This window comes from Cyclospora cayetanensis, unplaced genomic scaffold, assembly GCF_002999335.1.
Source record: "Cyclospora cayetanensis isolate NF1_C8 unplaced genomic scaffold, CcayRef3 CcayRef3_contig_22, whole genome shotgun sequence".
Classification (NCBI taxonomy): domain Eukaryota; phylum Apicomplexa; class Conoidasida; order Eucoccidiorida; family Eimeriidae; genus Cyclospora; species Cyclospora cayetanensis.
The window spans coordinates 153,700-219,473 of record NW_020312170.1 but is presented as its reverse complement, the minus strand read 5'-3'; the positions used below and the strand labels follow the sequence as shown (position 1 = coordinate 219,473).

Below are 65,774 nucleotides of genomic sequence, written 5' to 3'. Positions count from 1 at the left end.
TAAGTAAGCACTAACTCAGGTTTCGGCAAACATGTGGCCCAGCACACACTGCCCTAAAGCAAACTGTTGGGCAAATAGAAAGCCGGTTAAAGAGAGGAACACAATGTCTAAAACGACTGGAGGCTTCCTTGAAGGAAGTTGGACTTATCGAGTCTGCAATCGAAGACGTTCGGACAGATATCGAACGCGAAGGAGCGAAGTCACTAAAGGATCCAGAAAACTGCCAAGTGAAACCCGGGTTCGTTGCTCTGCTTGAAATTAACGCATTCTCCAGCTATTTCCCTAATAAATTTGATATTAAGATACGAAGATGATCCTCAACCGGACGGACTGAGAGGAGCATATTTCGCGAATGATCGTTTTCAATGGCCACCAAAAAAATACCGGACAGACAGAAAAGTTGATTTCCTCTTCTTTGGAGACGGGCCGATTGACGAGGTGCCTTCCCATGCATACTCTATCCGTGAGTGGCTATCATTTAATAAAGCTTCCTGGCTCCCCGTAGAATCGCGATGCCATATGGTATGATGTTCTGTGAAATATCAGGCTGGGACGGATTCCTTTCGGCTCCCCACAGTGGGCCCTACGTTTTAACAACTGGTAAGCCTTCGATTGCAGTCGATTTTCGTGCATACGTATAGAGTATTTCGCTTTGATTATGTGTATGTCACAGAAACTGACTGTGGCGTCCGTGTATTTCTGAACGAACGCCCAGTCATCGTGGACAGAATGCCCCCTCCTACAAAGGACGATGCTTTTGGGCATAAAGCAGTTCCTCTTATGGCCGCTGAAGAACAGTCCGGTGTTCATGCAAAGGACTCTGAGAAAGTGGAGCTGATAGCTGGCGAAAAGTACAGAATTCGCATTGAGCTGGTGCACTCTAACCATCTGAAGTACCATAACCCGGAAACCGCAGTGTTAAGGCAAGTTCAGTATTCTACGATACCTTTAGTTCCTTCATGAGCCACATTCGTGATCAAATAGGCTTCTATGGCGAAGTGGGGCAGCGGAGCCGGAGGTTATCCCGGAAGAATTCTTCTTCACAACAAGCGCGTCACCAACTGCAAAATTTTTGGGGTATTTCTCTCACCGCTTATGCACATGTATGAGATCTCCCTCTACATAATTGGAATCAGCGTCAATCCGAAGATGTTTGATAGTGACTTTCTACAGAATGGCGTCCAGCCATTCCTGGACAATAAGAGCTACTTCATAACGGACATTCCTCTCCGTTATCATGGCCGTCGAATGTTGCGATCGCTTGCTCAACCCAACATAGACAGCTTTACGATTGATCTAAATGTTCCCGCCATACTTTATATCGCGTCTCCAGCAGACGAGTCGCTGCCTTTGGAACCGACTAACGACGCACCTTGGACTGCTCACGAAACTCACGAAACAATGACGCTGCTGTCAGGCGTAGATGCTTCGGGCAGAGCTCTGGAAGCGAAACCCCTTAGCATCCGGTTCATTTCCTTGAGGACCGCAGGGGGCGTCAAGTGCAAGGTGCGGCACACTGCGATCCCGTTCATCATTTTTGTGGAGCCGCACAAGGAAGAGGCATTTTCGTGCGGTGAGAGGATCGAGTGATTTTGGTGACACTTTCTCGTCGGGGTCATACAGATGAATCAGATGCTGAGGAGGATGTCGTTTCATTGGTTGGAGGGCCTGCATTTGCGGAATGTGATGCGACTTCCGAACAGCCTGATGGCTTTGACTGTTTTTCCGGGCTTAACGGGAAGCACATGGACCGACCTTTTGGGACCTGGAAAACGAAAGGAGGAGGTATGATTCCCGTGCTTAAAGTGTATATTATTTTTGAGTTTACCTTTTCTTTGCACCACAGGTGTTGGGGAATCTATTACTGTGCGCTTTCGCCACCTCGTCCAGTTGTAAGTGCATTAACGGCAACGTTAGAGAAATGCGACAACAAAAGTTGAGTATCTCTTCGCAGAACCCATTTTCGATTCAAGCCCCTAGATGACCAGCTGTTATGGCCCTCTGAAGTAACGCTTTCCTATAGCGGTAAGCTGCATACCGCACACTGTTACGAATTCAATCGCCATAATCAAGGCACTTATTTCTCGAAAGAGGAGGGAGATGAAGGGTCGGAAACGTTTCTCATGCGTCACTCCAACTCCCTCGAGCACAACACGTATAAACTGCGGGCTCCAGTGATCACGCAATATGTGAGTAGTACAGGGGGGCCAGGGTTTGTGTACCAAAAGTGGAGGGTGACTCACTAGGTCGCAGACAACACATTCTAATGTATTGATGCTCTTTTCTCTTCTGGCTATGCATGTTCTCGGCCTGATATGACCTGGTTATGCTACAGGTCAAAGCGGAAATATCGCAGATGTACGTCAACGGGATGGAAAGTGGTGGCTCCTTCGAGTTTCTCGGCAGCATTTGTACAACACAAGTGCGGGCAAAGGGCATTTCTTCGCTGAGAAAAATACTCATAGAGGCAAGTCAGAGCAAGCATTCAACATATCAGCCTTTTGCACGCGTAAATATCCTCGAACGAATGATCCACTGCAGAAATGCGACCAGTCTCTTGAAGCCATTCCGGAGGTTGTGCCACTGGAGGAGGGCCTACAATTCATTGCCATTTGCCCACATCACTGCGTTGCTTCCCCTGAAGGCCGTGTCTTCGGCTCATCCTCATTTGCTCCAGAGTCCACTGTTTGTGCTTCTGGAGTTTTCGCTGGGATCTGCAAAGCGGAAGTCCAGGCAGAATGCAGTTTGCTGGTTACTGTCGGAGGTGCCAAGAACACATTTTCGAAAGATACGAAGCACTACATCGAAGCTGCAGAGCACGGCCCAAGCGACGCCTCATACACCTTAGCCAAAGCTCCATGCGAAGGAAAAGAAGAGGAGCAGCCGTCATATTTCTTCACATTTGGAGCGCAGTCTGCCCCAGAGGTCCGCCCCTCTCCACACCTTAGAAGGTCCTTTTCTCTACATTCACACACTGAATTCCCCAGGGATGGCTCATTGATGATGGCTCAGCCCGCCGAGTGCGAAATGGAGCAGAATATGGTATGTACAATGTGTGGTGTGGCGCTCTCATACGCGTGTTTCACGAAGACTGGCCTAAACCAAACAGGTTGGCTTCGGCCTGCCCGCACAATTAGGGCACCGAATGATCAAGACTCCGTAGCGGGGTCTGGAGTCGTGTTTCCCTCGCCTTCAAATTACGCCTGTCAGCTTGGAGAGGTAAGGTGTTGGTTTCGGCGAAAAAGAAGTTCTCGCCGTCACATGCAGAACGGGCTCTACAGGATTGCACACCGAACTTCTGGTCCTTAGCTGTCGCTGCCAATGGCATATATCACATAGAGGCGCTTTTAGCGGTACCCTTTGATTCGGCTTACGACAGTGCGCCACTTTACCTGGAGGTCAACGGCGTGCCCATTGCAAACGGCACCGTTATTTCCAAAGGGAAAATTTTTGGGGTAGGCTTTCCATTTCTCGCGCATGCCTGCCCTGCACTGCATTACTTAATCGTTTCTCTCCTCAGGGCTCGGCTACCGTGGAGGTGACACAGAGGCTTATTGACTTTGCCTCCGTCTGTAAGAACGCAACGTGCGGGGCAGAGCCCACACTTCTCCTCAGTGCGTCTGTGTCATACGTGGGTCCTCTTCCCGGGAACAGCGAAACGGAGGAAGATTAGTTGCGATTTTTTTCCACTTTACGCGTGCTTGCTAAAAAACAGAAGAACATTAATCTCACGGTTTAAGTACATCTTCCCAAACAGCACGTAGTTTTTAGGCTAAAGCGAATTGCTGCCCTTCGCTTTCCGCGGCTAACCACCGTTAGGACGCTATGCTGCATGTGGCTAGAATGCTGCGGTCGTTCTTCTGAACAACCGACTTTTCACTCACACAAGCACCCTTGCGTCGCCAGTTCACGGGATGCGAGCAAACGGTGCTCATCAATAGTCTCGTAAGCCGCAACGAAGTATTCAAATAACGTGTACTCGGCACAAGGAACGGTAAGGTATACCGCAATATACCACATGCAACACAAGGCTCTACATGCCATGCATATGCCTGTTTGTACACGCAAATCGCGGCAGCTTTCCATTAAGGGAGATGGAAGGAAGGGGGACAGTCCATCAGCAAATACAACATAGACAAGTGGAGACAAATCTACTGATTGATACGGCATAATTCTATTCATTCCTTCCATCTCTCCCCGTTTTCTCTGCAGCCTTTTCGAAGAAGCGCCTTTGCGTCAGGGAGCATGGCGGGCAGTGGTTCGCTGCAAACCACCTAGGAAAGCAGTTTCCATCAGCAAGGGCAAACTGAATAGCAAGATACCCATAGAAAATAGCTTTAAGATGTAGAAGAGTTCTATAATACATATTTCAAGAAGCCAGAGGACAAGATATGCCACGCATGCGGCCTGCTGTTGTTTGCTGTTCAACGCAAAAGTGGGCGAAGGGCAGCCCGACGTGCTCCAAATAAATGAGTTCTCCCGCAAAGCAGTGACTAAGAGCTGCCTCATGAAGGCCATAGCACTTCGCTATAATGTAGCACAAAACAATTAGAAAGCACGAAGAATAAAAGAAGGTCCAAGGGCACTAAGCTCTGTCTGGCTGAACCCTGGCCTGAAGACACAGGGAGCGGAAAAAGCTGTCTTTCTTGTTGTACAGCACACGGGGAGAGTCAAACTCCTCCACACGGCCTTCAGAAAGAACCAGCACCTGCGCACAGTCGGTCGGACAGGGAAAGGGGGCAGACAACATAGCGCACAGCAAATGAACCACACACATACACCACACAAATACGCGCTTCACTGGTAGCCTAGAGCCTGCATAGGCGGATAGAGAATGATACATCCCCGAAATCCGTTTGCCCCACGATAGTACAAAAAAAAAAACAGAAACACACTATCCATCACTAGCAGATCAACAAAATTAACCGCAAACCTTACATACCCGACATGCAAGGAAAGAAGCCGCGAGTTCTGCGCGCTTCCACCCTGTTAAAACTGAGATGTGGAGTGAGCGACTGCATCTATCAAAGGAAAAATCCACTAATGTTCAAGGGCGTTCGAGGAGCCTTCCTCCCTGACAGCTTTCCCCCCCTCTAAGCCCTTTATTTGTTGCTTGCTCTTTTCTCCCCTGCCCTCCTGCTCTCTCGAAGTCTCCCGCGTCTCCTTGTACCCTGGCCTGCCCCCCATCAAACCCTATGATTCTGTCACCCCACCGCGTATCTCTCTCTCTAAAATGCTTACCCTGTCGTAATTAACAATGGTATCAATACGATGCGCAATTGTGATGACTGTGCACTCTCTGAAGTCCTTTCTGATCGTTTCCTGAAGGTGCAACAAATACCGATATATAGATATATATATATATATATTCTGTACTCTCGTTTGGGGAAAAGTAGAGAGTGCCAGAAACACACACGGAGGGCTAGAAAAGACAAGGAAGCCACAAGCACGTGGCAGCACCGGTTCGAATCATGCAAGGGTAGCTAGCAGACGGCCAGTCAGCAGGGTGCAATCGGTGGGAGAGCTGTGCCAGCCATAGCGCCAAAGAGGAAAGGACGAGGAGGAGTGAAGCAAACGCACCTGAATAAGTCTATCAGTCCGTGGATCTACCACGGCAGTAGCCTCGTCCAGAAGAAGAATGCGTGAACGTCGCAGGAGGGCTCTGAGAGCGAACAGAGGGGTCCCCCAACGACCAACGAGCAAAGGCGGAATGAACCGAAGCAGACGCAGCAATTCGCAAGTAGACACTCGAAGGCAGAGGGACTGAATCTGCAGCCCGCAGGAAGGGTGAAGCTGTTCTGTAAGGGTGGGTATGATACGCAAGGGAAGATGCCTCGCTGCTGCAGCCTACCTGGCCAGGCAGATAAGCTGTCTCTGCCCTAAAGAGAAGTTTCTGCCGCCCTCTTCCACCATGAGATCCAGAGGATTGAGTTCCTCTGGTTGAGAAAGGGCGACATCGATTGCAGCAGCAGCTGCGGTTTCTTCAGGCTCTTCTGCTGCAGGCAGCATTGCAGCCTCAAGCCCCTGTTCACCCTGCGAACCATTCCACGCAATTCCCTCGGTGCTCCCTCTGCTCACGCTGCTGACGCTACTGCTCCTCCTTCGCCAATGCCGCTCAGCCATGGCTCGGACGGCACTTGCAAGGTGTGCCCCTTCCAGCGCCTGCCAGATTTCCTCATCGGAGTGCTCTCCCTGGGCGTCTACATTGAACCGCAGAGACCCCTCGAAGAGAACGGGGTCCTGAGCAGCACAACATGCATACGTAGAGACACAGAGAGATGGGAAGGGGACAGTCGGCGTGAATAATCGATGCATGCAGGAAGCCTCGGGAAAGAGGCAAAAAGAAGATCGAGAAACCGCCGAAAAAGCCTGCAAATTGCAGGCAGGCAGTGTTTAAAAAGCCGTCCTGCAGCAGAATACTCCAGAGGACCTTCCTAGGTCGACGCCCCCTCTCCGTCTATGTAGTTTTCGCAGTTCATGATCGTTTCCCCATCAGCGCCTCTTTGCCGTCACGCAACACGGTGCCCCCTTCCTAGCATCGCCTACCTGCGGAATGATTGCGAATCGAGATCTGAGAAAGCGAAGCCCGACAGTCTGAATATCGACGCCATCTATTAGGATGCTCCCTCCACACGGCTCAACGAGCCGCAACAGCGACACGAGCAAGCTGCTCTTGCCGGCACCAGTCCTCCCCACCAAACCAACTCTGAAGCCGCAAGCCAGCAACACACACCACCACTGCCCTCGATAAAGGTAAACACGATGCTCGGCAGCCTATATACAAAGACTCCACAACATGCATCCAACAGAAACTGAAGACACCCCGCCGGGCAGGAGGCAGAGAAGAAGAAGCAACACGGCAGCAAGACAATTCGGCAGCAAGCCAACACGGCAGCAAGACAATGCGGCAGCAAGCCAACACGGCAGCAAGTAGATTCAGCAGCAGGATAATTTTTTTCCTCTCTCTTCTCTCCAAACGCACCTTTCTCCCGAGCGAATACAAAACGAGATGCCTTTAAGAACTAGGGGCAAGTCCGGTCGGTATCGAACACAGAGATCCCGAACTTCGACTGCTCCTTCCAGAGGCCATCCTTCTGGCAGCTTCTCCCTCCAGCTAACCAGAGATCTCTCGGCACCAGCAGCAGCCGCAGTAGCCGCAGTAGCTGCGAATACTGGCTGCCCTGCAGCCGTACTGGGAGGCACACCGACTGTGGGCTCGAGGCGCTCAGCATCGATCCCCTCGGAGTAATCTCTTACTCTTTCCACGGAAACAATCGCTGTTTCTCTGTCGCTCGCCATGCGAACTAGCCAGTTGAGCTGCTGCGTAACCGACAGCGCGTAGGAAACAGCGAGACCTCCAAGCCCACCCGTAATGATGCCCCTCCCCAAGACGGCAAAAAGGGCAGAGCTGCAGACCACTGCGGCTCCAACCAGCTCGAGCCGCACAGCCAGCCATCGATTTGCGGCTATGGACATGTAATAAATCTTGCTATTCGCGTCGAGCCGCGCTGCAGAGACGGCGAAGAATCGGGCTTCTTCCCTGTAGGCTCGGATAGTCTCGGTGCCTTCGAGCGTTTCCTGGAAGTGGGAAATCACCGGCGATCGCGATACCGTCTCTATGCGCTGCAGCTGGCGGCTTGTCGGAACATAAAAGTTCTGGACCGACGCGTAGTAGAAAAGCAGCGGGATCACGACAAGCAAGAAGGACGGAAATACGACAGAAATGACGGAGAGGGTGAGCAGGCACGTGATTAGCGTGGTTACGTAGGACAGCAAGGCGGAAGGCAGCGCCTCATCGATCCCATATATAGACTTTGTAAGCCGATTCAGTAGGCGGCCGGTTGGCGTCATGTCGAAAAACTTCATTGGAGCACTGACATACATACACACAAACGCATGCACACATAGCACATAGCAACCCGGCGGCATCAACCCCCATGAGGCTACCACACAAAAACGTTTACGTATGCCTATATACGTATATGTAGACATATACATATATAAATGGATAGGCTGATCCTGCGTTAACTACGCAACCTCAGAGCAAACGTGAGGGTGAACGGCGTGTGCCCTCCGCAGTGCACAGGAGGCAAGCGACTTGAGAAGGCCGCTGGAGAGGTACCAGCTTTCTTCAACAGACCAAGTCTGCTCTCGTGAAGCACACACCCGTTGGGGGCATAAATGACACACAAGAAGGACAAACGGCACATATACATACACATATGCCTTTTTCGGGAGTGGCGAGGTGACAGTGATGCGCTGGAGCATCGTTTCTCGCGGCACTGAAGAGGAGAGTTCCCTTACGGGAGGAGGCAAAAGGCAAGGAGAGGTAGAGGCGCTGTTCTACCGGGAGAGAGAGAAGAGAGCACACAGAGACACACACACACACACACTATACGCGAGACAGATCATTGTATGGCCTTCAGCGGTGAACGGTGAGCAGCAGCGCCTCCCTCCCAGGAGCTACGACTGCTGCCTCCTGTCACGTGGACGCACTCAAGGATGCTTCTTAAGAGCTGTTCGTGGAAATGCCGCGCCGCAGTAACTGTTCCCTCAGAGACGTTGAGGTAGGAGAGGACAGACACTACAACGTGGGCTGCTCCAAGGGCGGCAAAGACGCAGAGCGATATGCCTGTCGTTGTCTGAACTCGCTTGTCTGCCCAGTTGGAAAGCCACACGTTGGACAAGACCATCAGCAAGGCGCCTCCCACCATCATGAAAACGCAAAGGCCTACACGGCAGAGGCCTCCTGCGGCTTGCAGATACTCCAAATACACAGACATGGGGACTGCCCCCCACTGCACCGTCTCCTCGTCCGTCAAAGCTCCTGCCGCCTTCCTGAAATGCCACACGCGAGGCGACAGCAGCGCACGTGCAAGGCACTGGCAAAAAAACGAAGGCTGGCGCTAACACATGCACACACGGGTGCAGGTAAAGGTGTAAATGCAGGTAAGGGTGGAGGTAGAGATGTAAATACAGGTGCAGGCAAAGGTGTAGGTAAAGATGTGAATACACGTAAAGGTGTAGGTAAAAGTGTAAATACAGGTAAAGGTTCAGGTAGAGATGTAAATACAGGTACAGGCAAAGGTGTAGGTAAAGATGTGAATACACGTAAAGGTGCAGGTAAAGGTGTAAATACAGGTACAGGCACAGGTGCAGGCAAAGGTGTAGGTAAAGATGTGAATACACGTAAAGGCGTAGGTAAAGGTGTAAATACAGGTACAGGCAAAGGTGTAGGGACAGGTACAGGTAAAGCGCTATTTCGAGAGGTATCAACACTCAGAGAACGGAAATGCATGCGAAAAGGGCAACAACAGGCACTCCCCACGCTCCAAAGCAAGAAAGACGGGAAGAAGCTGGCTTTGTGGCAGAAAATGCAAACCGTGTCGGAGAGCAGTGACAGCCACACATCGAGCCGGCACAAAGGACGCGGATATCGCACACAGAGGGAACTGAAAACCAAAGGCGAGTGAGAATCAACAGGAGGAGAGAGACAGACAGAGAGACAGACAGACAGACAGACAGACACACACACACACACACACACACACACACACACACACACACACACACACACACACACACACACACACACACACACACACACACACACACACACACACACACACACACACACACACAGACACACACACAAACACACACCTACATACAGGCAGCCGCACAAGCCGTGCAAAGGCTTATTCCGCGCATGTCTTTTAGCGTGCCAAGACGCAGGATCTTCCTCCTTGCGCTGCTTACCACGAGGCACTTCCGTCTTGACGTGCTGCTGCAACAACGGCAGCAGCTGCGGGAGATTCTCAAGCTGCAGCAGCTCCGGACTGCATCCTCGCCATGCGCCTAGTAAGGCATGCCACACAAACACTTGGAGCTCTTCCTCCTGCTGCTGTTCCTCCTGAAGCCGCTGCCGTTGTCGCCTTTGCAGCAAGGAGACACAGGTCTTTAAGTCTCCCACTGTGTCGCTGTTTCCGCCAAAAGACAGTGCAAGGGAGCTGCACAGCTGTCCAGCATCCCTGAGGCAGCAGCACATATTAAGCAGGGGGAGAAGCAGAAGCCTGGCGCTCAGCGAATACTACCTAGATAGAGCACCACATGCGACATCCTGCAGCTACGGCTGATTTCAGACCGCAAAAAGCTCGTGCATGCGAGAAAAAAAACAAGATAAAGGGGGAGCGCCTGCGTCTCCTTGACGGATCAGATCCCGAGAGCTCATGCTGCCCTTACTGTGGCGTGAACGGTCTCGTTTGCTGCCAGCCATCATCTAGAATAAGCCATCCAAAGAGACCCAAAGATGCAACCTGAGAGCAGAGCATAACCCCCAGCAAGCAGCGCATGCGCTGAATGCTGACGCGTTTCTCGAAGGCGAAATCACCTGCAATATACCGCCAAAAAACAGCAGCAGCAGCAGCAGCAGCACTTGCTGTTGCTGCTGCTGCTGGGGATCTTACTTCTTCAAGGCCTTCTATTCGAAGATGGGGACCAAAAGCATCCCAGGAGCACCATCCTAAGCTCCTCAGCAGCGGCAGCTGTTGCTGTTGCTGCTGCTGCTGCTGCTGCTGCTGCTGCGGCTGGGGAGGGTTCCTCGTTGCCTGTTGCTCTGGTGATGTGGTTGCTGCCGTCCTCTGCCGTTGCACGATAAACTCCTTGACAGACCGAGGATATCCAGTGCATGGCAGCAAGGCTGCTGCAGCCTCTGCGAATACGAGCAGGACCTTAACAGCAGCAGCAGCACAAGCAGCAGCAGCACAAGCAGCAGCAGCACCTGCTGCTGCTGCTTGAGCTGCAACTGTACCGAGGAATGAATTTCCCCTTCAAGCGAATTTCCATGACCATTCGCAGCTATGGGGGTGCGATGGAAAAACAGCAGCAGCACGTTCTCCCCGCAAGGGTCTCACCTCTTGCAGAGAGACGCCTTCTGCTGCAGACACACAAAGGAGAAGCTTAGCTGGCTTGTCTTGCAGGAGGCCCCTCTCTAAGTGCACTTGCAACTCGAAGACATCTGACGCGGCGGCACCAGCGAGGCTGCTGCTGCTGCAGCTTCTACGCTGCAGAGCAGCATAGCTGCAAGCGTCAGGATCTGTCAAGGGGCTAAGCAGCAGGAGCCGTCCCTCCGAATGTTGGTCCTTGTGCTCAGTCTCAGAGAGGCGTGCTATGAGAAACTGCGTCTCCGGTTGCAGAGCAGCAAGCGCAGAATGGTGCTGCGGATACACCCAGAAGGGTGAAGCGAGAGGCAGCGAAAGCACGTGCTGCACTGCAGGGGCCTCCTGCCACTCTATAGTGCACTCCGCGTAGCATGGGGTGAAGGGGTTCTTGCTGCCGCTTCTGCTGCAGGAGAAGAGTTGTAGAGGGACAGAGAGCTCGGTAAGCTCTTGAGGGGGGTTCTGGTGCGGGTTGGCACGCAGCTCTAGTAAGGAAACGGCAGTCGCCGGAAGTTCCTGTGAAATTGCCTCGAATTCTCGTACAGAAGAATGCAGCGCGTGAAGTGTATAGCCTACAGGTACAAGGCACTTGAGGGGAGCGCACTCTAGGGGAGGTGTGGCCCAGTTGCTGCCACACTCGGGGCTGCAGCTGTTTACGTCACGCTTTCTAAATGCGCAAGCCTCTGCTAAGGGACCGGCGCTACTCGCAGGAGCCTCAGGTGTATCTGCTGGTCGTTCTGCAGAGGACATGAGGGGTTCCTGTTTGTCGGGCAGCCACAGCGTGCTGAAGACCTCCCACGACGTGCATGGGCAGCAACTGTTGCACTGGACACCCTCTACGCAGCTATCGATGTTTCTGCCGCCGCTGCTGCTGCAGATACTTCCAGCAACAGGTAGCGGCACTACCCACCTCTCGGACGGCATCGCTGAGCCCTCAGGCACTGCAGATGTTCAGATTCCTACGACTATATATGACTGTGGCTGAGGGGGAGGGAGGAGTGGAGGCGGCTCGCAAGCAAGCAAGGTGCTGCCTGCTGCCCTGTATGCCCACTACCACTCTACGTCGGCGCTTCCTTCGCCGTAATTGTGGATGCCACACTTGCCGTTGTTGCCACTGTTATTCTCGCATCTAGTGTTTTAATGCTCTTTGGAATTTTAAAAGGTTTGTTCGCACTGCTATTTATTGAACTGCCGCCCTTGCCGCCTACCGTGCCAGCTCGGTCGTGTGCCCTGCTGGCACACCCGTCCAGCTGTCGGTACACCCCGCAAAGCGCTTGAACCGACAACGCGAAACTTTGGGAGCGAAGCTCTCAGATTTTAAGATAGCCCGTAAAATGCCTCTTAGGCAGGACCTGCCTTATTTTTGGACGTCTGCAGAGGCTCCTCACCAGTATCAGGCAGGATGAAGAAGAGCAGCACCAGGTGCTGCTGGTCCCGGTGTGCGCTCTGATGGAGGCGGGAGTCGCGTCGATTGTTTCACGATTGTGGCTTCTTCTGCCTCGCTGTGTCTACGAGGGTCTTCCGCATTTTTTCTCGTTTATGAGTTATTGCAGTGGTCAAATACAATCCGTAATTACTCTTTAGGCGGCAGCAGGACCCCATACTTCATTAGAATGGGCCAAAGCAGCAGCGGCTTAGACTGTGCTGCTGCTGCTGCAACGCCTCAGCGGACAGGAGGTACGCAGCAGTAGGCCACTGGCTTGCTGCAGCAGCAGCTGCCGCTGCTGCTCTGGCTGCTTCGGCGGATACTGCTGCTCTTCGTGTGCAGGATTTTCTTTTGTAGCAGCATCAAAGCCGTAGCAGAAAGGAGGCAACGGCAGCACGACGGCGGCGGCAGCAGCAGCAGAGCCGCCATTAGAGTTGTTGCCCCGAAGCGCGAACGTGTCGACACACGGGCTGGCATGCGCGTGGGCTTGTGAAGCGCAGCTGCTGCGTTGCATGCACGAGTCTTTCATCGCGCGGCACTCCGCGTATTGGCCTTGTTCTATGTAGAAAGGGGGCGAAAGTGATCCGTAGAGACAGCAGTCAGCAGCCCAGCTGCAGCGCTGCAGCCGCCCGTTACGGTGTGCAGGTTCGACAGCAAGGGCAGCAGCAAGTGCAACAGCAAGGGCAGCAATGGTGTTTCATCGGCTGATGAGCCCTGGTTCTAACCAGGATGGGCGGAGTCAGCAGTCCTCGACATCCTCAGCGCCTGCAGCAACAGCGAGCAGCGCAGTGGGTGCAGGCAGCAGTGCGTTTCGTGTGCTTCGCGGTGCTGTCTCTCGTACGATGGGCGTTTTGCGTGGCTCTTCGAGGCAGCAGACTGCTGCTGCGTCTTCTTCTCCAGTGCATGCTGCTGCTACTGAGGCAGCGACAGCAGCCCCCTCGGCAGTGGCGGCGACGGCGGCAGCAGCAACAGCGAAAGCAGCAGCGAATTTGAATGCCTCGAAGTCGCAAGTCGCTCCTGTGTCTCGCGATGAAGGGGGGAGTGCACTCATGGCTGCTCGTCTGATGCGGCACCAGACAGCCCCTGGGGTGTTTGCCAGCAGAACGGGGAGGTCTGCCGCCGGCGTGTTGAAGGAAGAGGAGGCTGGAGAGGGGGGGGGGAGGCGACGGGTGGCTGGCGAGCTGGCAGCGGTGCAGTCTCTGCGACCGGTTGACGCCTTGACGCTGAAGCGCATGGGAGAGTGGCCTGAGTCTCTGGAGGAAATAGGAGCTTTAGAGGTCCACATTATGCAAATCGACGCTGTTGCCAGCCTCGCAGGAGCCCGTAGCGGCTCGACTGCGCGTCTTCCTCGGGAGAAGACGCTAGGGGGTGCTGCTGTCGGTACACCGGGGGGGGCGGGGGCAGGGGCGGCGGAGCTGCCGTTGCGAGCAGACACTGCAAAGCACCTCGTTCACGGTTCTCGGTGCTTTGCGACGGCGTTTCTTGCGGCGGAAGGCAGAGCCAGGGGCCTCCACGACATGCGCGCACGCACTGTCGAGGCGGTCGTTGGCGGGGGGGGGCAGGGGGGCCCCTTCGGGGAGGAGCATTTGGCGATTGTATTTCCAGAGGGAACGCCTATTGTGTTGGATATTGAAGGTTTTCGACGGCGCCACGAAAGAGGGCCTCCTCAAGGGGTGGGGGGGGGCAGCCCCCTAGAGGCCTCCTTGCTGCGCATCCCCACCCTTATGCCGCCGCATGCGGAGGACGTGTCTTCTGTCTCGGAAGCAAACCCTCCAGGCGATGTGTCGAGTGGAGCAGACAGCAACAACGACAACAGTCGCTTCAGGCTGGGGGCATTCCTCAGGCTGGGTTCAGGGCGTGTCACGCAGTGGGGTGAAACGGCGCCCATATCGCTCCTCGACGCGCGGCTGTCTGTGCCGTTTCGGTGGCCTCTGAGGGGCCCCCAGGGGGGCCCCGTTGTCGGCGGGGTGGCCTTTTTCTGCAGACCCCTGCAGGGGAGAGCCGCTGGAGGGGGGGTCCAGCAGAAAACGCTCATGAGCTACGCCTCGACGCCTGCCTTTCTCCCGAGGATGGCCTCTGCCGGCTGGATGCTCCCGCCGCACGCTGAGGGGTACGCGGCTACTGCACCGACACGGGAGCCTCGACGAGGCAGTCAGCACTCGCATCCGACTATTCTGCAGGAAGCGCAGGCGCAGGCTGCAGCGGCAGCCTCTGAAGGGGCCAAAAGCCTCCCTGTGCGACCACCAGTGTCAGCAGTAGCACCTCCCCCCCGACCACCTCCCCAAGAAAATGTGCCCGCAGAGAATCTGGAGGGAAGCGTACCCCTGCCGCAAACAAGCCCCTCCCGCGACGCCAGCAGCAAGGAAACTTCCTCTGGAGAGCTCGTAGAGGGCGGGGGGGGTGGCGCTCTCCGCGTAGACAGTTGGGGTTCCTGGTTTAGCCACCCTGAGGAAGAGGACGTCTCGGCAAACTCCGCGCAAGAAGGGCCCCTTAGCAAGGAGGCCTCGCGGGGGGGCCCCCCTTCCCCTCCCCGCGAAGAAACTCAGGGAGAGGCAGGGGGGGGCACTGCCATGGGGAGAGTTGGCTCGGCTCCGCCGATGTATCCCCACGCGAGTGCGCCTCCAACGCGCCTCTCTGGCCAGTCGAAAGCTGCTCTCTCGAGGGGAGAAATGCAGAGGCTGCCCCTTGAAGGCAACCCAGAGGGGCCCCCCTCCCCGAACCCGCTGCAGCGGGGCCTCGCGTCGTGCCCTTCTATGCGCGAAACGAGGAAGACTCCCGCTGCTGAATCGCCCCCAGCAGGGTGGAACGCCGTTTCTCCAGCTCATCAAAGCCTGAAGAAGCGCGACGCTCCTGCACGCCACCAGGAGAAAGCGACTGCCTCAAGGGCCCTTCCTTGGCAGTCCGACCGATATGCGCAAAACGCCTTGAAGCGTGATGCCCCCCCGGGCACATATGGAACTGAGGGGGGGCCCCTTCTCCAGCTCAAGACTCTGGAGCTAGCCAGAGTCACCGCAGCGAATCGCAAGGAGAGACACAAATTGTAACGCACAACACCCCCGTGGTGGCCTTCCTTTCAAGGCACTTAAAGAGCTATCAACAGCCCAAGGCAGCTAGATACTGCTGAATATATATATATATATGTAGCCAGAGCTGTTCCCGCCAGTATTAGCAGTGGCCAGTGACAGCCAGCGGCATCCTACGCTAGCTAGCCACGGCTACTGGTAGCGCGCGCGATGTATAGCTAGCCGCAGCTAGAGTCCCATGGCTGGGCGTGCGTGTGTGCGGCTAGCCGCCACGAGCCGAGAGCGGCTCGCTCCTGACACCGATAGCTAGTAGCTCTGCTGGCAGCCAGAGTTTCCCCACGCTTTCATTTGGGCAGGGCTACTACTAGGGGGGGGATTTAAGGAGGTTTACAGGGTGGTGTACCTTGAGAAGTCTAAAAAGAGGCCCTAAGGGGCCCTTCTGCAGGCAAAAGGACCTCAAGCATGCTGACCGCCGCTCTTCAGCGGAGACGCTGCGGGGGAAGTCTCAAGAGGCCCCACGAAGGCTTGTATTTTCTGAGTTTATTCAAGCTCGCAACTGCCGTCTGCGAAGACTGCACTTAACGCAGGGAGCTCCATATGCCCGTATTAGAGGGGTGTGGGAGTCTGCAGCATCAGGGTACGCTGCAGGAGCTGCAGCAGCAGCAGCCTGATGTGGTTTTTTCGTCGTGCAAACCATGAATGATGGGGGGAGTACGTAGGGTGGCGCAAGAGCAAAAAGCTTGCGAATTTTCTAGGGAAGGAGAGAACACGTCTCCTCTACTTATTACCAGTCAGGAGGAGGCTTCTTCAGCATTGCATAATGAACGGCTAGGGGTTGCGGGCACCGTGTAACGGGGACGGAAGGGGGGCCGGCTTTGGCGTGTGTGTTCATAGATGAACTCTATCGGACAGCTAAAAGAGTCTGCGCATTGTGCCACAAACGAGACGTACTTGATCAGCGAAGAGGCAACAACAGCCAGTACATACATTCACACGTACACATATATATATATATATATATATACATTTGCCTATACCCACATATACGCATTCACATACAGCTATACATTTACGCGCATGTACAGATATACATATATATATATACGTTTACACACCCACACACATACACTTACACCCCCCTTATCCACACGTACATTTACACACACATAGGCATACATCGAGGTGCTCTAAAGGCGGGGCGGCTTCTGACTTTTCGAGGCCATGCAGAGGAGCACTAACAGAGGTTACTAGGAGAGGGGGAAGAGGGGCAATAATGGCATGTGAGTGATGGAAATGCAACTGCGATCCGCTGAACGAGCACACCAGGGCTATGCCAGGACGCATAGATAGTCTAGTCCTGCAAATCAGCAAAAACAACGATTGAGAGATAGCGTCTCGGAGAGAAGCACAGCCAAAAACTCCATGTGTGAAAGGGTTGGTCTGCATCCGCCTACCAAATCACCTACCTGAGCCCGCTTATTTCCTCGCCCTTCCTTTCCCCGCATCAGCACAGCCTGCGCTTTTTTCCATACTGCATTTCCCAGCCTCCGGCTTTACTTACATGCCCTTCCCATTCTTCCCTCCCCCTTCACAGATGCAGCTGCTTGTTCTAAAGGCGTCCTCCTACAGTGTGTGTTTCGCACTGCGTGGCCTCTTGCGCTTCGCACCACCAGGACCGTTTAAAAGCGCAGCTCTCTCCACGTCCATCCACAAACATCAAGATGGAGATTCTTAATGGCTGTAGCCCCTCCCCGCGTGCTTCAGCCTCCTTCAGAGAGCCCCTCTCTAGTGCTAAATGACAGTCTGGCGCGATGAGGAGAAGAGGGGTGTCGAAAAGTGTATCGGTGCGCTTACGCATGCAGCAGACACCCGACTTCCGTTCCCCGATTGCACGCAGGGTAACCGCAACAGCATTGCTAAGGCAGGCAAAAGATTTGCGTGTCTCTCGATTGGCAATCGTTGATGGCGTCTCTCGCGTGGGAGAGAATGCGCCATTCTCCCATCAGGGGAAAGGCGGGGGGAGAGGGGAGGGGGGAACTTCTGCTGCTGCTCTGTGCGCGTGGCTGTATTCCTGTCTAGCGCCTTTTTGCCGTGACGGCTAGCACGGCAAAAAGAAGGCAGGCAGCAAGCATGCGTTTTGAAGCGGAAAGACACTACACGCCTATCAAAGAGTCTGTCAACTTGCGAGCAGTGGAGAGGAAGACACTACAAGCCTATCAAAGAGTCTGTCAACTTGCGAGCAGTCGAGAGGAAGACACTACAAGCCTATCAAAAAGTCCGTAAACTTGCGAGCAATGGAGAGAAAGACACTACAAGCCTATCAAAAAGTCTGTGAACTTGCAAGCAATGCGCATGGCCTGTCAGACAATCTAATCCTGCAAAAGCAAGGCACGCGCGCGAATGCGGAGCGGCACAGGGGTGAGGCCAGAAGTTCTCATTTTTTCGTGTGTTTCTCCTCGCGTAGATGTTTCATGTGTGCAAAGGGTATGGAAATGGGGTTCGCTCCTTTACTGCTCGGAAACAACCACCAGCGGATATCGATTCAGGATATCCTTCCAAAGGAGTTCGCCACGACACAGTTCAGAGACGCGTGCGGGAGCTTCTGCAGCAGGAATGCGGACTTGTTGCATGGAGTCTCGCTCCCGCAAAGTGACCCCATTGTCTTCTAGCGACTGGAAGTCGATGGTGAGCGCGAAAGGCGTGCCAAGTTCATCGACTCGCGCGTAGCGACGGCCTATGGAAGCTCCGCTGGTATCGACCTTGACGGTGAGCTGCTGCAGGACGCACTGTCGCCTCAGCTGCTGCAACATGGGGTTGAACATCGCATTGTTGGAAAGTGGCAGCAAGGCCACCTTCGTGGGAGCCACCAGGGGTGGGAAGCGCATGAAAACACGTTCTTCTTGACCCTCTATGCCCCTAGAACAGAAGCTGTGCTCCAGAACGCAATGGAGAATGCGACCAATGCCAAATGACGGCTCAACTACTGAGGGGATATAGGGGCGCTCGCCGACAGTCTGCGTGGCTGCCTCGAAGCGAACCATTTCCCTTGTCAAGTCGTATGCCTCAGCATTTGCACCGTTCGACTTGTCACCCCCCCCGCTGCAAGCCGACGGAACCACCAGTCTGTACACCCCACTTGTTTCCAGCTGCTCCTCAACGGCCTCCTTCTCCTTGTCCGACAACGCCTCGATCGCAGCAACCACGGCTTTCTGACTCTGCCGAAACACAGCTCCTATCCGCTGCTTGTTGAAAATTGGCTTTAGCACTGACAGCCGAAGCGGAGGATCAAACCTCTCCATCGCAACCAAATCCACCTTAGAGGCCCGTGTATGGCTGCTTAGGTCGAAGGCTGTGTGCAACATGCACATAGATTTAAACACGCATGAACACACACATCAACACATCAACACTAACACACACAAATGTAGGCACACACATTCATAGATATCAAAAACACATATTGACGCACAGTAATACACCCATATTAACGCACAGTAATACACACATACTAACGCACAGTAATACACACATACTAACGCACAGTAATACACCCATACTAACGCACATGAATACACACATACTAACGCACATTAACACACCCATATTAACGCACATTAATACACACACGTTAACGCACATGAATACACACATATTAACGCACATGAATACACACATATTAACGCACATTAATACACACATATTAACGCACATGAATACACACATATTAACGCACATGAATACACCCATATTAACGCACATGAATACACACATATTAACGCACATTAATACACCCATATTAACGCACATTAATACACCCATATTAACGCACATTAATACACATATTGATCGAGATTAAAACACATTTCAACACATGAAAACCCCCATTGAAACACATGAACACACACTAGAACACATTAACCCATTACATATATTGATATATTTTTTTACAGAGAGAGATCGAGAGACAGTAGCATACACAAACAAGTACACACGCACACGTACATAATATATACGTGATATCCATATATGTATATACATAATATACATATATATACATACATAGAGAGAGAAAGATATCTACACATAGATGCATTAACACACACAGACCCATGCATTGCGCGCGGGTACAGCACGAAGAAAGCGAAGTTGCATGAGTTATACGGAGGGTGTGGCATCGATGGGGAACGAAAAGGCGGGAAATGCGATGGCTAAGTACGAAATCGATTATTATTCGTCGCATCGCTTAGGATGGGAAGTACCTGCACGATCTGCATGCCCAGCGACTTCGATCCATCCATAGGCCGTCTCCACTTCAGCATCCCAGCAGTCGGAGGCGTAGTGTGCCATTTCCGTTTTGAGGTGTTGCCTGAAGCGAATGTGTTTTTGCTGCAGGCCGATCTTGAGCAGGAAGCTGTACGTTCTGGCAAGAAAGTAAGCAAGCGTCTTGTTCGCCACGATGCCCTTTGCCACAGCATCCCTGAGCGGCATATCGGTGAGCAGCACTCCACACCCCAGTTGCCGCTCTCTGGGGAAAAGCGGCAAGAGCGCCTCCTCAACGTCCACAAACTTGGGGAAGTCGTTCTTCTTCTCGGGATGGCAGAAGTGCTCGATTTCCGCCATGGGAAACTCCCTCACACGCAGCAAGCCGTTTCGGGGAGCGATCTCGTTGCGAAATCCAATGCCAAGCTGAGCCGCTGCAAAGGGCATGCGTCCTCCAACAAACTCGTAGAGGCGCCTAAAATTCACAAATATACCCTGAGCCGTTTCTGGACGCAAGTAACCTCGGCCCTCCAGCTGCTGCTGCTGCTGCTGCTTCTGCTGCTTCTGCTGCTGCTGCTCCTTGACAGCCTGCGGAATTCCCTGGGTGGCAGATGCGGAGGAAGCCTCCTCCTTAGGTCCCAGCTTCAGTCCGAACATGAGGTTGAAGGGAAAGGGAGCAGAAAGAGGATTGCCGTGAGGCGACACGACTTGGAAGCGCTCAAAAAGCCTCTGCAGCTCCTCAGCTGTATAGGCATCGGCCTGCCGATGAATCAGCTCAAGCTCCGCTATCTTCGCGTCCTTCTCCGAGACTTCCAACTGCGCATTCTCCTTCACCTTCCTGACCTCCTTCTCAATGACCTCTTCCAAGTACTTGTCTGCCCGAAAACACTCCTGTGTAACGACATCCTTCACCATCAAATCCGTGAAGCGATCCACATGGCCTGCAGCGCATGCGCCCACAGTCAATCCACATATCTAATATATATACATATATATTTATATTTATATATTATAGAATTTATACATTTAAAGACCCATAATAAATATACACACACATTGTAAACATACATATACATATATATGTATATGTATATAAATATGTACATGTCATCCATACGTGTACATGCACCGCAACGGTCACGCGCAAAGGTCACTGGGTAAAGAAAGACCCCATTCTTTGAATTTCTTCTCCCCCCGTCCCCTCCCATTTTTATTCTCCCCATGAAGCCGCATGCTCTGCTCCTGTGGCCAGCAGGAGTTCGCCGCAGTGTTATTTCCAGTTCTTATCCTCGCAGGGGGTGGCCTCGTGCCTCTGCATATCTAAGTACGTGAACTGAAAGTCGAAATCGCCATTCATGAGAGAGGCATGACGCACCCGACGTCTTGAGAACTACGTGCGGGGTGAGGCAAGGCCCTGAAACTTCCAGCATTTCCTCTTCGAGGACAAAATGAGATCTCCAAAGAGCCTCGATTTGGCTCTTCAAGCCGCATCCTGAAAAAAAGCACGCGCAGCAGCAGGCAGCTTGTCGAAGCGCCGTTCAATTCAGCTTTCTTTTCATGACAACGCCCCACTCTGCATCGTCAAGAACGGCTGTTTGAGCGAGCGAGCGATCGATCAACTGTGCTGCTGCTGCGCATGCGGCACACGGCTACGGAAGCACAACGCGAGGGAGTCGTACCAGGAGGCCCCAAGTCGAAGAGGCCTCCAGAGCCGCCGTAAATTTCATAAGCAGGAACGACAAAGAACTTCCGCTTGATTAGGTTCTCGCACTGTTGCCTGTACTTGATGAAGGAGGGCTGCTGGTAACCGCCTTGCTGTTGGATCTGCTTTTCTAGATGCTGAATCTCCTCGCGCGCGGCAAGCACAGCGGCAGCTGCAGCGTCGATTTCAGCGGCTCCAGCGTGCTGCTGCCGCAGTTCGCGTGCCTTTTCATGCAGCCGTGCAGCTTCCACACGCAGCTGCTGCAGCTGCAGCTCGAGGGATGCGATACTCGTATCCGACCCCGTCATCATGAAGCTCCTGACGAGGTGCCTTCTTCTGCTGCTGAGGTAGTGGAGCGGGCTGCTGCTGCCGATGCAGCAGCGAAGAGACGCAAAGGGGGGTGGGCTCAGGCACGTTGGAAGGCCGCGCGAGACGCGAGAATTCCGGAAGCCACGCGATGTTGTGCGTACAGCAGCCAGAGGAAGCAAATCAAGCCTCACCCTGATCATTCAAAAAGGCCCCCCTCAGACGCGGTTGGGCGTGCAATGGACGGCAGGACGGGGTGTGGCGCATGCGCTTCGCAGCGACTGCTTAGGACCAATGATTCAGGTGTCCAATATTCCCACAGGCAGGGCTTGCAAGGCAGAGAGAAAGAGAGAGAGATGAAAAAAGCTTGCTTTGAAGGGAGGACATGCATCACGAAGGGAAACGCGGTGCAGCGCGTGAGGATCCTTGGAGGGGCCCCCAAAGCCCCAGAACATCAGTGCGTACACCCGGGAGTTCCTGAAGCGCAAAATTGGCTAAGTGTCCAGAAACGCGGTAGATTCATCGCTTTTTAGTGGCGTTTTGTGTGTTGCAACGCGTTGCAGCAATAAAATCCGAAATACCCCGAGAATATCGGCAGGAGTGCCACTCGCTGTGAGCGCTCTGCAGCGACTGCAGTGACAGACACAATGCTCCCCCCCTTCCCTCGCGAAGAAAGTCCGCTTCCAGGCTGCATTCGACATTAGATTTATATAGATTTAGGCCTAAAGCGCGTTTCGCCTCAGGCAACCAGCAAACATCACCCCAGTGCCCCGCAGCAAGCAGGATCTCAAGGGCCTGTTGTTGCATTGAGCCGAGCGGCGCTGCCTCTCCCCCCCGGGGTGTGTGTTTCTGGTGCTTCGGTGGAGGTTTTATTGTGCACAGTATCCCGCCGCATGTCGGTCCTATTATTCCTGTCCCGTAAGCAGCAGCTGCAGCTGCACACAGGAGCGCTTACGAGGGATACGACGAAGCGCCAGCCTCGGAGAAGGCCTTCCTTCCGAGGTAGCAGGTAGACAGACTTGAGGCGTGTAGGGGGGATCGTTTTGTTTGCGTTGCTTGGTTTTCCACGCGCGCGATGCCGTCGCAAACGCTTTGAATTGGAGCCAAAAGCTCGAAAATGGAAGCCTCAAACGTTCCCGGAGGCTTTCACATGTCTCAGGGGATGGAAGGAAGTCTCCCCGCGATGCTGCAAAGCGAGGAGAACTTGCAGCAACAGGCAGGCTGGCAGAACCGCGAGCAGCTCTTCCTGCAGTCTTCATACGATCAGCCTTTTTATTCACATCCGTGGCAGCAGAAGCAGAAGCAGCAGCAAGGACAGTACCACATCTTTGAGCCTCAAGTCTCTCTAGTAGGAGAGCAGCAGCAGCAGCAGCAACCCCAGTATCACCACCCCCACCAGCGGCAGCAGCAGATGACTCTTTTAGAGGCCCGCGTGCTGGACGCTCGCATGCGTCTGCTGCTGCATGCGGGAGGTGTCTCTTTCTCTCTTGAAGAGCAGCGGCAAATCGTTCGCAGCACCAATCGCTGCTTCCTCCTTTCCTGCTGCTGTGGGCTTGCTGCTGCGGCTGCCGCTCGACGCGTGACTTCTTTAAAGGTAGTGTACTGCCGCTCCTCTAATCCCTCGCCCTTGTTGGCCTCTATCTCTCTGTCTCTGTCTGTCTGTCTGTCGCTCTCTCTCTCTCTGTCTCTCTCTCTCTCTCTCGGCTATATGTGTTGCTGCTCTCCAGTTGTCAAGACGGGGGAGGAAAGCGTGTGCTATTTTATCGCTGCCGCAGGCAACCCAGGTACAGTGTTTCTTGGTGGGGTCCTTCGGGGGATTGGCTGTGTTATCACCTCTGCAACGGCGGCACTTATGGCAACGGCTCATTGCAACTCCAGACAGCAGCGCTGGACAGACGGCCCAGCGGTTGCTGCAGCAGATGCGCTCCGCAAATATTCCTCTGCAGGAAACTCCGAATCTCCCGCTGCCCTCCCCACCGCTGCAGCCTATTGCCGCTGCAGTGGGGGGAATGCAGCAGCAGCAGCAGCGGATGGAGGGGGCTGCTGGTGCTTTTTTTTTCGGCTATGGTTCGACACGATGGGGGCAAAAACTCGGAGAACGGCAGATGCAGCAGCGTGAGCCAGACCGAATGTTGCCGCTAGGAGGGGACGCTGCAAGGTTGCATTGCATCTGTTTTTGCGTGCTGGTGCTGCTGCTCCTCCGCCCCATACAACTTGGCCTCTTTGTTCCCGCTGCTGCTGCTCCCTCTCTGCTTCTCATACAGCTTTTGGTGCTGTTGTCTTGCGGCGCGCGCAGCCTTCCGGTCCTGGAACGACATCCTTCTAGAAAACTTTTTCCTGCCGCAACAGTAGTTGCAGTAGGAGCCGCGGCAGCAGCACCACACCTGTGGCCTTTGCTCTTTGAGTACTTTTTGAGCGTGCCCTCCCCATGGATTGTGCTGATTTAGAAGCAGTGCAGCCGGCAGAAATCGTCTCTTGACATGTCTAGGGTCCAGAGAGGAAGAGGGGAAGGGCAAGGCGGACAGGGGGAGAATCGGAGGGTGGGCAGATCACCAGATGGTTTTTTCTCTGCTGCCACATGTGTGTGGCGGCAGAGAAAATTTCCCGAGTGGCGTCTTTTCTGCTAAATTCATCGTACCACTAGGGGGCGACTCGGGGCTTTGCGGATTGCCGCGGCAGCCGCTCTAAGAAGTTAAAAGCGCTCTTTCTGACCAGTGCCTAGAATATCGGGGAAAGCGACGAGAACCTGGCATGGCTGCACTCCAGAGAGTAGCCTTTTTGCCGCCTCTTTGCGCCCTCCCTTTTACGCCAGACGGCAGCACAGCGTCGAAAGGCGCAATCGCTAGATGTGTTAGCGAATTTTTTTCGTGCCAGTCACCTGGCAGCAGAAATGACCGCTACGGCTGGTGGTGGTGCGTTGTAGCTATATCGATCGAAACAGCTGTGCAGCGTCGGACTGTTAAAATGGGTATACATTAATATATAGGCACCGCGAGAAGGGACGGAGTTTTGAAAATTTTGTGAGCAACCGACGTGAAGCGTTATGGGAGCTCTCACTCAAGAGTGGGCGTACCGGAGTGCGATATTTTTCTGACAAGAAGGACTCCTCCTCAACGGTGCTGAACCTCTACAGCAGGTTCCCCCTTGAAACAGAACGCCACCAGAGGCTCTAGGAGCTTTCGAGAGAGGCACGAGTGAACCTGCGCATGCATGAGAAACAATTCCAGACCGCAGTCGTATTTAGTTGCCCCATGCTAAGGCTGCCTAAGCTCAGCGCTGCCTTCCCTATCAAGGCTCCGAAGCCTAGGAACCGACCCTTCCCCAACGTCTCCTCCTCCCTACTACCTTGAAAAAGCAAAATCCTAACACATGGCCTTCTGGATCGACGACAGCCTCCGAGAGGGTTGATGCTTCTCCGAGCGACCTCTTAGGTGACGCTTTGACATCGCCTTCAGGTCGGAGATTGTCACAGGAGGCAAGGAATGCCCGCGCACCTGCACACCCATAAAAACTACCGCACATCCTACTAGCCATAAGAAGCTGCCCCTCAGCAGCTGTTGCTGTACGTACACCGCATTTTCGGCGCGAGATCTGGCAGCCCTGCACCCTCTTCTTCCTCGCATAGTATCCATCCCGCGATCAGTAACAAAGGGAGAAGGTTCCAGCCATCTAATGGCGAAGCAGGGAAATGCAGAATTTCATGACGCACGTTCTAAACGCTTGGACTCCTCTGCAACTGCAAAGAGGGCCAGCTGTCTGTCGAACTCTGCGATAAAACGCACACGCAAACTCTTGCGAAGCAGAGATAACGCTAGTCCTCTCGAGACGAAAATTTCAACAAATCCCTGAAGGAGGCGGCGGCATGCCGTACGGTTTGAGCCGCCTTCTCGGGGGCTCAGCGAGAGCAGTATGTACACTTGGCGGCCCTGAGCTGCCTCTGCAATCTGAAAGCAGGAACATGACGCATGGCGGGCATCCTTGCAAGCCAGGTGTATCAGCAGCCGCATTTAGCTCGGCGGTGGAAAAGGAGTATATATCCTGGCAGGGGAGCTGTCAAGAAAACGAATCAATATATCCATATATATGTATACAGGCAACTTACGATCGCCTCAAACAGCTGGCGTCGCCTTTCCTCTTTGGCCAAAAGGAGCTGCACGCTGATCGTCAGAGACGAAAAGGCAACCTGTATCGCACAGGAGTGATGAAGGCTGGTGGTACTGGATAGAAGCCGTCAGTCCTTCTTTCTCTCTCTCTCTGTGTGTGTCTGTGTGTTTGTGTGTTTGTTTCTCTGTGTGGATGGGTGGGTGGGTGGTGGGGTTGCGCGTGGCTGCAACACGGCCCTCCCGAAGGGCCGGCCCCTTCTTCTCTCTTACGGAGCACTCGGCGTAAGAGAAGCACTTGTAGTCTGATTTGAGCAAAGCCGTGACACCCTAAGTAAACAAAAGAACAAGTTTAAACTGTGTCGCATGCATAGGTAGCGGGGGCGTAGAGAGTTGAAACGGCTGAACGACGCTGCATCAGTCCTGTGGCCTTATGTGCATGCAGCGTACAACTTCCAGCAAGCGTCGGCTATCGAAGCGCATGACGTCAAAACTTTGCTGCGCTGTCAGCACCAACGAGTAACTCCATCCTAACAACCCGGAGAGCCATGCTAGAGCGTGAGCATCTCTGCATCGCTCCCGCGAAACACACAGCCCCTACATACAGCCGCTCAAGGCACGTGGGCATGAGTGTCGTTGTGAACCTAGAGAATTTCTGCCGAGGCCTAGCATGCACAGGCGCTGCTACACCTCTGCTTGTTTGTACTCTAAAAGGAGGTGCCGCCATCGCGAGGCATCGGAGTTGTCGCCCTACATGGCGTTCCATCGAAGGTCCGAGAGGTCAGGTCTGCACGCCACGGTGTCTGTACAGCGACACACGTAAAACGAGGCAAACACACCGCCAGATGGTGCAGAGGGCCCCCTTTTCTCCCCCCTCTCCCCTATCGCAGGATGGTTATTTTGGCATGAGAGGAGTTTCGTGACTCAGACGTTCGCGCTGAAAAGAAGGCGTTGAGCGAGCTACCTGTTATAATGGCACCAATGAGAAGGGCTGCAAGATCCTGGGGCAAAGGAGGTAATATTTCCGAATAATGGATTTGCAATGCCTCGAGCTGCAAGCCACCCACCGCAGTCCCCCCTCCCCCCACGTTTCGTGTGAGCGCTTCCAGGCATCGCTGCCCGTCCCCATACGCTTACACTAGCGCATGCAACAACTTCGCGTGTCGTTTGTAGGGCTTACAAGGAGAGCCACAAGGGAGGAACAAGACCCAACGCAAGGGCCGGTGATGCGCTTCTTGCATGCCGCTGGAAGGGCCTTCTTGTCGACGTGATGATCCACGCAGCTCACCACATGCTGCCGCCATCTGCAAACCGCAAGGCCCCTCAACACGTAAGACTTTCATGTCTTGTCTTGCCTGCATCGAGCAGCGAAACGCCAGAGAAAACTAACAAGAAACCCAACACATGCAACTTCTTTGCAGCCTCTTTGCAGCAGCGCCACTATCATCATCATCACTATCATCAGCACCAGAAACTCTAGTTACTGCAGCAATGGCGTACTGCTCTCTACTGCCACTGCCCAAATCATTATGGTCCACTAGGCACACCCTCACGGATGTCTCTGGATTCTGCAGCTGCTCCAGCAACTGCAACCCAACCAATGCACACACATACACACACACATACATAAATGTATATACATATATGTATATGTATACATACATAATATATATATGTATATATATACATACACATACACACATACATTCACATGCATATACATACATATACATACATGTACATACAAACAGAATACACACACACACACAACACACACAAATACAATGCACCTAAACATAATACGCACACATACACATAAACACATTTGAACACATACACATAAACACACATACCCACACAACCACATACATACACACATACAAACACAAACACATGCAAACACACCCTTCCTCCCTCCCGACCCATACCTCCATCTAGCCACAGTAAAGCTTATTGAAAAACGCATGCCTACGCAGCTAGCGAAGGCTTTTTTTTCTGCAGCGTCCAGATCAGAATGAGCAGGGAGCTACATGCCCCCCCTAGCTGCACCGCGAGACAGGTGGAACGGCTGCCAGATTGACGCCAATCGAGACGCATGCAGCCCCAGGAGCTTGATAGGGTGTCTCGCCTCTTCAGCCTGCTGCCCACCTGATGCACTTCGGAGTGAGTGGTGAAGAGAAGACGCGAGGCAGCGGGGACGCCAAGACATGAGGAGATCCACCAGTCCGCCTGAGGCAACGCAGCACTTTTTGAACTCGGAGGAATTTTTTTCGAAATGCAGACAAATAGCAGCAGAAACGCCAAATGCAGCACAGCTTCCTGCCAGCGACGCCGACCTGCAATCTGCTGCGAAAATCGGCAGCACTGCAATCCACCAGGGGCAGAAATGCTGGAAGATCCGCCTCGTGTTGCTGCTGATGGCTGCTGTCAAAGCTCAGCCCACGCTGCAGGAGTCTGCAAGTTTCCAGAGCAAATGCGTAGCCTATGGCAGCAACTGTCGAGTCCTGTGACACTCGCAAATTCAAAACCCAAAGTTTTTCATTCCGGAGCCATGGGGGGCCCCTGGGGGGCCCCTGGGGGGCCGCCCTTATTGGTGTGGGGGAAGGGGGGGAACGCCTACTGTCGAAAGGCTGCTGCTCCTTCACACCACTTGAGAAACACCGCAAAGTTGATACGCACCAGGTCTGCACTGCTATTTCCAAGGATTACTGCAACATCCGCTTCCAGATTCTTGGCAGGCTGTGACTCTACTTTGTCAGCTACCCCGATACGCAGACGAGTAGCGCAACGGGAGAGGTAGCTGGCCGCAGAAGGAGCCGCCCAAGAGGCACAGGCAGCAGTGCCTGCTGCTGCTGCTTTCTGTGCTGCCGCTACTGCCGCTGCTTCTGCCATCGCCACTGCATCTGCCTCTCCTTCGCCTGCTGCTGTTGGTGCCAGGCCCGCAGAGTCCGCAGCCTCAGCACCAGCAACAGCAGCCCTTTGCTCCAGAACTGCGCTTTCGTGACGATCTGGGGAACAACAGCAACGGCAACAACGGCATCAATGGCAACTAGGGTGATGTTTATATGCCTCTAAACCCGATCCAGAAGGGGAAAAGCCGATAGTCTCTTATCGGGGTGTAATTCTGTAGCACGTCCGTCCAGGACCCTCAAAGAGAAGAATGGTGACTCACCGAGAAGGGCATGCGCCTTCTCGATTGCGGAGATCAAAATTGGCATTGCAAGAGCTGCGGAGGCGGTCACCACTGTTGCTGCTCCTCCTGCTACTGCCACTGCCGTATTCAGTTGTTCTTAACGATTCTGTGCCCCTCACGGTCTCCCTTGGAGCTCGAACCAGCCGTGTTTCGCTGCAAATTCTGGCATTCCTGTCAGTCAAGGTGGAAGCGCAGTGTGACAAAGACGATGAGCCTTTGTGCTGCAGCAGCAGCCCAGACACACCGAGAGGGTGAGGCAAGCAAGCGATCAGGCTTAAGAGTCAACCGTCAGGTTAAGACCGTATCCAAAGCCCTGCGGATTTTCACGCCGTGTTCGGGTGTACAGGCACCTCAACCCACAGAAGTCGCTGATACCTCCCGTTTGCTTATCTTCTCCCTCGAACTTTCCCGATGATTATCAAGAAAAAGGGTTTTGTAACGAATTTTTAGACGACTATGCAAAAGTAGGGCTGTTTCATCGGGGGAGAGGGGGCCTCCAGGTCCTGTCGGAGGGTCGCCGCCATGACCACCAGGGCCACCTGTTCTCGGAAGTTCCTTCTCTCCACGCGAGACAAATCTACTACATCTGCTGTGTTCCCTTATTTAATTTACTTGAACCTCAAACTCCAGACGGAAGAGCGCTCAATTTCCTGCGCTTTGCTGCCGCTGAGTCCTGTCGACGTCAGTAGGGTGGGCCCTCTCTGGCTTCAGTAGCATCTGTTGCAACCTCGCACGTAGCGACCCCGCCGCGTATCGAGACTATTGTGGGCGTCTCAAACAGTTGTACCTGCATCCCCTGCGGCATCAGCATCCGGATCTGCGGCAAAGACACGAGCACCTTCATTGTCACTACCATCTCTCAGGATGGATTGCTTCCGTCGTCAGCTGGTGATCAAGCGGAAGGTTGTTGAACGCACGCTCAAGGATCTCGTCTGCTACAGAGCGGAGGTTCTTGAGCATCAGCAGGTCCTTCACCAAATGGAGGTAAGCACCCCTCCGTCCCGCTTACTTGAACCACTGCTCCTTTGGTGTCTGCTCTTGTTGATGCCGATGCACTGAGGCATCACGATACGGATGCGGCTTTCTTAGCATCTAGTTCTTCCCGTGACATTTCAACCGACATAAGGTGTATCTCCTGCCCAAGTCTGCCTTCTTTCCTGCTGACGTGGGACAGGCAGGCATCGCCTCAATGCTTCGTCGTTCTTTTGCGCACTATGTGTTTTCCAGAGTGTGTGCAATAATCCATCTGAAAAAATGCTTGTTGTCACCTTTCCTCCTGAGGTGTTCCTTTGACTCATGCCACCCTTTTCTACCGGGTGCTCTCCTACGTTGCTGCTGTCTGTGCTTCGTGTCGGCATATGGCCCTCATTGCTTTCCACCTTGTTCTCGTCGGCATTAAGCTGCCTTCGTGTATCTGCAACGCCTGTTGCTGCCGTGTGTAGAGCCACCTCCCAGCACTTAGCTGTCGTGTGCTTGCACGCTTGCTTGCCTCCACCTTCTCTCCAGGCTGCAGGACGTGAGCCAAGCGACATTCGCCAAAGACGAAACGTTCTGACCGAAACTCTTCTGATGGTTCCAGACGCAGAGGAGCGTCTTTCTGCCGCATGCAATGCCTTGGGAGCACACCTTACAGAGAACCGTAGCTGTTGTCTCAAGGCCCTTGCGCTGCTGCTGCAGCAGCTGCAGGAGGCTTCTGAGCAGGAGGCTTCTGAGCCGTCGGCTAAAGATGCTGCCGTCTCCCCTGCTATCGATTCTGCTGCTGCTGTCGATAAGCAACGAAAATCTTTGCACGAAGCAGACACGCACACCCCCGAAGCCGCCATGACGCCGCAAGCAGAGAGAGACGAGTGGCTAGTCGAGGAGCTGCTAGCCGCGAGAAAAGCCCTCCTTAGCGTCAAGCAAGAAGCCCCCAATGTACCGGTCCCACTGCATTTCTTCGAGTCTTTGGAAAATGCAGCTGAATGTAAGGAAGAGGATGGAGGATGGGGAGGCGGGGTTCACTGCGGAGAACAGGAATATGACCCTGATGAAATTTAACCCTGATCCATTTTTTCTCCCTCGAGTTCTTCTTCCAGGCTCGGCATCCTGGGCAATTGATGCTTTTGCTTTCGCGCCTTACAAACGTACTCTGGTACAGAGGCAGCACCAGAATAAGTCTTCAACAGCTCTCTAGGGACAAAGAAGGAAACACTGATAATGGTAGGGGGCAAACAGCAAACCAGCAGGCACAGAGTCAGAGGAGCAGAAGGCGACAGCCGTACGAACTTATGGAGAAAATGATACTGAGACTGCTTCATAGAGTTCGTATATGCCGTTTGGGCCTAGTTATCATGGCGTCTTACCTTTGTGAGAAAAGGCCTTGCTACCGCACTTGATCGCTGTTCGCAAAATAGAGCCCCAGTTTCTCTCATGCTCTGCCTTTTACCTATGCAGCAGAGGCGAAAGTAAACTTCTGTTAGGGGCATTCCTGAGTTTTTGGGGCCTAGATATTAGGGAGAAAGAATAGGGCAGTTGCCCTCTCGTTCTATGCTCCTTGCTGTAACTCGCCGTATGGCCAAGTAAAAGATAGTGCTTTAGCAGGATGCACCGCATCGTCACAGGAACTTTGCTTCAGGTGTATACGCAGAAGGGCTGGCCGACTGTCTCCTCTCAGGAGCAGTTCGCCGTCAAGTTTTCCGAATATTTGGTAACCGCCGCAAAGGGAAAGCAAGCGGTGAGGCGAGATGCAGGCCCACACATTGCAGTGCCACTGGGTACTCGCATCCTTCGTTCTGCCCTTAATTCTTAGCTTTCTATTTGCTTCCACCTTTTCAAAACCTATACAGGCTCATGCCTCTCTGGGGGCATCTCGGCTCCTCTTTGCCTTCCCCAGTTCCCGCGGCACACTTGGCCGCGCCTTTGCTTCATGGTGCAATATCAATTTTTGCAGTCACTGGGCGGTTGCAAAGTGTCGAGTCAGTGTCGAATTCAGGCAAAACCCCCTTCTTGCACACGTAGAAGCATCTTGAACCTGTCGGGACAGAGCCGCGCGCATCCTCAGGGCTCGGCGTGGGGCGCACATATACACACACACAGCGTCCTAAGGATCCACTGATCTGCGAATATGTTTCTGAATCACCTTAATAAGCACGCATCATGAGAGACAACATACACCAAGGCAGAAAATAACGCTTCAGAACGTGGGACCGACCGGATGTCCTGGACCGAGGAGGGGTCACTTTCAAGTGTGAGGGAAGGAGCGAGGGCGGTTGATGCAGTGAAAATTGCTTGCTGATTCACTTTTCCTTAGAATTCTGAGCATCGGTCCAAGCGATGAGAGCTGGTGGGCTTATTTGCCGCATGACTGAGAGCGGTCGCATGTACACCCCGGAACCAGCTCCATGCTTTTCGGTACTGCAAGTGACCCCACATCTCTGCTTCACTAGTTGAAAAATACGCTCTAAATGATAGAATGCCGGCTTTACAATAAATCAAACTGCAGGAAAGAATGCAGCCAAGCAGACTGGGTGGGTAACGGGCCGAGAGGTGTCCCTGCTCTCTGTGGCCTTTACCGGGACGGGCCTGGGTCACTCACTGGCTAGCTGGAGTGCAATGTGGCTCGATGTGCGGTGGATGGCTTACAGCTGTATTATTCTCTTTCTGTGTTTGTTCAGTTGCTCTTTCTGCGTCTTCCTTCATCGTTTAGCTCATCACTGAACACGGTTCCCGGCTGTCCTTCACGGCTGTGTGAAGCAGCCGCGCAAAACCAGCTCAACTGCCTGTGCAGCAACAAACAGGGCCTCCATAGAGGCTGGTTCTTATTCCTGCTCGTTTTTTGCACACTTTCGTGCCTTTAATTCTTTCTTCGACTCCATTCCCCCATCTTCTTGCCTCTTCCTGCTCAGAGACGCAATGAGGCTTGCCCCTGTCTTTGCTCCTTCAGTGCGGGCATCCGCTGCCTGTACGGCCTTTTTGGCCTCAGCGGTTGTCTTGCTGTCTTCTCCCATAGTTGAACTCGGGCTTGCGGACACCGAAGGCTGGCTCTCTGCTGATGAGGCAGCCCTGCACTTGCACGTGCTGCAGATGGAATTTCCGCTGTGCTTCTATTCTGCGGTCGTGCATATGGTTTCTCGGCAGGAAACGGCGGCTTCCACCGTTGTAGAGTGTAAAGAGTTGTGTTATGCAGACCTGAAATGTGATAAGTTTTCGTTTGATTCTACCGCAGAGGCCTCCAGTGCCTGTTCGCTTATGCAAAAAAGCGCATTCGAAAGTTCCGTGCCAAACAACGGAATTACTGGACTTGGAAGCTGCACGGACTCATGCAAGGAGGAGGGCCTCGTTCAGGGCCTCCTAGTACGCGTCATAGCGGATGGTTCTGTCTCAACATTGCAGGAGTGCTTGGACCTCTGCGTGGAGAGCGAGCCCTGCGTTTATGCATCCTTTGATTATACCACGGATGTGTGTTGGCTCCGAGGGGAGAAAGCGGGTGAGACACTGTACAAGCCAGGAGCTGTTTCGGCTGCCAAACGGTGTGGTCTGAGGGACAGCTCGGTCACAGTGGATCTAGCCATTGTGGGGGCTGAAGACCTTAACAGCGCTGATGAGACAGAGAGCTGGGAGCTGTGCCGTAGCAACGGTCAGATCATGCCTACGGCTCGGTACTTCTCATGGGATTCTGAATCTAAGGTGTGTAGCCTCTTCGATAGCTCGGCGAAGGGGCTGTTTAAGAAAAAAGAAGGAACGATGGCGGGTCCTACGTGGCCCTTCCAGTCTCCTTGCTACGTTCCAGATGTGCGAATTCCAACCAAAGCGGCGAGTGAAGGAACCTATGCTATGAGTCCCCTGCACTGTCAGCGGCTCTGCCTAGACGCTGTTGACTGTGAATTCTTTTCCTACAGGGAAGAAACAGGGGAATGCTTCCACCTCGGCGGCTCCACCTCCAAGGATGTAGCTCTAGAGGCTGCTACTGGATGGGTGGCAGGCCCTCCGAAATGTGAAACTCGTGACTGGTGCACCGTCCAAGGCATGTATTACAGCGGAGGAACCATTTCAGACATTGTGATGGCTGGTACCGAGGTGTGCAGAAACAAATGCAGAGCGAATAAGGACTGCGCTGTTTGGGGGTATAATCACGAGAAAAACCTTTGCTCCCTGATGCGTGAAGCTGCCCTACAGAAGGTTGGAAAAGGCTCGAAATTTGTTTCTGGCCTCCCGCAGTGCGGCTCTCCGCGTGCTTGCGAGATGAATGAACAAGACCTTGGCCTGTCGAGGCACCTGGAGGACATAGAGCAAGTCACAGATGCTGTGGAGTGCAGCAACGCATGCCACGCACAACCCAGATGTTACAGCTTCTCACTCTTAGAGGGGAGTACGTGCAGACTATATAGTAAAGCCAGCCAACCAAGAACCTCCCCCGGCAGCATCTCGGGTCCAGCTGTTTGCTGAGGGAAATCGGATCGATGCGTTACGGCAAAGGAGCTGGCGCTACTGTATACCAAAGTCAAGACGCTCATCTGAAACGCACTACTGCTGCAATAGGGAAAAGACGAACAGGCGCTGATGATCTATTCAGCTGAAACCGAGGCAAAGCTTGAGCAGTGCAGCGCGAGCAAGCACGGGCATGTGTCTGACAGACTGCATTCCCATCCGTGTTTTCTACGCACATTCGAAGGAGGCACCCTCGTTGCCTTGCGAATGCTTGACTCCTTGTATGTTGCTTTCCCTGGTGGTGGCGTTTTCGCTTCGTTTGCCACGGATTGAGCCCCCAGCGTTCACTGCAGAAACTCCCTTCAAGCTGCTACCTCGGTACGGAAGCGGTGGATGCAGCCGACCTCGACACCTCTGGATCTGAAGCTTGGAGACTCAGTTCCCCTCACAAACTGTAAATACACCCAGAGCTCGTTGGTCGAGCTGTAGGCGTCCACTCCTCACCCCATTAACATTTGTTGAGCAGATAGGTCTGTGGACTTGGATTCGGTCTGTTCCCTTATGTTGGGGTGGTGTTCAGCTGAGTGCTAAGCCTTTGTGCGCTCGAGGCACTCTCCAGCACGGTTTCGCAGTCGTTATAGCTTGGAGGCCCCCTACGCGTGCCCATTAGGAGAAGACACTGTTGGCCTTTTGGACTCGCCTCCTCTATCTCTGCCCATCCCTGACATGTTTACGCGCATTCTCTAGTTCGGTTGACTCCTCATCATGTACTTTGGCACACAAATATTGAAGCCGCAGACAGCTATTCTGGCGGCAGCAAATATCGGTTCCTCCTTGCGTCTCAAGTCCTGTAGGGTTTGCCGTGCAAAGCATGCAGCTTCAGGCCCCCAGTCGACTCCATTGTGCACTCCAGTGCGCCTATTGCCTGTTAGCCATTGTTGCTCTGTCTACCTCGCTACCCGGGGTGGCTTTACTCAAGCTACTTTGTACTATACAGCTCATCCCTGAAACAGTCTAACTTCCTCCTAATTGTCTATTTGAATTGGCTGTTCCTACATCATGTGCGTCGCACAGAAGAGTTATCTAGTTCGATGCAAGAAGCAATGCTGTGCGCCTCCGTGTTATAGGCTGCTATAAGAATCTGAGTGCGAACAAATGCTCAGGAGTATAGGGTGCAGCAGCACCCTTGTACCTCAGCATTGACTCTCGCTCGTCTTATGTCCGGGCCTCGGGGGACAGGGGGGAGGGAGGGAAGGCACTCTTTTAAAAAAAAATTGAATAGCCTCTTGTGGAGCTTTATTTTAAGTTTGGAGCTAATAAAGAGCCACTAAAGGGCGACTCTGATTAGAGCGCGGCATCAATCCGGCGCTCGCCCCCAGCGTCACCTTCGTTGGCTTATGGGACACAGAAGAAGTCAGCGAGCCGCTAAGGGTGCCCTTAGAGCAATTCATAGCGTGTTAGAAAAATGCCGCAAGCGACCCAGCTTAAAAGTAAACATAGGAGAAGTCAGTGCATGTCGGACCAGGACACGCCCCTCATGGTTATATGCAATAGGCATTTATGCCCAAACGTTTGCTTGTGCATCGTCTAACTCAGAACAAACCAGTCCTACAGCAGCAGCCTAATGATGCTGGCTTAAAACGCCAGACCGTTACTCTATCGGTCTCGCAGTATACGAGAAATACGGTGGCACCTACATGAGACTAGGGTGTCCCCTGAATAAATGGAAAATCAGAAGCCTTCTTGAGCGGAGCCACGGGAGGTGCACACCTCGGCGCATATGGCTGATCCCCTGCTTGCATTGGTGCATCCCTTTCTTCTCCCCAGTCAGTAGGAGAAGCCGGAGGTGGGCAGTAGGACAATTCGACGTGAGGGAAGAAGGCGGTACAAGGCGGAGCCAACAATAAGCACGGATAGCACGTTCCTGCAACTAACCGGAAGGTTCTATTAAATTGAATTCTCAAGGTAGCGAGCAATTGTGACGCAGTGTGCGAGTGCATTAGGGTTAACGGTCGCAGATGTGGTGGCGATAAGAACCGAAACCTGTGGTGTATGGACACCTACTTTTGATTTGTCGGCGCTGCTCTGATATATACGACACAGCAATCTATATGCCTCCATAAATCATGAGTACGTTAGCCAGATTGCAAGAAATAGGAAATGATCATGAGCTCTGCGCGTAGGTGCTCCTGCGGTGTAATTGGTACCGCGCGCACGCATGCATAGAGCAGCAGACACCAGTGTTGGGCCGGCGGCCCCTTAGAGGAAGTTTCCTGCTTATTAAATAGATTTTTGGCCTTCTTGGTCCGTTTGTTCGACTTTGCAATCCACTTCAGCACCTACATTGACGTCCAGGACCGCTGCTGTTGCTGTTGCAATATAGTGCTGCTGCCACTGCCGCAACCGCAGCCGTTGCTGCCGCTCTTCTGCGAGGGCTACCGATGTGGTGCTGCTGCATTACCACCAGCACAAATTCGAGTGTGCTTGCAAGTGGCTGCTTCTAAGCGCCAGCGACCTCCATCCAAGGTATGCGAACTTTCGTAAGCAGCCGCGGTCAAAGCACCTGCAGAAGCGGCACGCGAGGCGACACTCCAGGATCCTGGTGCCGTGCAAACTCGCTGCTGCTATCGTCACAACACCAGGCAGCACAGTGCGACGGGGGCTCTGTGTATCTCTGTAGACGCACTTCCTTCCGTTCCCTGATCCTGCAGCCGGTGTTGTTTCTTGGGGTGCAACCCTTGCCATGTCTACCGCCGCTGCAAAGCGCATGTTGTCGGCGCTGCTGCAGCCATCTCCGTGCCTATGTTTGTGTGTGGCACCACACAATGCAGCACGCGAGGCAGAGAGAGACAGTCCCAAAGCCTCACATGGCGCGGCTGTTATAGTTTCACGTGTACATTTGAGTTGCATAAATGCTCTTAGGGGCGTTCGCGATGCAGTATACGACAATTCATGCGTTTGTACTTGGGTCTATTCTTCTCTTTACCACTGTGTCTGCTCTTGCGGAGGCAGGTGTTGTCTCTTTGTCGCATTTCTTCTGTATGCCATTCCTTGTGATCCAGCTACTTGGTGGCTACTTCGCTAGCTGAAGTGTCTTCTGCGTGCTCCTGTGCAGGCCCTTCCTGCCTACTCGCCAATTTGTATCTGCCAGCCTCCCCACGATGCGGCTGCGCGTTCGTACCCTCGGGTCGGAGGAATGCGAAGTGCATATCCAACCGGAAGACACCGTGCGGGATTTGAAGAGGAAGATTGAGCAGCAGATTCCACGCATGCAGACAGACAAACAAAAGCTTGTGCATGCGGGCAAGGTTTTGGATGATAAGCTGCTCATCAAGCAGTACCCTCAGCTGAAGGATAACGAGCGACTCGTTGTGCTCGTTACCAAGGTGCGCTCTCCGAACAAGCACATCATAAGCCACAGGATAGGAAAGAGGCGTTAGATGTGTTACTTCTGCTTGCCGCTACGGCTACCTTGTCTCCCCTCTGTGGCGTGCAGCAAGTGCCTTCTTCCGCGTCTTCTTCAGCAGCATCGACGACGACAGCAGCACCAGCACCAGCAGCAGCTGCAGCTGCGGCAACAGCGCCAGCTGCAACAGGAGAAGGAGAAGGAGGATCTCCCCGTGCGGGAAATCCAGAAGCTGTACCTGTGCCAGAAGCACAAGCTGCCCCCTCCACAACGCCAGCTCGATCGGAAGCAACCGCAACAGACAGTGCCGTCCCTGCTTCAGGAGGAGAGCAGCAGGAGCAGCAGCCAATGTCTGCCGTCATGAGTGAATCTGCAGCCACACTCGCAACAGGCGCGCAGCTCGAAGAGGTCTGCAGGAGGCTCTCCCCTGCTTCTGTCTTGCACGGCTGCTTCGCTGCTTTTTCTGCTCCGTTTCTGTCTGTCTCTCCAGCGATGTTGATCCTTTTAGCAGACGATCCCCTAGGCTTCACGCGACTTCGCATGTCTGTGACCTTCTTCCATCGCTAGCAGCCCCATTTTTTTTTCTGCCGTCCACCTGCTGCCTGGCCTTCGCCCGTTGTCGCATGCGCGCGAGGCATCTCCTGCTGCAGATGCGCTTCAACCAGCAGCGGATCCACGCGCTTTCTGCTGCCTCCTCGTGTCTGCGTGTTGGCGGTGCAGTCTATCAGGAACCTCGAGGAGATGGGCTTCCCCCCAGCAGCAGTTCGAGTTGCTCTCCGAGCTGCTTTCAACAATCCGGACAGGGCTGTAGATTACTTGATGGAGGTATGAAGGGAACGCACACACACATATACACACATATACGCACATATACACACACATGCACACACATACACACATATACCCACATGCACACACATACATACATGCACACACATATACACACATGCACACACACACACACACATATACACACACACATATACACACACACATGCACACACACATATACACACCCATGCACACACATATATACACATGCATATATATATATATATATATATATATATATATATATATATACATAGACAGACAGCACAGGGACAGCCAGCCTCGCGCATGCACGTTGGGCTGCCTCTCTTTAGCCGGCCCATTATTTTTGCCGCCTTTCCTCATACATTTTTTCCTGTGTATTCACGGCTGCTCCCTCTGAAGAGACTCACATTTCGCGCACTGCGCATATACCCCTCTCCCTCCTCCTCGTTGCAAGCCTACCTCCCTACCTACCCTCCAAACCCTGATTCCTGCTGTTGCCTCCCCCAGTGTGCAGCAGCGGCTCGCGCGCGGTAGCTGCATGCGGCCTTCCACTCGTGCTGCTAGACGCCTTGCGCAGGGTATTCCAGAGGATCTCTTGCCTCCTCCGACTCCAGAGAGGGCTCCCGCAGCAGCTCCAGCCGCAGGAAGCTCCGAGGGCGGAGTCTTGCCCTCTCCAGGGAGTCCTCCTGCAGACAACCCCCTGGCTGCCTTGCGCAGCCACCCAGTGTTTCAGCAAGTTCGGCAGCTCACGCAGGTACTGCTGGCTGCTGCTGATGTATTCGGCGAGGCCCTTAATGGCTGCCGCAATCTGTTCACTGGCGTCAGGCAGCTCCCGTCGGGAGGCTTTTTTCCTCTTCCCTCCTCCCTTTCCTGCGCTTGCACCCTCTAAGCCGTGTTTTTGCGCGTCAAGTTTCCTCCTAGAGCCAGGGGCAGCGGCGTTGCGCACAAATCGAGGTGCGAATATCTGTTCTGCTTCCTTTCGCCGCAGACTAACCCGCAGATGCTTCCACAGGTTCTTCAAATGATAGGGGCATCCAATCCCGATCTCCTTCACGTAGGCTTCTCGCGCGTAAAATATCCTCTGCCAGCGTCGCGAAACTGGCCGCACAGGCGCTTCCCGTCAAGTCTGCCTACCCTAGTCTGGCGCTTTTTTTGCGTCTCTTCATTGCTCGCAGCTCATCACCCAAAATCAGGATGCCTTCCTCGAGCTGCTGCGCGAGGGAGCGCCTCTGGCCGGCGACGCCGCCTCTAGGGGCCCCACCCCAGGGGCCTCGCCTCTGCTGCAGGGTGGCGTGGTGCAACTGACTGAAGAAGAGATGGCTGCAGTGGAGAGAGTAAGTTTGATCGCCTAAAAAGCCTCGTGCCAAGCGTCCTAGACTGAGTCTCGCCCTCATTAACGTTTCAACGGGCTAGCGGCTGGGATCAGTGGTCCATACATTCCAGGCTGTGCGTGGCTTTGTTGATCTGGTCGCAGCTCACGGCCTTGGGGTTCACGCGGATGCAGGTTGCTGAGGCATACATTGCATGCGATCGCAACGAGGTGACTCTTGATTGGCTGCTGCGGCAGGTGTTCGGTCGCGTGTGCGCTCCTCCTCGATTTTTGGTGTGTGTCTGGGTGTGTATTATCGACTCTTTGTTGAGCATACGGTGTTTGCAACTAAGTCCTCGAAGCCCAAGGGCCTGCCGAGTACCGTTTGCGTGTTTCTTTTCCCAGGAGATGGCAGCCAATTATCTCTTTGAGAACATGAACGACTTTGTAGATGACGACACCCAGGAGGAACAACCCCCAACAGCGTGAGGTGTACATACACCCCATGCAGGTGCGCCTTCACGTACATTCGGTCGCGCCCGGTTTTGTCTACGCCTCATGGCTTATCGGTCTTTCTTCAGCTCGTGGTATCGGTCTTTATTTTCTAAAGGCAACTCGGAAGTCAGCAGGGGGAAGAGGGGAGAGGGGGGCTAGCTAACGACCCCCTTTCCAGCTTAAATCCAGCACGCTGGTTGGCGTATTAGCTTTGGGCTCTTTTCCCACTGCCGTAGGGCATATAATCTGGGAGGCTTGCGGAGTGTTGCTGCGGCCTCACAGGCCTTGCGCCCGCACTGGGAAGAGGACTACTGGGGCTTTTCCTGAATCCTGGGGTCCCCAACCAGAGTTAAAGAGGTATCTGGGGATCGATTGTTGGGGTTCATTTTGCTGTTGTTGCTTCATGTTTTTCCATCCCGGTGCCGTTGCCCTTCTTTGAGCTGCATCGTCCCCTGCTGGCCTGCGCCTTAGTGGGATCCCCTTCACCCTCTGGGTGTATCAGGGTAGTCTTCGTGACTTGGCGTTCCTGTGTTTGCTAGCTTTGCAGTGTCGGTGTCTGCATGTGCCCTGGTAGTCTCAGTTGTCAGCTTAGGCTCGAAAATAACCAGCTCATAGTGACAAACAGTGCTTTGCGCAAGTCGTGTACGCCAGTCAGCATATATTACTAAGCCTTGGTTCGGCAAGGGTAGCATGGAACATGAAGTGTGATTTTAATGGGGTAGGGTGAACGAGGTTGGGAAGGTTGTAGCCGGTTGGGGTGGGAAGATGTCGGCTATTGCCTCTCGTTGCCTGACTCCTGTCTGGCGTATTCTCGCGGCCTTAGCCACGTTTCAGCAGTTCCCTGTACACAAGCGCAGGAGCATCGTTGCCATTGGATCAGTTCGTAGCGAAATCTCTCGGAAGTAGATGTTCCTTTAGACCGGTGTTCCCATCTTCCCGAAACGGCGTAGGCTGCGTGATTGTGCGTTTAGCTAGCGAGTATACCTTTGCGCGGACCTCTGAAGTGTTTCGAGGGCACAGCCACTCGTACTGCGACTGTAATATCCATGAGCTGAGACTTCGGCACCAGAAAGGTACCCCGGAAAACGCTTTCTGCTACGCTAGCTACAGTCAACTATCTATCGATTCGGAACGAAGTCATTCACTGGTTTGTCTGTCTGCTTATACAATTCGTTTGTTGCAGTCCACTGTCAGCTTGGTACAGTGGGATGCAATATTGGATGCTTGGGCGCTAGAAGCTATGTGCAACGGCCTACGTGTGCGTGGAGTGTGGAAAGAGTATTGCTCCGTGCACGTAGCCGACACCCACCACTTATCCCGGAAACTCTCAGGGGCGGCGGCACAGAAAAGAAGGAGTTCGTTGAAAAAGGCTGAACAATCTGTGAAAATTATGCTGAGTTTAAAATTAAATGGGTCCCTAGGGAGACATTGGATGGAGCGCTACATGTACGTTTTTGTATGCTTTTCACATGCCTATACATAAGCGCGAAGAATCCCACTCCTCCTGTGGTGCATCATAGGGAAGCAGAGCCCCCGTTTGAGCGAGTCTTAATTCTCAAGGCCCAGTACATATGTGAGAAACGCCGCTTGTGGCTACGCCAAATGTGGGGGGCCCATAACCACAAGATCCTCGCTGCACCGATTGTCTTGTATGTGAATGTGTCTACGTGTACACATCTATCCCTGCTAAATTGAATTTCAGATTAAACATGCGGCTTCCGACCAAAAACCAGTTTGGTAAGGCTGTCCTGGTCATGAGACACGAGGGGCCCCCTGTGGAGGGAAAGAGGAAGGTACAAAGGAATAGCGAGAGGGGGTGTCCACGATGAAAACATACCGCATAGACTTAAGAGCTGTGAAGGGAATGTGAAAATCAAACTTTGGTGAAAAGTTGGTAGTCGAAATCAAAAGAAAGGTCCGCAGCTGGTCCGTTCAGTCTTTTTGGATGGTGAAGCGTATGTACACCACAATGGTGGTAAGTAATAGAGGAAACCTGTCCATTTGCTGTAGAGCTTTTACTAATTTACTATCTGGACTATTAGTTTGCGTTAAATTCAATAGAGTTAGCCTCTCATACCCACGCTGTGAGGACTAACGATCAATCCATGATCCCGCTTCTCCTCAGTGGCTGTGGGCCAGCAGTTCCGCGACTACCACCACTGGCCGTAGACCCTCCCGCCGTCCCTCCGTTACTCCTATCGAAGGGTGAAACGATACTTTATATATGACAGTAAACATATTTGCTGTCGTTGTATATAAATCCGTCCACGCTTTTTGTACCGTGCTTCTTGTCTGATACTAGGCTGTGCGTACACTTGGCTTCTCGGTTCTCGCGAGTTTTGTTACATAGAGTCCTCTAACTAAAGGGAGTTCCAGCACCAATTTTTAGACACATTCCTTTCTATTATTTTATTCGCCACTCAAAAGCTGCACTTTTTCGCATTCGCTGAAAATGCCTCACGGTCTTACTGTACTCACTGCCACAATGACGGGAGGCGCCGTTGGCGGCACCGCATCAAGTGGCGCTTGCTGCGGCGGCTGGTGCCCCTTTTGTCCCACAGCCACAGCAGCGGCAGGCGCGCCTGCCGCTGGGGCTGCAGCACCAGCAGCGGCAGGAGCCGCAGCGGGCATTCCAGCAGCGGCTGCAGCTCCCGCTGCGGCTGCACCAGCAGGAGCTGGTATTGCAGGCATAGGCGGTGCTGCAACTGGAGGCTTGGGAGGGGTGGGTGCTGGTGCCTCAGGTGGGGCGCCTATGCTCCCAGGACTTGTGGCTGTAGGCAGTGGCGCAGGTGCAGCAGCTGCAGCAGGAGCTCCTCTGCTTAAGCAGGCCATGGGGGTTGTGACGGGTTTGCTGCTCCTGCCCACGAAGACGTCTGCGCTTCTCGCAAACATGCGTCGGGAGGAGGAAGAGGATGACGAGGACACGCAAGCCAGCGACGGGGAGATCACTGTGACAACTGCAGAAACAGCGTCAACAGAGACCGCCAATATGAGCAGCGCCGCTGTCTCCGCTCCGGACCAGCGGACGGTGAAGATCATGAACAAGGAAACCGTGGACGTCTTGCAGCCAGAGGACGTGCCTACTACAGGGGGGGGTCCTGAGGTGTACAGCAGCTTCCTGTAGGTGGCTCTTGGGGAGGGGCTGCATGCATGCGTTCTCCAGCAACCGATGATGCATTAAGCCGGAGATCGCGCGCGCAGAAAGCCTCTGGCTCTGAGTCGGTGGCCCTTCTTAATCCAGCCCATTAGCGGGCACGGATGTGACAACAGGTCCCTGTGCTCAGGGTCTATAAAATTCCGTTTTGTTATTCCGTGAAAAAGTGCATAAAAGCCTGATGCTACAGGCGCTTCCGGTTGGGCTGCGGTGACTGTGCATGGTGTGAGGCCTTTTAAATGTGTATTTGCGCGCAATACTGAAGGAGGCTCGGTGGGACTGCGTGTGTGTGCGCGCGGAGCAGCGGCCTTCACGCCTGCTAGGCATCATTAGCCCCAATATACCATGAGGTGTATGTACAGCAGTACACCGACTTGTTCCGACCTTTTCCTTACCCCCTTCCATCGCGACAACCGTAGGGTTGTAGCCGCCTGCACCCCTGAAACAGTGGGTACGCAGGAAAACGGGAGCATGTGAACGAACAAGTTCACGCGGGATACGCAGAGCCTTCATGATTAAGGCACCCTGCTTCTCCTGTCGGGGTCTTCCGCATTTGTACCAGGAAGCGCTGCGTCCGCACAACCCAGGAGTATGGGGAGGGCTCTGAATGGATGCAGCTTTTCGCGTTTGCCTATAGAACAATGCATGATTGTTTTTTTCTAGGCTTATTTCTGGTGGAAAACGAGCGCTTTGCACTACTCTGTGCGTAACGTATCGGTAGATTGTGGGTCGGGGATATGCACACTGTAGATGGCGCATTGCTTCACTTGGGCATATTCTGATGTCCAGGTGTGTCTGATGCAGCCCTTCAGCGATGTCCTTATTGATTTGTCTGGTCTATGACATATTCTGCTTTCTGGGGAAAAGGGATAACGCGCTGCAGAAATACGAGCTGATTGCTTGCGCGCTAAGTTACTGCATGCAGGTAGATGCAAATGAATAGAGCTGATGAAGTAGAGGTAGTTATGCCGCGACAGTCCTTTGCAGACCGAACTGTGGGGTGTCCTGAGAACGAGAAAGGGCAAGCCGAGGTCTATTGAAGAGGCCCATGGCACCTTTCGATATTCTCAAGGGATTTTATGTTGGCGGTTTCGTGATAACATATCCTGGGATAGGACTGAAGCCAGTGCAACAGTACGGCGTATACCCCTTTGCTGAAGTACAGTTTCGGAACGTGGTCGAGCGCCGTAGTATTCCTCTCTTCGCAAAAAATTTGGTTCTCCCGCAACTACAAGGTGTTATTGGTGGGCATATTGTGACCACCGTGGAGCTCGCCAGATTGCATCGTGGTGCCCGAAACGCATGGCCTAGTATGGAGTCTCTGTCTGCTATCGGGAGCCCCATGCAAGGTGCGCGGTATGCGTGAATATGAACATTTCAGAGGCATGGAAAGCTACTGCATTTAAGATATGGAGAGAAACGTTTCGCGCTTGGGGGCCAACGTTATTTGCCTACATTGCAGAGCTATGACAGCCTCTTCTGAGGTGTATGCACAGCTGCTAGTTTGTGTCAATTCCACACCAGTGACACACAGTCTCTGCGGCACGGAGGGAACTTGGCTCCGATGCTCCCGCTGAGGACGACCACCTTGAAGGAGTGGCTTGCACTGCTATATTGGACGGAAAGGAGAGCTGCGTCAAGGAGGCTTACTAGGCATGTTTGTCTAATAATCGTGGTAGACAGACACGGGTGCTCATAGTGGCTGAATTGGTGGGGGCTTCAGGGGTGAGGAGTACATACGCCTGAACCCGTGAACAGGCAGCGGGAGACGCGGGGTTCTGAGTTCCTCCTGCCTCACCCTTAATGGCGGTCCGCAACAGGATGCCGGAGCTAATAATACTAAGGAAAGCATCTTACATTCCAAAGTGATCCGATTTCGGATTTATTTTGCAGAGAACGGCACAACGGCCCTCTTCGCTTCGAAGCCCCGCACGGCCCGACCGACGCATGTGCGTAGTGCCACCAATTAAACCCGATCCCTAGAAAGCTCCTTTTGCTCAAATATTCTACTATTGGTCTTCCGATTTTCAGAAGATTGTCTGAAAGTTCCTTCTAGGCGGGGAGTTCAGAAGCCCTAGGAAGCCCGCGGCCAGAATCTCTCAGTATCTCGAGTCTGTGTGTGACAGACACCCCGTCACGGACGACCCCTCCCACCCTCATCCATTGCCTCAGCTCTGGAAGGATGTCTGCATCCTCTCCTGCTGCCGCTGCTGCTGAGCCTGGAGAGGCGGAGGGGCCTTCTGCTCTCTCTGCAGAATCAGGCACCGCGTCACTGCCCGGATCGCAGGGGGCTAGAAACCCTGCGGCACTGTTGCAGCAACTCTCGGCGATAGCCGACGATGACGACAACTGGGAAGCCGACCCTGCATTCCTTCAGTATCTAGAGGCAAAGTACAGAGATGTGGAGTGCCCCCTTTTCCTCGACACGATGCCTGCAGATCCCAGCAGCGACCCGCAGCTGCACGCGCTGCAGCTGCTGGCGTATGACGGCGAGACACCCCTCTCTGTAGCGAAGAGATACAGAGAGAGAGGGAAGGAGCTACTCACGGAGGCAGCTACTGCCCAAAGGCAAGGGCACACCCAAGCCTACAGGAGAAAAATCCAGGAAGCTGAAGATGCGTATCATCGAGTAAGTCCAAGGCGTCGTCGTCGCTGCCGTAGGCTTTCTGAAACCCCTGCAAGGCTTTGAGTCTGTACAGCGGGATAGGTGCCCGAAATGAATAAAATTCGAGGAACACGTGTGTGTGTATATTCACTCCAAGTCACGATTGTTAACCTGAACAACCTTGAAAGGGGCAGCAAGGCCGCAGCTGAGAGCCAAAGCAGTGTATGCACAGTCAGGCTTCGCCACGATGCTCCTAGAGAACGCGCAACACCCCACGGATCGGGCTGGCAAGAATATGTGTGCAGGGGAGGGCCTCCCCCGTCCATTCCAGCCTCTGCAGAGGTGTCGCTTTTTCATGTGCATGCCAGGTGGCTCATTGCCACAGACGGAGGCCTCTTTTCTTGTCGCTGTCACCCTGTGTGTTTGTGTGTATGTGTGTGTATGTGTGCCGTTGGGATTTCCCGTTGGCTGTCCCTCTCAGGCTTTGGCACAGGGCGTGGAAGACAAGGATGAACTGTCGCTGCTGCACTCCAATGTGGCGCTGTGCTGTCTCAAGAGGGGCGACCTCCTGAGGTGTATCGACCATGCGAGAGCCGCCATCAAGTGCAACCCGAAGAACCTCAAAGCGTAAGCTTTTTACGCCTTAAGGCCTGCTTGGCCCCTAAAAGCCCGACTGCGAACTGAGGACACGCTTGTGATACCGAAAAAAATTTTTTTAAAATTTAGTGCAGGTGCTTTGCCTCGACTTTTTTGCCGTTTTGTCTCAAGGTACTTGCGAGGTGCTAAGGCCTCCCTTCACCTCGAGCTGCATGCGCAAGCTGGACGCTTCGCGTCCATGGGCCTTCAAGCAGCCGCTGCAGCTGCAGCAGACAGAGCCTCCCCCGCTACCCCTTCAGAGCCAACGGACGATACACAAGCAGAGAAGGAGCTCAGAGTGCTGCAGCAGGAGGCGAAGCAGCGCTACGAGGCGCAACAGCAGAGGCGGAGAGAAGCCTTTGCCGCAGCAGAAAAGGATCAGAAGACCAATCAGCCGTCGCCGAAGGAGATCCTCAGCAAAAGAGGTCAGCTGCCGAAGTTGTGTGAATGCGCCTCTAGACTCTGCCGAAAAAAAGGGGTTCATCATTGGAGGAAACTGACGGAGTCATATGCACTGCTCTGCTACCTGACATGCTGCCCTCTGCGCCGCCTTCCTTTAATCGCCATTTTCTCCTCCACAGAGGGTCTTTATGGCGTCCGTTGCGCAGTATTATTATGAACGCCTGCATGTGCTGCAGTGTCTCGCCTTGAGCGTTGCTAGCTATGCGCGTCAGGCTTGAATAGGATTGGCGAGGCTTGAGCGCTTGGCGATTCGATGCATACCCTGCCGTTTTTTTGATGCAGGTATCCGCGTATGCGCCGTACCCCCGGGGTTGGCTGAGGCTGCAGCCCAAGTGCCCCCGGTGTCTGTACACCCGGAGGTTTTGACCGGCGAATTCTTCCTCCTGCTGCCGCTGCTGCTGTTGCTCGACGAATACGGCCGCGCTGATGCCATTTCTGCAGCAGACGAGAGGCTTTCCTTAATGGAGCAGCTAAAATCCATTTTCCCTTCAAAGCGCTTCCTCGAGCGCGCGCAGCTTCATCAGGGTGACCAGGAAAAAGCAGAGGGAGCCGCCACGGAGTTCCCTTCATGGGATCATGAGAAGAAATACCTTTTAGAGGATATTGTCGGATATTACGAGGTCTGTTAAGTGTGGACGGCCCCTCAAACCCGTGCTGCGAGCCCGGCGCCTTTTTCACTTCTGCGGGTGCTGCAGGAAACACTTTTGATGATTTTGGTTGCCGTTTTGTGCTCCTGTTGCGGTGATTGGTGGCAGTCCTCCTCTTGGGGTTGCTGGGAAAGGGGGGGTTTGTTGTTGCTTCTGAACTTGGCGTGTTCAGGTTTTGCTGGGCTGCGTGTGCGTTCTGCTACTGCGTGTGCTGTCGTAGTGTGGGCTACCGGGTGAAGTATTGATCAGCTTCCCAATGAATCTGCCGCTGGCCCTCCTCCTGCAACATGCAAAGCGATTTGCCGGCATTGCTGCATTTCATTTACTGGTGAGCAGATGCACGAGAGGTCTAGGCTTGAGACTGCTGTCCCTCAGACTCCAGAGTGTACTGTCGACAACTCATAGTGCCTACCGATGCAGGAACGAGACCTTGATGTGCGTGCAGGTCAAAGACACCCCAGCGCACGCAGCTTTTATCAAGGATGCACGAATAGAGAAGCTCGAGTTTTAGCCGTCCGAGGCACACCCTCGTGCTTTGTAGCCTAAGCCGTTGTTGCTCTCGGCGCGTTAGGCCAAAAGCAACGTCGTGCATTTGTCCCTGGAGCTACGTGCTTGCCTTTGGTACTCCCTCTTTACCAGAGACCAAGGTCGGTCAGCAAAGTCGGTTAGAGGGAGTGACCTCACCCGACAAGGCCTAGGTGGGGTACTTGCGAACACGTGTACTGAGGGCCTGCGGGTTGTGGTGTGTGCGTGGGAATCTTTTAGTCAGAGCCGAAAGGGGCTTTAGCCAGGAAGTGGTTGCCCTAGTTAGGCCTTTTTGCATTACACACCATTAGTTAGGGTTCATGACAGAAGGACGCCCTGGCGCCACGTGGCCGTTTAGTCTAGTGGTATGATTCTCGCTTTGGGTGCGAGAGGTCCCGGGTTCAATTCCCGGAACGGCCCCTTTCGCTTCTGGCTTTTGAGAACCTTTTTCCAAACGGTTCTCCATTGTTCGTTGGCTCCATTTTCTACGGAAATTCGAACACCCGACGTGTTCACCTGTTGTCCATGCCACTCTGCATGGTGGTTTCTACAGGAATGGTTTCTTCTGCTTTCACACGATGAATTAAAAGAAAGAAGGCGTAAGTACTGATAGAGCACTCTATCGAAGCAGGTCTCTGCTTACGCTTCATGGCTCTTGGTAACTCTCTTTCCTGCCCTGGTGGCCTACATGCAACAGAACCACGGCCGACGCAGGCGCAGCCTTGTAGCATCACGCTCAACTTTAGGATTTCCACTCCTTCCTCGTGGATTTAGGATGCCTTTAAATTGGAACACGCTCTTTTTGGACTAGATTCGTCTTCAATTTTCGCTGGTCTGCTCCCCCTTCTGCTCAGAGTCGCTCACGGGTCGCACTGCCCGTCCGTCGATCACCCTCTCCGCGCCCCCATACGCTGCTCTTCCTTCCTCTTTGTTGTCTTTCTGTTGAAATTTCAAGTTTCCAGCTAGCTAACCCGATGTAACACGCAGTTTTCATCTATGATGATGCTATGTTGTCCGCGAGAAATGCCCATGAACACAGCGGTGGTGTGGTGCTTTAACGAGACCTGTGACCTTAACGATGGCACCTTCAGCGAGGATTAACAATAGCGGGTGCAGCAGCTCTGCATTTTATGATGCAAAGCCAGAAATAGAACGAGCACTATTTAGGCACCCAGCCCACAACTTCCCAACCAATATTTGCCAAGCATGGCGGCACATAACCGCACAAGAGGGCCCTCAATCTGCTTTCCTCTCCAGCAATGAACCTCGATAGAGTGCAGTGCAACGCAGCCTCTCTACTAATTTTTTTCTCTTGAAGGCATAGTAACGTGTATCGGCGGCTGACGCCCTTAGAATGGGGTTGTCAGCGGAGGCCGTTAGTCTAAGTCCGTTTGTCTAGTGGTATGATTTTTGCATCGTGTGCGAGAGGTTCCTACTTCACATCCCAAACGGCAAATCCCGCAAGGCTCACGTACTGCTGCTCCGCAGCAGTGCGTTCCGCTGCAGCGTCCAAGGCGACTCGAAGGAAACTCGTTAAGTCGCTCGTGCTCTGCATCCAGAGCAGCTCACGAAATTTTGAAACTGTAGCAGCCTTCATGCACGCTACGGGAGGCCAGCCGAATGGAAGTGCAGATTCCTGTTATGTTTCGCGAGACACTGCAGCGATCTGTTTAGCACCGCTGGCCACGAGTGCGTTCCACGGGTCCGCCGCAATGGAGGCAATACGGACGGTGCAGCTCTTTACTAACCGTGCAAGCCAAGAAAAAAAGAGAAAAAGGCCTGACAAAAAGCTCAAGGTGCTGGCGTTCGCACAAAACGCGTGAACTTTGCCACTTGACAAATCGTTCACCGCCCCCCATCTAACTCTACTAGACGAGTCAGCACTGGTCAGGAAACTCCCCACGAGACATCGATGCCACGACACAGCCACCGGATGCTCAAGTCCAACGCATGCTCCAAGCCCTACTCTAAACCCACATTTAGCGCCATTCATGACCTCCTTTCCTCGCCCTTTCCCACCCCATCTAGCGGCGTTGCCCCAAGGTGTAAACCTCGGTTCTTTGTGTCTGGACGAAAGTGAGCGACCAGAAACACACCGCCCACCAACGCTACTGCTGCACAAAAGGCGGCAACACCTAACAGCCTTGACCAGCGACTCGCTGATACTTCATCCCCTTTCAAACGCTAGGCCTTGACGCTGTGCGCCTTACGCGGTGACCTTCAGCAGGAACTCCTATTCGACAGCAACACCCGAACATGCTCAGTGCAGTAATCCCTCGGATCGCTGCTATCCTAGCGTGCAACGTGAAAGAGGTCGTACGCTCCCATAGTTCCTACCTTCAACTGCTTTATCGCGAGGCCTCTGTGTGAAACACCCGCCTTCTCCTCCGTTGTCATTTCACCGAATGTCTTGCCGGAGCTTGCCTCCTCAAAAATACAGTCCCTGAAATGCACACGGCACCCAGAGAGAGCCCTTGGGCCCTACTTATGCCACACACATGCGCGCTCAAACAAAATCAGCGCATAAGTGAGCGAACTAAAGAGTAGTTCAGCTCAAGCACTTTTACAGCCTCAAAACTTGTACACCTAGAACCGCAACAAGCTAGCGCGTGTTGCCGCCGCAGCAGCGAGACACCGTAAACGAGCACCCTTAGTGCCAAGCAGCCTCTCCTCCAAAATGTGCTCACCAGCCAAACGTTTTCTTCCCTCTTGGCTCTACAACCGACCCCTGCAGCAACAATCATAACACCGGTGTCAGCATTGCTCCCCCTCAAGCATGGTGCCCTTATCGTCGTTTGCCCTTACGCCTCTAAAAGAATCTGCGCACACCCAACGTTCTACGACCATTTTTTTTACATCGCAGCGACCTTCAAAAAGATGAAGGTGGCCTTCTTGATCAGCAATGCAGAGGCTGGTGAGGGCGTAAGCGGTCTTGTCCTGCAAAAAAAATCCGCAATCTCTAGCCACATGTATGAAGTGGCTGCTTGCTCACAAAGAAGATTGCACTAGCTTAATCCCAAATAGCCCTGTATTCCCCAAGTCTAAAGCCTCCTACTTCGAATCCTGCAAGGAGTTTCGGGAGGCCCTCGGCTCCTAAGTTGTTCAAAAACCACTTCCTACAACAACAAACACACAAGGCGAGCCAGCCATTGCAAAGGCTTCTCTGTGCTGGGATAACTTCTAGGGATAAAACCACGTTCGATATTTTTGCCTCTCCTATCTTTTTTACTCTTTCTCTCTCTCTCTATCCATCTATCTATCTCTCTTTCTCGGTCCATAGAATCCCCGAGAGATCGTGCGTTGTCGCTGCTGTCTCGCGCCTTCCTCCTTAGCACCCTCCTACCCGAGCAACCCATGCGAACGTTCTAGGCCATGCAGCTTACACATATGGTCCAGGCAGCCCCCCAAGAGCATTGAAGCAGAGAGCCGTGTCTTCGGTGAAGATGAATTGGGGAACTCCGCTACGGTTGCTATCGGTGGTCTGGCGACGGTGTTGCAACGCAGCCTCACACTTGGCCTTCGCGATATCTGCGGGCGATCCCTGCAGCTCCGGCACTGCGCATACACTCCAAACCGCAAGTCATGAGGCTAAAGACAAGAAGGGGTCTCGAAGACGCTCATGCCATGAAGGACGGCGAGCTGGCGCCAGCCACTCGAGCAGGTCGCTGCGCTGTCCTAGGAAGCGCTATTTTCATGATGGAAACGGCTGTGCAGACTCGCAGAGACTGACTGAAATGTTTTCAGCCCGAGGGCTTCGTGCAAGTTCTTCTTCCCGCCTATTAACAGCGCGAGGTGCCAAACTGCATAGGGCGCCATTGCCTCGTATTGACAGCCCAAGTCCCAAGCATGCAAATTCATCGCTTCTTTTTGCGTTTTAAAGTTCAGTCATACGCTTCACAACCTGGGAGCTCTACACTGAGCGACGTACAGTCGACATCCAGAGATCTGAATTCCACAGGCACTCCGTCCATCAAGCGCTGGACTTCCATGAGCTTGTTTTGGTTTCCAGTACAGAAGAAAACAATCGCCCGCGCCATCTTCTCGCGCAAAACATAAATCCTAAGTTGGCAGTGCCTGAGCGCGAAATACAGTGCGCCGGTGTCACAGAAGAGACCTTCTCTGCATGGACGGTTAGATCCCTCAAGAGTAAATTGCCGCGAATCGCCTCCCTACTGCAGAATTGAGTAGGCAGGAAGCGTGGTGCATCCTTAAAAAGGTAAGGGCTTAAATATTCTAAGGAACAGATCACAGAAGAGTACAGTGGTTCTTAGCTCGCATCGCGCCTTCATGAGCTGCATGCAGCCCCGTCGCATGCCAGCAGTCAAACCCTACGGCGATGGCGGTCATCAACCCTCCAGCCTCAAAAATCAAGGGAGGTATGTGCATATGGGGCGGTGTATTACCGTGAATCGCATTTCGAGGCGTTTTTGGTCGTAAAGAAGCTTTTTGTAATCCTGGGAGTCCGCGCTATAGGAAGCGGTCGCAACAACAGCCGCACCAAAGGCGCAAAGTGCATCCTGCCAAAGCTTTGAGGGTTTGTGAACCCTCTCCCTTGAAAAGAGGTCTGTGTGCGATGCGCCTTTCCTCCGCGTGGCCGTAGCTGCTTCCGCAGCAGAGGCTGCAGCAGAGGCTGCCGCAGCGGCGGCGGCAGGTGCTGCAGCAGGTACTTGAAGCAGGATGTCTTATCGTGTATTCGGGAAGCAGCTGCTGCCGCTGCTATTCCCGCGAATTGGGCTAAGGTTTAGCCGCAGAACGGCTGTGTTCCTCTGTGGCGTGGGCTGTACGTACACCTGGCTAGGAGGTTCAAACCCAGTGTCGTTGGTGCCCTTGGGTTGCTGCTGCTGCTATGATGCTGCTGCTCTGTTTGTGCAGCAGCTGCAGCATCGGCGGTGCCTTTTCTATCTGAGGGTGGCAGCGACAGCCGAAGCCTTGAGGATCCAGAGTCCCCTCTTCAATCACTATCTGCTGCTGCGCTTGTGCAGCCACGTGCAGCAGACAGCGCTGCAGCAGCAGCATATCGCTCTCTTGCATGTTCCTGCTGCTTCTGGGAGAAGCGGCGGCTCCAGCAGCAAAGATGCAAAGGAGGCTAACGACGGCAGCAGCAGAGCTGCTGCCGTTGCTCTGTGGCGTGAGAGAGCAGCAAACACGCCTCTCCCCGCAGTTGTAGCGCGCATGCTGCAACTGCTGATGCAGCTTGATCGCAGCAGCAGCAACAATCGTGTCTTGTGGGAGTGTTACGCAGCGGTTGCACCGACGCTTTTGCTGCTGGTGCAGCCGCAGCTACTGGAACGTGACTTGACGGCCGCCTCCTTTCGGCAGCTGCCGCCTGAGCAGAAGATGGCTTACCGTATCAGGGACCTGCTTTCTTCGTACGGCTGGAGGGCGCCTCTGCAGCGGCAGCAGCAGCAGCAGCAGCAGCTCGTTGAACTGCATGAGCAGCCGCTGCATCTGCTGGAGTTGCAGCACGACGAGCTGCTGCTGCAGGTCGTCTTTCTGCTGCTCCTGACTTCGCACAGGTTGCTGCACTGGCAGCAGCATGCAGCTTATGAGAGGCAGCGGCCTGCCTTCCGCCGCCCCGGGGTTGTTTTGCCACCGAGCGCCGTTCCGACTGCTGCTGCCGCTGCACAGCGGAGAGGACAAGAGTGGCAGCAGTTGCTGCTTTCTCCTGCTTCGCTCGCTTCTGCGTGCGGCATTCTTGCAGCAAGAGCCTGGTTCTGGCTAATGGACTCTTTGCAGGAAGGGTCTGAGGCTTCGGCAGTGGCTGCAGCTGCCGCCGAAGCTTCCCCAACCCTCCCGCAGTCTGCCTCTGCGCGACTTGCTGCTGCTGCAGGCGCAGAACCGCGGAGCTGGATTGAAGCTCCTGCTGCTGTAGCCGTCTTCTTGGGAGCGCCTTTGCTCTCCGACACAGGTCTTTCCGCCGCGGCAGCCGCAGCAAGTACACTGGGGGGCCCTGTTGCCGCTGTGGAAGGGGGTCGTACGATGCTGCAGCTGCTGCAGCTGCGTGCTCAGAGGCACCAGCAGCAACCCACGCTGGTCCTCTCAGATTCTCCTGAGGCGGCAGTTGCTGCTGTCGCTGCTGCTTGGCGGCAGCTGCAGCGCCGTAGCATTGGGTCGCGTCTGCGGCGCATGCTCTGGACGAACAACAGCAACAGCAGCAACAACAGCAGCAGCAACAACAATAGCGGCAGAAATATTGAGAACTTGCGATGCAGAGTAATGGCGCTTGCTGCAGCCATTAGAGCTGCAGTGGATGCTCTGAATGAGAAAGGTACTTGCGTGCAGGCGCTTTCACTGCAGCAGCAGCAGCAGCTGACTATGCAGCAGCAGCAGACGCTGCAGCGCCAGCAGCAGCTGCTGGCAGAAGCCGCGAACGCAGCTGTACGTACACCCCACCACCTTCACAGCTTCAACCACAACTACGATGACTTAACGGGGCACTGGACGCGGGCGGTAGTGGCAGCCGCTGCAACCGCCCTCGCTGCCGTCGTGCTGCTGCTGGCAGCAACAACTCTCAACAACATAGGGCCCACTGCAATGGGAGTTCCAAACACTTTGCTGCAGTACACCGGCTTTCCGTGGCTGTGGCGCTGGGTCTGGTATGGCAGCAGCAGCAGCAACAGCAGCAGCAGCAGCAGCAATGCGGGGGGTGGCGGCAGTGCTGTAGGGGATTACCGCCAGTACTTGCAACGCGACCCCGCAGTAGCAGCAGCCGCACAGCAGCTGCAGCAGTGGCCTTCCGAGTCAACGGCTGCGGCAGCGGCTGCAGCTGGATTCTACCAGCAGCAGCAGTTTGGATCTGAGCTGGATGCTCGTGTGTCTGCCCTGTATATGGCTCTGGCGAGGGAGAATGGCACTCCTGCTGCTACGGCTGCTGCGCCCTTCGGGGTGGCGCAGCCACAATATCCTGCGGCGGCAGTGCCTGTGCAGTATGCCGATCCCGCAGGCTTAATGGATCCCAGAATGGGGGGTTCATCGGGAGCTACCCGTTTTCTTTAAAGAGTAGCGGAGGTGCTACGAGGCTAATCGTGTACCGCAACAGTTGCGGCAGCGGCGTTTGCCGTCCTTTTTCTTCATGTTTTTGCCCGTGATAGGTTCACAGTGAGTGCTTAGTCCCATGTAGGCGGCAACAGCAGCAGGCGCGCTGCAGTAGTGTTCCGCAAGGGGAGGCGCATGAACAGGCAACAAGCTCATTGTACAGCATGTTTTCTGTCTAGCTGACAGGCTTAGAGCAGAAGGGAATACGCTTTTTCCCGGACAGGCTTAGAGCAGAAAGGAATGCGCTTTTTCCCAGTCGTTGTAACGACGCCAGGTGCGACGGTAACCCTTAATCCTTTGCCTGAGCAGGGCGCCTCTAGTGCTCAATCTGCATTCTTTCGCTCGACGCCTTACGCGTCAGGTGTGTTGCTTTCAGCTGCGTGCCACACTGCTTTACCAAAAACTGAGGAGAGGGAAGCAGAGGACACAGGGGCGTAGAGGGCTACGGAGACATGGTGGATCCGAAGTACACACAGTTGCAGAATCCTACGAAACGGAAAACGAGGGGGAAGGGTAGGCGTGGGACTGGCAAATAGAGCAAGTCAACGAAAAGCAGAAAAGATAGCGCATGCAGTCACAGGGATATACTGGGGCAGTGATGACCACGGGTTAGTGAAGCGATAGGGCATAACGTGAAACACGAAAAGCAACAGGTCACTAGGGACTGATAGGCGGTGTGTAAGGTCTCTGAGGCCTCAGCAGGGAGGGGCTTCTTCTGTCTCAAAGCCAATACAAAACTGTGCAGTCGTTTGAACGTTCTTATCAAAGAGTTTCGTTTCTACTACTATGGACATAAGTGGAAGGAACCAACGAACTGGAGTTTGCGCGGGTGCACCCATCAAGCACTTTAAGCAGCTGCGACAACTTGCACACAGCAGCCTTCGTGCGCACAACATTCATGCTTTTCGTATTGTACTACTTAACTCTTGAACAAAACAACTGCACGAACACCCAAACCAAAGGCTCAGTTCTTTGCTACTCATGAGCTAAATAGAGCTACTGCAGGGGAGTGTGTTTTGAAGTGCAACTTGAATAATCCGCTGGACACTGGCACCTGGAAGATGAATCAGTGGATGTCGACGGGGCTTGAGGGTTGGGTGTATGCGCACTACAGAAACGCCTTGGTAAGTATGAGAGTAGACTTATTCTGGCACTATTACATTCATGTGCGAGCGAGGGAGGAGGCAATATTGACCGCACTCACGCTGGTTGTCTATACATGTCTGGCCATGCGAAACCACGACCAGGAGGCTGGCTGTACATTCGCCGAGGAAGGCGATATACGGCATCAAGAGTGTTGCAGTAAGTGAGTGCATGGTTTTATGAAGGGGAACTGATCGCTTGCAGGTGGGAAATCTACAGCGTAGGATGTCGTGGATAGTTGAAGCCCTGTATTTGCAAACAAGGGGAACCCAAAAGGTCTGTGGCAAGAAAGGGGGCTTTGTGCCTACATGAAGCCTCGCAGTGCGCAAGGGTTCCGCGGTGTAGCTACCGCGCATCGAGGGAGCACTGTGGCCAAGTGCTCGATGCATTGTGTGAGGGGGGGAGTGCACGGATCGCCAAGAAGCAAATACTGAGAGTCGCATTTGAGGGCCACACAGAGATACTGGAGGAGCGGTGTATCGAGTAAGAGCGCGTGTGTGTATGCGACTAGAAGAGACCTTCAAAAGGCTGTAGAGGCAAGGGGTATCTCATCAACAGAATTCAAAACGCAGGACCCAACGATCTCTGTAGAGATCCGAGAAGGAGGGATAAAAAAGGGTGCGAGGCACTGATTATGCTTGAGAGCCTCTGAGTGGATCTTTCAGTGCCTCCTGTACAATCACCCGTCCAGTGGAGATACACACCACGGAGGTGCAGGTATTTGAAGGAAATCCGAGAGCAAAAAACAACTGTGTCACAGAGTTGATGCAAACTACTACACTTCTACAGACAGGTCCATTAGGCCAACACTTGCGCGGTGTGGAGCCTGCCGTTGTGTGGAGCGCTGCATGCGCCGCTCCCCTTTGATCAATGCCAACACCAGAAGAAGAAAGTGCAGTTCTTCCATCACCTGCACCCGCAGCAGCGGCTATAGAAGCGGCGGCAAGGGCACCAACGCATCCTTTAGTGCGGCTGTGCAGCTAATTTTAAACTGCTGCTGGATGCGCAGGAGAGGCGCTAGCCGATGCTGCTGCCTCCTCGGCGGCTGCTGCGGCCTGCTCCTTCATCTTTCGCAAAATATTGACGAAGCCGTTCATTCGGCTGCAAAGCACGAGAGCAGCAGCAGCAGCAAACACCCCAGGAGCATTTGGATGGCAGCAAGAGCAAGAGGAATGGCATGAACGACATGTCACGCGAATCGCTTGGCAGAATCAGTCACGAGCCGCCTTTAGCCCCCAGTAGCCTCATCAGTCCAAGACACCTGGTAGCAGCTGCATTCGCAGTTGCCTCCCCAACAATGCTTTGTGTTGGGTGCAGCTGCAAGACACGCAAGCGCGATGCACCTGATGGCAACGAATTGTTGCAGCTTGGCCCTTTTCAAGATATCCAAGGGGAGAGCCAAGACCTCGGAGGGGCGGCTGCCGTGCAACCCCCGGAGCAGTAGCTGCAGCAATCCCGAAGTCAGTACAGCGTCTGCAGCAAGCACAGCGCACTATCCATACGAATCGAACAGAAGGCGTGCTGGAGAGCAACAGCCAGGCAACAGCCTGAAGACTCTCGTTGAATGAACTAAGTCATCCACTTCTAACAACAGGACTCACTTGAATCTCCTACATAGAAGAGCAGCAGTTCGCCTTCGCTGTTGCGCTGCGCAGTGCAGTGTACATACACCTCACTGATACAGCCCTGCACGCGCACAATGGATCCATCCATATATGGAGCGCGTGGTTTTCTTCCAAAGGTGGAGGCATAATATACCAGCAATCCTCATAAACGGGCCAGTGCAACCGCCACGCGTAAAACAAAAAGAGCAGCACCTTCACTTTATTGGCTGCAGTCTTGAGCACGGGGTTCAGGGGCACCGCCTTCGCTCCGAGAGTCATCAAATACTGCATCCTAAAGAGAGCAGCAGCTGGAACAAATTTGAGCATCGAGCTGAAGGGAAGAGGCTTCCCCAACGTCCTTCCCTCTCGCCTCCAGACACGAGGACGGAAGGAGACTGCAAGGCCATGTAAGCAGATGCATGCCTTGAAAGAAGCAAGGCAGAAAAGACAATAGGAGAGCCTCAAGACACCAAGGGACCCCCTTGGGGAGGGCTCCAGACGCACCTGGATCGTGGATCTTTATAAGCTGCCAGGACGTCGATAAGCTCCGATAAAGGCTTCGGCACACTGTTGCTGCTGCTGCTATTGGTGCTGCTGCTATTACTGCTGCTGATATTGCTGTACTGGAGCTGTGTGCCGGATCTGCTCGAGGGGGAAACACGCGAATGCGCAAGGGGCTGGTCACTGGTGGAGGGCGCTGGGAAGGCGTGTGGCACCTGCGGGTGGGAGCGGTGTTCTTGCTGGTGCTCGGGTGGATGGATCCTGCATCTTTGCAAGTGGCGAGTACTGGGGTGTACGCACACTGAATTGGGAAGACATCTAAAGCAAGCCCCTGGCCCTAGCGATGGGAGGAGTAGCAGCAACGACAGCAGCCGGTTCACGTGAAAGCGCATCGGAAGGCTGCCTGATAAGGTCTCGATTCCTCTCATTTTATTGTCCTCCCTCCAACGGAAGCAGCAGCAGCAGAGCCAGCTGCTGATGCAGGCGAGGGGGCACGACAGCAGGGCGGACTCACCCTGACTAGGGCCCTTGTAAATAACTCTGCTCCCGTGAGATTGGGTGAAAAAGACTGTTGCAAACCTTTTGGAAGACAGATCTACTCCTCAGTGTACGCGTTTTATCACTGAAAGTGTGTTGGCGGGGCCCCCGCCCCGTCTGGGGGGCCCCTATAGGGGGTCCCTCTGGGGGGCCCCACATCAAGTCCGAATTCGTGTGCTACAGAGGGAAGGGCATGCAGTTTATGATTTCTGGTAGCGCTACCATAAATTTAACGGGATTTCCGAGTCTGTGTTCAGTGATGCTTCCCCCTCCGCCAGCGTGCTCGCTGGCGCTGTCTGTCCGTGGTGCCCTGCGTTGGGCTGTATGTAATCATCTGAGGCGCATAGAAACCCATTGAAGCATCTCAGCGATGCCATTTTAGGCCGTTATGAAATTAGAATCCGCCTGCACGTGCACATGTGGGCGCGTGTCCTCGTGAAGTGCACTTTTTCGCCTAATGTAATATCAATTAATAGGACCCAAGAAAGCTGTTTTGGTTCCTTCGCCCCTCTACTAATGCCAGAGGCACTCTTCTGTATTTGTATGTGTATGTGTGACTTCAACTGACTAACCTCTCCTGGGGTTTCTGGCGCCAGCTCAGTGAGTGCCCCTTGGTTTCCAGTTTTAGTTGACAGCGTGCATTCGTGCCACATCCAGCTACTCAGTCCTGCAAGGCCCATAGGCTGAAAACTTGAAAATGCCACAGATGTCTCATTGGATAGAGGTGAAGCCACTTGACTGACGCTCTCCACATTACTCTGTTCTACTCTTCGACGCTTAGATTTTCGGACGAAGGGGACTTGTGCTTGCCCAACATGGGCCAACTTTCGTTTCGTACCGCATGGGTGATTTGGGCTCTGATGCAGCAGCAGATACTGAACAACCTGCTTACGGCAGCCTCTTCACTGCGATCCTCTTCTGCGCTGCCCAAAGCAGACTTCCAAGCCGCCAAATGAAGCCCTACATTTATTGCTGTTAGTCTGTTTTGGTCGTCTTGCATTCGAGCCACAAATATGCGAATTTTACGTAACTTTAAAGCGCCATATCCTGTATGGTACCAACTAGAGTGAACATGCCCAGAAAAGGCCTTTTCGCAAGTAGCTCACGTAGGGGGCCTAAAGCCACTGACTGCTGGGATTGAACAACAACGCTGATAAACATCTCTAGATCCTTAGTATTCATTCTTAGAGGCTGCGAATTCTACCCGTAGTAAGCAACAACAGACCGAGTCCGTCATGTTGATTCGGCCGTGACACACTGAACTGCAACGATCCAGGTGGGAAGCTTCAAAGCGCTGACAACGGATGCCTTACAGCAGGTAAAACGTAAAACTTCATGGCTTCCTGAGGCGTCTATCGACTCTCTTCTACTATACAGAAGGGCATCTTATGTTGACGGATCTCCAAAACTCGAGCAGGTGAACCAAGTTGGCAAATTGTGTAGGCAACCGGTCTCCTTGCAAAGTCCAGGGAGGAAAGAACTGAGGCAAGCGACCCTCTGAGCGCAGCTGCTGCAATATGGAACCGACTAAGAAAAGATAGCTACCACAAGGAGACTACATGCAGAGTCACTATGGAAGTGGAATGCGGCAAGGAGCCAAGGCATATGAAAGATATGAACAAGAGACAGAACAGTTGAATAAATATCAAGGAGTACACAGCTGAAGTCGAGAAGAGGTGACACTGGGGAGGAAGAGAGGTCAACATAGAGTGTAAATGGGTTGTCGTGTGCGTGTGTGTTTTTCGTGTTTGCGAGTTGTGCCCCTAGGTACGGCGGGAGTAGCCTCCGCAAATGTTTGAAGGCTTTGCCAATTGTAGCCGACCGAACACTTGCAGCATGTTGAGACCTACGATTTCTGTTGTCTGACCCTGCCTGAATCGTACCTCAATCCATCTCAGCCTGTGACGGCTCCGGAGGGTTTTGTAACAAGCCTTCGCCTGCATATAGCTGGGATGCCTCGTAAACTCTCCACACCATCATCGCTCTGCCTAGCTAAGGCTAGCCAGGGTGCTGCTTCAGCCATTTTAATGTATGAGCTGGGTGTAGACAGTTTTTTCAAATCTATACGCGTGGTTTTTGCGCTCCATTGGCTGCACAGCAGAGCGCAGTGCGTGCTGCGGCCAGAAAAACGGAGCTGATGCTTCTGTATCGCAAAAGAGGCGCAGAGCAGCTTTTGCAAACTCTACGAGATGCCTGAGAGTAAGAGGGGAGAACACACATGGGGGTTTGATCGATGAACGTGAGAGGGCGTTATCTAATAGCTCTTATAGACCTGTACCTCCGAGTCAGCATGATGTATCCTTACCTTTGAATCGCCTAATATTTACAATATCCGTGAAAGCTACACTCCTGCTGGGCAAAGCGCAGCATGTATGCTTTTCTTGGAGAGCTCGGCAGTGTATTTTTGGAAGCCATAATGTACTGAGCTACCTAGGTAAGGCAAAAGGACTTTTTAAAAAGGCAAAGCAGCCAACTCGCCTTCCAACGTCAGGCACCCTTGAGATGGCCTACGTATTGCAACTTGGAGCCAACTTCGTACCCAGGCTTGCTGTGTCTCTCTGCGACAAGCCTACAGGTCCTCTATTGATCTGTTGCAGGTTCTTATTTCTTGCTATCAACAGCCAGAGCAGCAAGCTGCCCTGCGGTTCTGAAGAAATAGACTACAACCTTGCTGTCGACGATGACACCAATGTTGCGGCGGGGGAAACATGTCTAAAACGCATGTGGGCTGCATCACCCCACCCTTGAGGCCTCCAAATGCCCGACCGCGCCATTCAAAGCCCTTTAATTTTTGGTGCATTCCAATCATCGCTGCTTTGCCTTTTGAACTGTCTTTCCTCTAGCCAGATCAAGAGAGTGCACTTAGTGGAGCACCGTAGCGGACGGTGTGCGTCACCCAGAAAACATCAGTGGAGCTCCTAGCTTCCTATTGTGCAGCTGGTGGACTGCAAGTGGATTTGGCTGAGCCGTTCACTTGTGCTGGCTTCTATAATTAGCTGCTCATACACATTTGCACCGCGTTTTAAAACTGCATAGCAGTTGCTTGAGCAGAGAGGAAAGACCGTTTCGCCAGAACCAGGTTGCCTTCACCACGTTTGGCAGGAGTCTTCAGCAAAACAGCCAAGGGCCCCATAATACCGCTTTGCTCTTTCGCTTCACGCCAGAAACTTTTGGAACAGCTCATAGGCTGCGACATGAACCACTCTTTTGGGAATACTTTCCCGATAGAAAAATGTGGCAGCTACAGGCAATCTCCAGCCATCGGGCCCGAAGCGCAGCGGCTTGCAACACCTAGGGAGGGCTAGCCTTCTCCCATGTATGTAAATAGCGTTTTGGCTAAAAACATGGAAGCTTTGGGGAACCTGTTGGCATTCCATCAGCTACATAAGGAGGTCATAACAACAAGAGACCGCCGCCTGTGCCCCTGCCTCTAGTCAGCCATCCTTCCAGTATTCAAGCAACTGCTAGCATCCCAGTGACGTCGGTGCACCAGCCACAACAGCGTGCAATTTATTGAGGTGACCTGCCTGTGCTCGTGCATGCGGGCACTAGAATTGGCACGGTATCAACTGTGGCCATGCCACGACATCGGGACTTGTGTTACATCAATGTGTGATAGACAGCTCGAAGGCTTGGACGTGGATCTATGTCCAGCAGTAATTGCTTTTCCAGGAATACATCATATTGACGACATAAACGGCATTGGATCAGCTGTGGGTCAGCATGTATCCGGTCCACTGCCTCTGTCCACGTCTAGAGATGCTTTACCTAATACTCTCTCGCCAGGAGATCTCGCCAACATCGGAGCAGCCGTTCTAAGAAACCAGAACAATTTAATTCCTGCTTCTGCCCACGCCCCCAGATAGCCTTCCAGGTGTCACTTCATCAAATCTACAGATGCTGCCAATATCGGAAATCTATTGGATCAACCAGCGACCACTGGAAGGGGTTCACGCGTGCCCGCCTCTGTAAATAGACCTCTTAAATGCAGACTCTTGTGAGATGCTCTCCCACTTCGCACTGCGGGAGGGGAGTCACGTTTTTCGGTGCTCTGAAAGGCTTCGCGAATCGATCCACCAAAGGCGTTCAGTACAGATTGCACGAAATTCCAAAAGCCACTTTTGTCTGTTGGTCACACTGGGCCCAACCTGTCGGCAATTCAAGATTGCTTTGATGGCCTTGGTCAGCCAGTCTTCTCTGCGTCCAAGTTTGCTATTTCTCCTCGCCAACATGAAGTTCGCTAGAGTCCGAACTGCCTAGCTTCCCGATAGCCAAGGGTCATGGAGGATAATAAGGAAAAACGCAGAACCTAGCCGGCAACAGAAGAAGCGGCTTGAGCCACATAAGCAAATCCGCAGCATACCCTATGAGTGTTACGCAGAACAATGTATGCAGGCTTCTTTTCCGAATGGCCAGTGCTGCCCATCGGTACATGTAAACCAGTGGACACCACGTAGTCCCTTGCCAGTTGTATGGAAGAGTTTAGTAGCTCATCTATGGAACAACAAAATAAGTGTGAAACATGCCCTTCTTGCAGTCACCAGAACGCGCAAATCGAAGGGAAACCACATTCTACGGAAGCCGCATGTCATCCAGTAGCCCTGCAGGGCAGTCCACGGAGCCGCGTCGAAGTAAAGCGGCTGCTGCAGTTCCACACAAGACCGTATGTCCACAGCTCATGCATACTGTTGCTCCCCACTGCTCATCAAGCATTCCGAGCGCAGGATTTTGATGCACTGGCCGTGCACTCACGCTTGTTCCTTCCTATTTATCAAGTTTGTCGTAGACATAGTAGGCGCGCTTGGCCCTGGCCCAGCCGGTTTCTCAGTTATACGCAATGTATGCCCTTCTCCGTACACTTCATAAGCTTGCCAATCATGTGCAGGATGAACTGTGTCAGAGCTTATGTAGCGAATCACTTTCCGCATGGCTGACGCTTGGGAGCACAGTGCCTCACTGGTTTCCTTGATTCCTTGCTGTCTGCTTGCCTTCGATTGGGAATGCGTTCGAACTTCGACGCGTGTTTGCGTGATCCCATGAAGACCATTGAACGCTACAATGGTGATGCTCCACTCGTACTAGGCCAAAGGTATGTCGTGATGCAGTCTTAGACCTTAAGCTGAGTGACCCTCTGAAACTTCAACAGTCAGGTATCGCCCTCAGACCGAATAGTTTTGTTGCACGCACACCGAAGAGCTTGAATTGTCATCACAAAATCAGCTTCTATCCTCCTCAGCCCTCACGCTGTAGCCATCTGCTGCTTTATGCAGAAGTAGTTGCGACTACATCTTAGCCGGCGGCACTTAACGAACTTAAAGTGCCTTTAGGATACCAAGTTTTGAGCGTCCCTGGTTGTACTTTGTCTTCAGTTATTCCATCGTGCGTCCTTGCTAACATTGTACCTGCTAGGCAGATGTAGGCAGTGCCAATGCATGTGCCAGACAGACTAACAAAGCGCTAAAGGTGTTCAAGTGCGAGCTGCCTTCAGACTGCATGAACGTGTGGCACGACACTTTGTGCTAGCCCCTGAAGATCAAGGCGCCATAGCGCCTTGTGGCGAAGCGGGCTAGCTGACTTCCAATTTCTTTAATAAGGCAAACCACGATCAGCACAAACGCACACACACATACACAGTCCCCATCTCACGCCTCCCCTTACACCACTGTATTGGCCTGTGTCCTTACCACTGGGAGGCTGGCCAGTCTGCAGCAGGAACTAAACAATGGATTTTCTCTAGAATGAATCAGGGTCAGATACTTTGAAGTTTTTGTGCTGGCAGCAACGGCCTGCCTGTCCTAAGCACTGCAGTCTTTCCCAGCACTCCGTTTCCTCTTGTAAGACAGGTTGCTTTTTCTGTCCTTAGAAGGACAAAACACCCAGACACTTCATGCGGTACCCCAAGGACTAAATTTTTTTGAATTTGAACTGTACCTATAGAGTAAATTCATTTACTGCCTATGCAATAGCCCGTACCATAGTGGAAGGCCCCCTCATCCACAAGCAAACACATTTGCCCAGGGATTCGTGCCTGCCACAGGAAGACAAGTCGCTCAGTTCGCGCCTAATGTCTCTGTGTCCAACGACGAGATGGCATGACCTGGCGAGGTTATGCAACAGAGGAAAATTCACAGCTGTTTGTATAACCCAGTGGGGCCTCCACACCATGATGCAGACAAAAAACCGGCTTGCGCGCAAGACACGCATGAGGGGACGAAAGGTAGGGCCCCCAAGGGAGATACACAATTTTATGATAAAGAGCGCGATTTAGCGTGATTCGAGTCTGCCATCATTATTCCAAAGGCCTTACAGATTCAAACGAAGAAGTGCACCTACGCGTTCTAGTTTCTACCTCATTAAAGGCCCTATGCAGAGACTTGTAAGGGGTCTTCGACGACCTAAGAAATGACAGTGCATTAAGATGCACAGCCGGTGGCATCAATTATAATGTTCCCCCCTAGTTCTCCATCGGAGGCCACCTAACTTCAGACGCAATAGAAATCTAACAGAAAGTTATTGAGTGTTCCTCAAAATAGCTGCCTTTTTTCC

General features: G+C 53.4%; 11 protein-coding genes and 1 non-coding gene across 12 annotated transcripts in view; 7 read left to right on the top strand and 5 right to left on the bottom strand.

The window, feature by feature from the left end:
* LOC34618352 overlaps window positions 1-3,673 on the top strand; it is a 4,675-nt gene extending 1,002 nt beyond the window's left edge. Inside the window, exons 5-18 of the mRNA XM_026338022.1 lie at window positions 20-238; window positions 303-463; window positions 674-923; window positions 985-1,077; window positions 1,137-1,573; window positions 1,633-1,785; window positions 1,847-1,892; window positions 1,955-2,025; window positions 2,092-2,189; window positions 2,336-2,467; window positions 2,542-2,925; window positions 2,988-3,109; window positions 3,164-3,455; window positions 3,521-3,673. Coding sequence (XP_026193807.1) covers window positions 20-238; window positions 303-463; window positions 674-923; window positions 985-1,077; window positions 1,137-1,573; window positions 1,633-1,785; window positions 1,847-1,892; window positions 1,955-2,025; window positions 2,092-2,189; window positions 2,336-2,467; window positions 2,542-2,925; window positions 2,988-3,109; window positions 3,164-3,455; window positions 3,521-3,673 — 2,611 coding nt within the window. The remainder of the gene's footprint in view (window positions 1-19; window positions 239-302; window positions 464-673; window positions 924-984; window positions 1,078-1,136; window positions 1,574-1,632; window positions 1,786-1,846; window positions 1,893-1,954; window positions 2,026-2,091; window positions 2,190-2,335; window positions 2,468-2,541; window positions 2,926-2,987; window positions 3,110-3,163; window positions 3,456-3,520) is intronic.
* A 912-nt stretch (window positions 3,674-4,585) lies between these two features.
* On the bottom strand, window positions 4,586-9,711 carry LOC34618353 (canalicular multispecific organic anion transporter 2). Its single transcript, XM_026338021.1, has 8 exons — window positions 9,688-9,711; window positions 8,497-8,834; window positions 6,983-7,873; window positions 6,547-6,706; window positions 5,852-6,240; window positions 5,581-5,662; window positions 5,242-5,322; window positions 4,586-4,708 (listed from the first exon to the last, which is right to left on the bottom strand). Exons 1-8 carry the CDS (start codon window positions 9,709-9,711, stop codon window positions 4,586-4,588), a joined length of 2,088 nt encoding a protein of 695 aa, XP_026193806.1.
* Window positions 9,712-10,238: 527 nt separating this feature from the next.
* On the bottom strand, window positions 10,239-11,861 carry LOC34620381. Its single transcript, XM_026338020.1, has 4 exons — window positions 11,819-11,861; window positions 10,914-11,674; window positions 10,467-10,730; window positions 10,239-10,316 (listed from the first exon to the last, which is right to left on the bottom strand). The coding sequence occupies exons 1-4, from the start codon at window positions 11,859-11,861 to the stop codon at window positions 10,239-10,241; spliced, it is 1,146 nt and encodes a 381-aa protein (XP_026193805.1).
* A 6,032-nt stretch (window positions 11,862-17,893) lies between these two features.
* On the bottom strand, window positions 17,894-23,353 carry LOC34620383 (glycine--tRNA ligase; the record flags this gene model as incomplete). The annotated part of the gene is made up of 5 exons (XM_026338019.1): window positions 17,894-18,735; window positions 19,646-20,587; window positions 21,022-21,138; window positions 21,326-21,666; window positions 23,280-23,353. Coding segments are annotated over 5 exons (2,316 nt in total), but the record flags the coding sequence as incomplete, so codon positions are not given.
* Window positions 23,354-24,957: 1,604 nt separating this feature from the next.
* On the bottom strand, window positions 24,958-28,631 carry LOC34620385 (the record flags this gene model as incomplete). The annotated part of the gene is made up of 8 exons (XM_026338018.1): window positions 24,958-25,214; window positions 25,364-25,420; window positions 25,526-25,598; window positions 26,514-26,557; window positions 26,719-26,806; window positions 26,935-27,058; window positions 28,071-28,258; window positions 28,434-28,631. Coding segments are annotated over 8 exons (1,029 nt in total), but the record flags the coding sequence as incomplete, so codon positions are not given.
* Window positions 28,632-30,516: 1,885 nt separating this feature from the next.
* Window positions 30,517-30,984, top strand: LOC34620386. Its single transcript, XM_026338015.1, has one exon. It carries the CDS (start codon window positions 30,517-30,519, stop codon window positions 30,982-30,984), a length of 468 nt encoding a protein of 155 aa, XP_026193800.1.
* Window positions 30,985-37,514: 6,530 nt separating this feature from the next.
* LOC34623722 (UV excision repair protein rhp23) lies at window positions 37,515-41,862 on the top strand. Its single transcript, XM_026338014.1, has 9 exons — window positions 37,515-37,739; window positions 37,850-38,167; window positions 38,480-38,584; window positions 39,153-39,329; window positions 39,564-39,629; window positions 39,751-39,909; window positions 40,050-40,115; window positions 40,290-40,369; window positions 41,400-41,862. Exons 1-9 carry the CDS (start codon window positions 37,515-37,517, stop codon window positions 41,860-41,862), a joined length of 1,659 nt encoding a protein of 552 aa, XP_026193799.1.
* Window positions 41,863-42,831: 969 nt separating this feature from the next.
* LOC34623723 (elastin) lies at window positions 42,832-43,503 on the top strand. The gene has a single exon (XM_022736836.2). It carries the CDS (start codon window positions 42,832-42,834, stop codon window positions 43,501-43,503), a length of 672 nt encoding a protein of 223 aa, XP_022589524.2.
* A 965-nt stretch (window positions 43,504-44,468) lies between these two features.
* Window positions 44,469-48,394, top strand: LOC34623724. Its single transcript, XM_026338013.1, has 11 exons — window positions 44,469-44,564; window positions 44,669-44,843; window positions 44,915-44,975; window positions 45,084-45,163; window positions 45,795-46,022; window positions 46,375-46,421; window positions 46,620-46,765; window positions 46,907-47,199; window positions 47,519-47,856; window positions 48,104-48,211; window positions 48,329-48,394. Exons 1-11 carry the CDS (start codon window positions 44,469-44,471, stop codon window positions 48,392-48,394), a joined length of 1,638 nt encoding a protein of 545 aa, XP_026193798.1.
* Window positions 48,395-48,756: 362 nt separating this feature from the next.
* Window positions 48,757-48,828, top strand: Trnap-ugg. Its single transcript has one exon. It is a non-coding gene; the product is annotated as a tRNA-Pro (tRNA).
* Window positions 48,829-50,614: 1,786 nt separating this feature from the next.
* Window positions 50,615-52,445, bottom strand: LOC34623725 (inosine triphosphate pyrophosphatase). Its single transcript, XM_026337988.1, has 7 exons — window positions 52,337-52,445; window positions 51,792-51,963; window positions 51,464-51,524; window positions 51,265-51,345; window positions 51,096-51,136; window positions 50,746-50,851; window positions 50,615-50,641 (listed from the first exon to the last, which is right to left on the bottom strand). Exons 1-7 carry the CDS (start codon window positions 52,443-52,445, stop codon window positions 50,615-50,617), a joined length of 597 nt encoding a protein of 198 aa, XP_026193773.1.
* Window positions 52,446-52,704: 259 nt separating this feature from the next.
* LOC113147427 lies at window positions 52,705-55,881 on the top strand. Its single transcript, XM_026338012.1, has 4 exons — window positions 52,705-52,784; window positions 52,971-53,071; window positions 53,324-55,393; window positions 55,667-55,881. Exons 1-4 carry the CDS (start codon window positions 52,705-52,707, stop codon window positions 55,879-55,881), a joined length of 2,466 nt encoding a protein of 821 aa, XP_026193797.1.
* Window positions 55,882-65,774: the final 9,893 nt, after the last annotated feature.

Excerpts from the sequence above, each read along its gene's own strand:
- LOC113147427 (XM_026338012.1), top strand. The coding sequence starts at position 52,705 with ATGCAGCCCCGTCGCATGCCAGCAGTCAAACCCTACGGCGATGGCGGT. Across the intron at positions 52,785-52,970 it reads AGCCTCAAAAATCAAGGGAG|GTCTGTGTGCGATGCGCCTT; the intron begins GTATGTGCATAT and ends CCTTGAAAAGAG. Across the intron at positions 55,394-55,666 it reads GGGTTCATCGGGAGCTACCC|GCTTAGAGCAGAAAGGAATG; the intron begins GTTTTCTTTAAA and ends TTTCCCGGACAG.
- LOC34623724 (XM_026338013.1), top strand. The coding sequence starts at position 44,469 with ATGAATAGAGCTGATGAAGTAGAGGTAGTTATGCCGCGACAGTCCTTT. Across the intron at positions 46,422-46,619 it reads CGCAACACCCCACGGATCGG|GCTTTGGCACAGGGCGTGGA; the intron begins GCTGGCAAGAAT and ends TGTCCCTCTCAG. Across the intron at positions 46,766-46,906 it reads AACCCGAAGAACCTCAAAGC|GTACTTGCGAGGTGCTAAGG; the intron begins GTAAGCTTTTTA and ends TTTTGTCTCAAG.
- LOC34623725 (XM_026337988.1), bottom strand. The coding sequence starts at position 52,445 with ATGGCGCGGGCGATTGTTTTCTTCTGTACTGGAAACCAAAACAAGCTC. Across the intron at positions 51,137-51,264 it reads TTTTTGAAGGTCGCTGCGAT|GGGTCGGTTGTAGAGCCAAG; the intron begins GTAAAAAAAATG and ends TTGTTGCTGCAG. Across the intron at positions 50,642-50,745 it reads TCGCGATAAAGCAGTTGAAG|GAGTTCCTGCTGAAGGTCAC; the intron begins GTAGGAACTATG and ends GCTGTCGAATAG.
- LOC34623722 (XM_026338014.1), top strand. The coding sequence starts at position 37,515 with ATGCGGCTGCGCGTTCGTACCCTCGGGTCGGAGGAATGCGAAGTGCAT. Across the intron at positions 37,740-37,849 it reads TCGTTGTGCTCGTTACCAAG|CAAGTGCCTTCTTCCGCGTC; the intron begins GTGCGCTCTCCG and ends TGTGGCGTGCAG. Across the intron at positions 40,370-41,399 it reads GAGGAACAACCCCCAACAGC|CCACTCGTACTGCGACTGTA; the intron begins GTGAGGTGTACA and ends TCGAGGGCACAG.
- LOC34623723 (XM_022736836.2), top strand. The coding sequence starts at position 42,832 with ATGCCTCACGGTCTTACTGTACTCACTGCCACAATGACGGGAGGCGCC.
- LOC34618353 (XM_026338021.1), bottom strand. The coding sequence starts at position 9,711 with ATGCGCGGAATAAGCCTTTGCACG. Across the intron at positions 7,874-8,496 it reads CTCTTAAGAAGCATCCTTGA|TGCTCCAATGAAGTTTTTCG; the intron begins GTGCGTCCACGT and ends TATGTATGTCAG. Across the intron at positions 5,663-5,851 it reads CAGCTTATCTGCCTGGCCAG|AGCCCTCCTGCGACGTTCAC; the intron begins GTAGGCTGCAGC and ends GTTCGCTCTCAG.
- LOC34620386 (XM_026338015.1), top strand. The coding sequence starts at position 30,517 with ATGGTTCCAGACGCAGAGGAGCGTCTTTCTGCCGCATGCAATGCCTTG.
- LOC34620381 (XM_026338020.1), bottom strand. The coding sequence starts at position 11,861 with ATGCCGTCCGAGAGGTGGGTAGTGCCGCTACCTGTTGCTGGAA. Across the intron at positions 11,675-11,818 it reads GCCGCTACCTGTTGCTGGAA|AACGACCAGCAGATACACCT; the intron begins GTATCTGCAGCA and ends TGTCCTCTGCAG. Across the intron at positions 10,731-10,913 it reads AAGGCGTCTCTCTGCAAGAG|GTCCTGCTCGTATTCGCAGA; the intron begins GTGAGACCCTTG and ends GCTGCTGTTAAG.